This window comes from Harpegnathos saltator, unplaced genomic scaffold (genome assembly GCF_003227715.2).
Source record: "Harpegnathos saltator strain DR-91 unplaced genomic scaffold, Hsal_v8.6 scaffold4, whole genome shotgun sequence".
NCBI classification, from domain to species: domain Eukaryota; kingdom Metazoa; phylum Arthropoda; class Insecta; order Hymenoptera; family Formicidae; genus Harpegnathos; species Harpegnathos saltator.
In genome coordinates, this window is record NW_020230205.1 from 785,464 (window position 1) to 846,411 (window position 60,948).

Here is a 60,948-nt window from a genome sequence, read left to right on the forward strand (position 1 = left end):
GGTGTAAGACGGAGGATAGAAGATAGTGGCGAGGATGATGATAATCCAGCTTCTAGCCTAGTCCTATCCCGGGGGATGCAGGGATTAATTGACACATCGGCGTCTTGGAGGAGTCTGCTGGGCTGACGCTTCTGCTTTGGCACCCACCGACGTGACTGATGAGACGCCTGGAACAAGGCGTCGGGAAAAACACTCATGGATTCGTGGCTTTTTTGTAGAAAAGGTATCCAGCAAGAATTACCGACGAAGCATGGAACGTCGGTCGCGCTTCTCCTCCTGGCAAATAACTCAACTAATCAGACCACGTCCTCCTTTATCGTTCCATCCATGGCGTCCCCGGACTAAAACATCTCCGCTGAAGGGCACGTAGATGTAACAGATTGAAATTTAATACGAGCAGTATGGTGACATGTACGGAAGGACGAGAGACGGTTACTTAAGGTTTCGTCGGCGCGGGACCATTTTCATGGCGAAGGAGAAGACATCGTTTTGGGCAGGAAATCGTTAGTGGGTTCCAACAGTTAAAATCGTAATAACAGAATAATGAGTTTAATTCCATTCCCGTTGGTTATAATTCATGGAAACTTATGAACGCGGACTTGAAAAGGAGGAGAGGGAGTACTAACAAAATCATATCGCTTTGGTATTACTATTGGTAATATCCGGATTTTGTATTTCCATCAGCATTATTGAAGCGATACGAATATTTGAATAACACAATCTAACGTATCACATGAAACGCAATTTCTTTTAATTACACCTCTGGATAATAAAATTTCTTGTTTTTCCAGTTTTTGAGCGCGATTTTCTTTCGCACTCGTCGCCAAGAATATAATTATAAAGAGGTCCGGTAGGCTCGCAAATCACAAAGAGATGAGCGGGCAGCGCAACGATAAGGGATAACACGGTGGTTGAAAGCAAAGAGCCGACGTGTACGAGGCGTCGGTGGCGGCACCCCATGTGAGTTATGACCGTCCCGACGCTCTCTCCCGTTAGTCCAGGGCTCAATTTACAGATGATTCCGCGTGTTACCGCCTGGCCAGCGGCTGGTTAACCTCCGTGCCAAACACTTAATCTTCCGACGTGTCCTGTGAATAGTCCGACCGCGTTTTGGAGGCGGCACGACGTTAAATCGCCGTCGCAGCCGCGAGATCGGTGTGAGAAAGAGAGAAACAGGGATAGATAAATGGACCGAGACGTAGGGTACAGATTGTAGTCAAATGGAGGCCCTAGTGGCCCATAAAGTTAGCCAACCCTCCAAATTGTATTGCCACCCACTATCGTATACATGCGAGCTTCGGTGACATGTGGAACGTGCCGTAAACGGCTTCACAAATTTATTGGTCCTCGATAGCCTCTCGCCGCAGCCAACAAGTTGTTGGAAAACGAGTGTCCGCAGAGATATCTCCGACTTAACGCATCAAAGCTCATTCACGAGACGGGGCTTTTCCGGAACGTACTCTCTAGTTTTCTGTAGCCCGTATTATGCAAAACATATTGCATTTATCTGCCCGCAATAAACGCGATAATAAACGGAATGGGTGAAATATATTTCTTGGTTTATATCAATCCTGCACGAAATCTGGCATGAACACATTTCTGTGAATACTGCACGTCGAGAGAGACAATAAAATACAGTTGTCTAGCTACCTAGTTGCCTTCTTGTTGTTTACAGAAACCTTATATCTGGATATATCTGGACGTATTGTTCCATGCATGCAACAATGTATTATTTTATGTTGCCCAATGTTTACAAATGTGTGTAAAGTTTGCGCATGTTATGTACTCCAGATGTGCGGCATGTCGGCACTAGGAAAGGAGCGGCTTGGAACTGTCATTAGCCGTCGGATGGTAGGCACCCCGTGGTGAACCACAATGTAGCGGCGAGAAGCCAATAGAGTCCTAATGCTATAAACGCCGCGCCGAATCCTACCAGCCACCGTTAATTGACTTGCACGTTTGTCACTTTACAACCCAGACAAATTTCTGATTATGTTTGCTCAAGATAGACTCTAGTAAAAGTGTGAGTTTGTTTGTCGATTTTTGTCATAATTGTCGCATTATTAAAAATTGTATTATTAATTTCTACGCAGTTATCGATTAAACTTTAGTTTAATTAATAATTAATAAGTTTAACACGGTTGACGGTTATTTAATCTTCCATTTATCGTTGCACAAATGAACGAAAGGATACGAAGAGAGGTAAACATTACATGTTTAAATTTAAGAATAATTATTAATAAAAATAATCGATATCGCAGACACATCGGCAGATGTGTTGACTCATAAGGCCGATAATTTACAGTTCTTCGATGTAATCGTATTCAAGAAATAGTATATCATAATTTTCACAAGTTATTTCTTATTAGCCGTTTCCAGAAATTACGCGGACGATTCGTGAGATTAGACGTCTATCTTTGACAACTTACCTTGTTGGTTACTTTTCCTAGTGGTCTTCTTTTCCTTCATCCAAGGATACTCAGGAACATTGACACCTGAGGGGTCAGCGACACCGTGGGGATCCATCATGGTATGATATGCGGGATGATGAGTACCAGGACTGATAGACCCGCCGGTACCAGGTGAGTGTTGCATGCTGCTGTCTCCAGCTAATTGTGGCAACGCTGTCATAAATTCAGCCATGGAAGGTTGACTATTGATAAAGCCGGTTTCGGCGGATCCACATGTTGGGTCCATGGCTGGGTGATGAGTCCCGTGCGGGGGCAGCCCGGCTGGGGTACCTGCCCCCGCGGCCACCGTGGCCAGCCAGAAGCCGCCCCCTCCGTCGTTCGCCAGGACGGGTGTCGTCGGCCTCGTCGTCTTCACGGTCGATAGATCTTTGCTTGCGTGAACCAAATTCTGAAGATGATTGCCCAGTTGCAGATTACTCGAACTGGACAGCTGCGACTGCTGCGAGTCTTCTTCGGTAAGTTGCTTGTTGCTTATCAATGCTTGTTGCTTACCGCGCATGGAACAATACGCACTAATTTGCACTTGAAACTGACTTTTGTCTTTAGTGATAAACGTAACAATGGAGCAATTATTTATTGAAGAGAAACGGCTATAGAAGACAGGCGAATCTCTTTTTAATGTCTAACAATTCGTCACAATACATAGGCTTTGAAGGACACATTATTCACATAAATTCACTAAATAGTTCACCAATAAGTTTGCGTGCTTTTCACCTTTTAAGTGATGTGCGATGTACTTGAACGTTGTACTGTTATCAATCTTAGAATCTTCTAAAAACTTGTCAAGTTAATATTTACCATCAATGGCAAAAGAGAATATAAATCCGTTTATACAGCCTAATGCTTATTTCTCTTCCTTTTATATATTGTCGTAAATGTAAATGTGTTAGAAATCACTACTCATCTTCTATTTCTGCGACATGAAATATGTTCTTTTATATATGTGATTTCGTTCCTTATCAATTCCTTTGGTTGAAACGCCTGTTACTTAATTGTATTATAGTCCACTAGTGGTTTTACAACAAACAAACGTGGTCAAACAAACATATTGATCTCCAATTTGAAGATTAAACCCAATCGCTTACCGCGCATTCACTGCTCACTATGGTACATTACCGTAAGTTACATATTCATATCCCCAATCTCCCATTTACAATTAATCACAATAACTTGTCTTACAACATTAAACCCGATGCCGATAGGAAGCAGATTCTCAGATCACACTATGGACATGACACTGTTTGCTCGCGGCCGATGCAGTTTCGCGTACAACCAATCCAGATCCAACTTACAGATCTACCAATTTTCAATGTGAGAACCAACCAAGCACAGATCACTGGTATCACACGTAGTCGCGGCGATTTGATCGATAGTCCAACCGATCGACGGAGAACGCCGTACCGAATCGCGCGTATCGCGGCTGCCGTCACCGTACCGATCGGCCAAAACCCAAGCAAGCGAGCTAGGGTAGGCCAAGCAGTCACCGATTGCGGTATACTTGCTAAGTGACAGAGGAGAGGGAGGAGATGGAGATAGTGGCTGAGGGAAGGTGGGGGTCCGACGGATCCGTAGTGGAGGTACTCGTTGGTTGAGAAGGTGCTGTAGGAAAGGCGGGGGACGTTCTATAGAAAGAGACGGCCGTCTCCAGTCACCAGAACCGAAATTTCCACGATCTTTTTCGCTTCTCCGGCGTTCCCGGTGTCTCTGTTGTTACTGCTGTCTCTTTCCTCGTACCATAGGAGGGGGTGGCGGGGAGACAACTTCGGCGCCGAGGTGGAAGTCGCCCCTTAATGTGGCGGTGGTCCAGTCACGTGACTTCGCTCGTCGGAATGGAGCGACCAATCATGAAGCGGTAACACGAGCTATGAGGTACAGCCCTCCGCCGACGTAGGCGGGCTGGCCTGTCGTGGCGACGGTGGCCTTGGAGGGCTCGGAGGGCACACAACCAGGAGGGTACGACAACCAGGTCCGTGCCGTGAGAGTGCAGGCGGGCGACTCTCGCGCGGACGAGCACGAGACCCGTTTGGGCGGCCACGGTTACCCGGCGCAACTGTGGGCGGTACGCGCGAGCGCGTCGTTCAATATTGCGCCAAGTGGTGGGGAACTTTCTCACGTGCTCGGCCACGCGGTTCTACACCTTCGCTGGATGAACGTCCGAATCAAGGTACGGTAGTATCTTGCCTCTATTAAACCTTGAATGATACCGCGAGTTCATTGTTAAGTCAATGGAGCAGCAATTGGGAAAGTCGGGAATGTCCCACCAAATCGCGTCGCTGTTTGCCTTGGACACTGTTGGATTTGCTTTGGATCTGGTCCAACGATGTTTTTCTCGCGTTAGATCCTATCGCGTTGCAATAATAGGACGGTATTTGGACTAGGCCCAATTTCTTACAACAATTTAGAGTTGTGGTCTATAATAATACATGTGATTACTCTTTAAGAGATTTTATTTTTGTTACGTGTACAGAGTACCTATGTGCATATATTTGAAATGATTTTGTGCTATAAATCTAAATGGGAAAAACATAAGATACTCTACAACTAGAAACATAAGGAATTTACAGATCAGGTTTAGAAATAATCGTACTTAAAACGAGACTACACCGCTCATAAAATGTTCCTTGGAGTAAAGTAACTTTAAACTGATACGTACTTTTTAAACAGCTGTTAGTTTCGGAGATAATTTTACGAAGTACTGCAACTTGTGAAAGATCCTTCATCCGTTGAAAGGGATTTTGTGAACTGAATCGGTTTACATGCATCGGCTGCGATCGTGTTGTCGTAACGGTCGGGACTGCTGGGGGCGCCGGATGGTATTACGACGGCTCGCAGTGGGGCAGTTTTGATGACAGATTACTCTGATCCGCTTTGTGGAGTCGCTCTCATTTAGACAGGCGGTTTGATTGAAAAGTTCGCTGCCGTTTCCGACGAAAAAAAAATTCGTGTCACTACCCGTGAGCAATCGGACAACCCGCGGGAACAAGTCGTTTATGTGCTCCACAATTGATTCTTCCTACCGTGAGAATGTCAGACACCACTATGTCTCTCATGCACGTAGTAACATAAAATTAAATAAATCCTATATATAAATTATATGTGCATTTATGTACATGTTTATATATTACATTGGAACCTAACGAATAATATAAGATCTAATGATAAAAGTGAGGTTATGTATACCAAAATTTACACTAGTGCTGTCAGTATACATTGGATTGTTTTTATATCTATTGTTTCTATTTACCTGAGTATTTATTCGGTATTTACTATTTAGATACTCGAATATAATTAAAAATAATTAAGTATTTTTGTAATATTAATGTGTAATACCGATCGATTAGTCAGATATCGGACACTGACTCTTATATTGATACTACTAATTTATATATTGATCAACAAATTTTAATAGTGATACTCCAGATTACAAATAAATATATGAACAATAATTATGAGACGAAAGATCAACATAATGAAAGATAGAACATTCAGTGACAGACAAAATATTCTGTGAGAGAATACAGAAAAGATGAAACTTTTCTGGGAGGGAGAGGGTTCGAAGCGGATCGTCATATTTGAAAAGTAAATCACTATCTTCTCATTAATATATTCAATTGTGTTAGAGTGGGCTAGAGTGAAATTTCGGTGAGGTGGCAAGGGTGCCAACTATTTCGAAGCGCAAAACGGGCACGGATGGTCACGAGAGGAGGGGGAGAAAGGAGAGCGAAGAGGGCGAGAAAGCGGGAGGGTGACGGAGAGAGATGAGAGAACGGAGAACACCCGCCACATCTGCCGCCAGATTTAACTATACATTACAGACACACGATATGTCAAAGTCCTATACTTCATATCGACTCCGCCATTTATTAAAAGTTTCATCGCGCGCGCCTCGCTCGCGCCACCGATGTTCGGCAGCCCGACCCCTTCTTTCAGGCATACCCCGAAAACATATAGGAAGAAAAGCTCGAAGTATACGAACGAAAAGTTCGAGAAAAGAGCGCGGCGCGGAAAGGGGTACGCTCCTCAGATTGACATAGTTGCAGCGCCCTGCGCGACGATAAAAGCGACTGCGCTATCTTTCTTCGGCGATCCTTTATTTTACTCTCCTCGGTCGTGTAAGACGGAGTTTCCCTCATAACGGATTTCTAAGGTCTCTTGGAAATTGCGCGACGATAATTTTCAACGTTTGGATCCGCATTTCGCTTCATATTAATCTCCAGATTGTTCGCCGTCTTACATCCCGTGACGCTGAAAAAGTTGTCACGAAAATTTTTTATTTCGCAGCACGTGACGCGCGCTGCAATTTTGTCGAGAGTAGGAAGTAATATTTAGAGCAATGCGCAGCGTGAAAAGCTTAATGCTGGAAAAATAAGATCCTTTCAAGCTTCCCTTTTTTGTGGCGACCGCGGAATTTCTGTGTGTCGGATCTCTTCGTTTCCTCTGGCTGCTGCCGATTGCGAAATGAAGTTTTATATTAAGCTTGGAGTTTTCTCCCTTTCTCCTGCGTGCCAGAAGCGAGCGAGCGAGCGCGCGCGTCTCTCATCGCCCTCCTCTTTTCTTTTCTTTCTTACCACCGCTTTTTCTCCCACGCTTGTCTTCGCCCTTTGTATATTTACGTACCGATAGATCGTTATGTCGGCGTTTGCATATATATTGACATTGCTGCTTTTCCCATAACGACGCGTGATAAGTGTGCGTTGGCAGGTGATACGAAAAATGCATCATAACGTGTCATTGTTATTTAATGATTTAATATAACAATTTATAATCTAAAGATTTAATAATAGCAACGCGCCTTACTGTGTGTGTAGATGTTTATATGCATGCTAAATAATATTATAATATTATATTTCGTGTGATGTATTATATTTGACTATGTGTGTGTGTGTGTGTGTGTGTGTGTGTGTATTAAAGTCAGATATACTGTGTATATAAACAAAAATTTAACTAACAATATTTTCACGAGAGGCCAGACAGCTATTTCGTATTGGCTAGGTTATGGTTCTTCATTCAGCGAATCGTTATAATTAGTTAAAAGAAATGTGTACTGAGAGTAGCATATCCACCATTAAAGCAAACCATCTTTCATCGCCATTTTAGCCATGGTAACCGGCACGAGTCCGCGAGTAGGGCTCGACCTGTCAATCACCGGATCACTGAAACGGGTCTTTGCCGTCCTTGCTTCATTGGAAAGAAGAGCTCGCTTTTCGTGCCTAAAATGCTCCGAGCCCCCGCCGACTCTTTTCCAACTTTTTCTTCCTCGACGTCTGGGGTAAAAGCGAACTCGTTAGACGCCTCAAGTGAAATTTTCTCTCGTTCCACTGATAGCTAATATGCTGCCGGAAGTGTTATATTATAGAATTCTACTTTCACTGGCCAGTTTTTAAACTTGGCCCTTTACGTTATTTTAAGTGTCGCTTGAAAGTTACCATTCAGTATCGTGTACGTACATAGCACGACCGAAAGTCGGATTTTTATTAAAATTGACTGCATATGTACAGCGTGTGCAATCTGAAAAATTGGTTATTCAAACAAAACTTTGATATCTTTTGGATATTTGAGTAGAAGTGGAAATTGGAAGTACAAAGAATACTTTATGCTTAAGCTTCATATAATAATTCAATAATTAAACAATAGCTTCATTTTTCATACTTGTAGCTGTGAGCGCGGCGTAATCGTCTGTTGCGTTGCGATAAGAGGAGTTGGGTATGGTTGTGTTAGAAGTAACCATCGCGGATGAAAATCGTTCGTAAAGTGAAAACGCGAAGAAGGTTATTGTCACCGACGCAAAGATATGAACGTAAAGGTGAGCTGGATTGTGTTGAACAGCAACGGCGGTTCTTGCGATTAGTGCGCGACTAGGGGGAACTACGTAGCTGAGGAGTCTGAGGTTTTAATTAAGCATTCACTGCGGATGATATCGCATGCCTCTTTATACTTCATAGCGGCCAGATGTTGCTACGAGAATGTTCCTTGCCTTAGGTCCTCTTCCCTCACTCTGATTCGAGGCGGCCTGAACCGCACGAGCGACGTTCCGCCCGTCGCTATTTCGTTTTAATTATGCATATTTAATTTGCTTATATCCTGCCCTCGTTTGATACGTCGGCGGAGCTGGATGCGTTCATTCCGTCGGCGATCATTCGTTCGTTTGAACATGTTAATTAGCGGATCGCCGGGTGGCCTCTTCGGCTCGCGATTCGCTCGCTAATGAAAGATTTTTTTACGAGCGACTCGGCGATTCAGCCGCGGAAGTCGATATATATTTTTCACGCTGTGTTTCTCACGTCCGAGATTCGCAGGACCTTATATTGGAAAGTTTTATCATTCCTCCACTTGCTTTTTTCCATAGATTCGGAACTTTTCTTTCGAGTTATTTTTCAGGGATGGGGAAAGACAGAGGGATTTCCCCGCAAGTGCTCGTGGAACAAATCTACCCCCAGAACTCGAGGTATACCCAGTTCTACAGCCGACACTTGGCGCAAATTGCCCCAGTAAGTGTAGTACATTAATCTTTGGTTTGGTTTGGTCTCGGCCACCGCGTGTGTTGCGGTAGCCGCATTTCTCGTAACCTTCTCTCTCTCTCTCTCTCTCTCTCTCTCTCTCTCTCTCTCTCTCTCTCTCTCTCCACACCGACATGCCGCATGTTCGAAGACTTTCTCCACGTTTTCGTATTCCTCTTCTCTCGTAACCACCTGACCGTATATGTATGCTTTTAGATGTCACATACAGTGGTCGGTCGCGCGAAATGTTTTATTGCTGTGGAATAGCAGTATTCCGTTGTTCATGTTTAAACATTTCTATTGTGCACATTTAACCGCTCTTAGATATTCCTCTTTCTGTGTTTTATAATACAGGCGCAATAAAGAAAATACGACTGTGCTACTGCACTACTAGCCAAAGCGTGTTTCTGTGTGTTTGCAATATATATGTAAAGTAAGCAAGTGGCAGGAAGTATCTCACGCACACACTTGAAGGTACGGCGTTCGCATACTGGACAAAGGTACACCGCTTTTGTTCTTCCACCCTTGTCGGTCTCTCATATTCCTCTCGTCCTCGAATGAGTTTCGGTAACCCTTCCGCCCTTAACAGGCCACCTTAACTGTAACCTCTGCACACACTTGTTACTCGGGCGGTCAGAAACCCAGACACGGTCTTTCGTAATGCGAATACCATGTCGCACACTAGGAATTTGGGATCTCCCGGCAAGCCCTTCTTTATTCGATTAAATAAATTGGCAGCGATTACGTTGACGCGGGTTTTCCGAATGGGGCTCTATGTCTGGCGATGATCGAACGTAATTAATTGCGGCTACTTAACATTTATCCACGTTATTCTTTCTCACTTTGCGCATTATCGTCAACGAAGCGGATAATATTGCAACGAAGCAGATAATATGATGGAATTTGTAATATAAACATTTTTTGGCTCTATAGTAGAGAATCAAAATGTGCTGATAAAAGTCCAATCAAATTGCTACATTAATGTGTAGTCTAATGTGTAAAAATCAATATGTTAAAGTCGTAATATGTTTGGTTTGTATCCGTTCAAGGGAAATTAGAACTTTAAAATATTTATGTGATGTTACGGCTCCTTTCGTGATGCTTACGATTGCCTTTAATTGCACAGTAGGAATCGCGTTTGGGGTGTATCCGATGATGCTGGGGTCTCACAAAGTGCGGGCAGATCTTGACGTCGGGCAATACCACCGCTTTCTGGCCTATACAAGTTCTCGCAGATTGCATCATAATGACGTCGTAATTCGGCTAACAATCCGAAGGTGCACCGTATTCGCTATGCACTCAGTGTTTTCGATGACCACGATAATTAGAGAAGCCACACACGCGCTCGAATTAAGGAAATTTTATGAAATTGACTTTTCTCCTGATCAAGAATCAGACATGAAGAAAATAACGTTTTTCCGATCGATCAGGAGACTAACACAATCATGCTTTGTATTCACTGTAGGGTATATCAAGTTATTCGTGTACACCTTCGGAGTAGCGCTCTAACTTTAGGCGTCTCATCACCCCCTTATGGAATTTGATGACTTGCACATTCGCCTCCAGAACATGAATCTGCTTCATGTGCATGTGCGATGGACGACGTGCTTCATCCTCCGAGATCGTTGTCTGCTCGGATCATATGTCCATTTATTCTTAGTCAGAAACATAAGATCGCCGAATGACAATGCTGTTATACTTTGGTGTGCTGAAATTCCCAATGTCCAATCTCGTTGTAGGCACTAAGTAAGGTTAATCAGCACAGCTTATAAGTTCAGATGACGTCAGTAATTTTGCTACAGTAGTTTAACATTGTGAGTTAAGCTTTACAATTTTCACACATACATATTTTATAATATTTTATTCATTTCGGTAATAAAGCATAAATATAAATATGGTAACGACTCCAAAGGCTAAACAGAAAAATTACTAGTGCCATATAATGAGTTAATGACTTGAAAATAAAAGAACTCTGCAAAATATCGCAAAGCAATACATTACTTTAATGAATTAGAAATTGGCCGAGCATTCATAGTAGACTGAAAGTTCAATTAACTTTAAGAATCAGATGACATATTTAATTTCCTCGAGATAATGAGAGTAGGTAGGAGGAAGTGAGGCCAGCAGCGGGCTGGAAGATACCGGTAGGAGTTCCGGAAGGAGACGCCCGTTCCTTCACGTTGGTGCTAGAAGGGAGAAAAAAGCGTCAAACTTATCAAGAGAAAAAAAATTATTCGAGAGAAGAGCTGGCTTTATTTAGAATATTACAAACACTTATATTAAAAACGAAGGAGGCTAAATATATTATTGAGACGAATATATATGTATACATAATAAGAAAGTCTGGTTGCGTAATAATAACAATTTTGAGTTTTGTTACGAAATTATTCTAGCATACGGTTATCTTGTTATAATATCTACAATATCTTCTTACTTTGAACGATTGATTCTGATAATAATTACACATAGTATACATGATCAATGTTCAAGACTTGACTTGTAGCGGGCGCTACAATTGTTTCGGCGTTTGTATCGAAACAATAAACACGCAATTAAAATCGATTTGTTATAAAAAAAAAAAATAAAACAGCAGAGATCGCACACATAGGGTTTGCTGTCGCGGCTGAATTTTGTCAGGAAGCTTTTATCTCTTGGCAAGGACTAAATCGTGCGGTCACGGCGTACATCTATTTGTCACTTGGACTGCTTCGTAGTGGACGTCTTCGGAAAGACAGTAGGGCGTCGTGACGCCTGGCCAGAGTCCGACATCACGTCGTACGTTCTTTCTTTTCCAGCGGTCTTCTCTCCCTCTCCCTCGTGGGACCACTCCATCTTTCCTCCCTGAACCGGATCCTCGGAGAGGAGTAGGTAGCCCTCTGTTAAAGAGGTAATTTGTGCCACGAGCAATCCAGCACACTTCCAAAAGTTGTGCACCTTTCCGCGACTCGTTCATGTCGGAATGATGTCACTTGCTGGACGAAATGTTTCTATCTGCATACTCTCTTTTCCTCTCTCTCTCTCTCTCTCTCTCTCTCTCTCTCGTTCTCTTTTTCAATTCAGCATTACCACGAAGTACTTCCAGAGCAATTCGCTTTACACTCGAGCAGGGGGATTTAATCTCTTATATCGAAGAATTTATTTTGAACCTGCTTAGATTTTCATCATCCAATTACGGTTCGGCCTTAACCGCTTTCACGTTAATCGCGTCCAGATTATTACACGCGACTTTTCCGGTGGCTGATTTATCCTGCCGCCCTCACCTCCTCCTTCCCCTCTCCCCCTTCTCTCTCACTCTTTCTCTCTTGAGCGAGCGACTTTGGAATAAACTCAAGGTAGAACTAAATCCCTATTTTATTTACCGAAGGACGGGGATGAAGGCGGGGGCCAGGAAAGGCCCCCTCTTGGCCGTGTACTAAATTTAAAAGTAAAACCTCCGCCTTTGTTGCCGAATCCCCGTGCTGAAAGAGAAGGTTGCTCTGCTTCCACGAGCCATTCAACAGATTTAAATAGCTCCCGAGCTCCCAATAGCTCGATGGCTCTTTTTCGTTGTTTTAAAGCTCTCGCAGTCTGTAGGTTAAACGATACCGCATTCTCATCGGGCATCGTAACCGCCGGTTTCAGTGCAATTTGTCAAGAAAGAAGATCTATTTGTAAATTACGCCTTTGATACTCCCTATTCGATGTGCCCTATAATGTTGAAGTATATGATCATACCTCATACGTAGGAAAAGCCATTGTCCGTTTGCTAATAGTCAATAATACTTTGCGCGTATATTGTGCGAAATTTCACGTCAGACGTTTCAGCACGAGGCTACCGGCTTTACAAGGCCGGTGATCAGTTAAATCAAATCATAAAAGAATCCTAATTAACCGCTCTTTTGTGCGGGCGAGCTTGCGGGTTAGGTTAGGTTAGGTTACGCGAGAGCTTACGAAGTAATGGCGATGAGAAAGCGTGGACTGGGTTCACTGTCTTCGCTCGCGAAATTGGGACTTCCGACTTTCGCTGCCCCGCTAATTTTGAATAATATCCGCGGCAGGCGCTGCAAGTATTTCTTTCCAGCTGTAGATTTATAGCCGTAAACGGCTGGATGTTACAAACCCGTAATTTGTTGAATGTTAGTGTTAGTAATTTATTGCTGCTCAACTAGAAAGATGTGCATATGCGTTTCTTAATATTTCTTAAATAGTACATAGGTAAGATAGATAAAAAGAGAGGAGAGAAAGAGGAAATAAAAAGAAGGAAAAAAATTAAGCTGAATTAGGAGACAATGGCTTTTACAGGTATATATGTGCACAATTTATAATATTAGTTTAATGTATTGAAATGATTGGTGAAATTATGATGGTTCACAAAGATACGTAGAAACTGTGACCGTAAGGTTTCTGCAACAAAAGCTAACCCTTGACCGCAAAGCACCTGGCAGCGTCATAAAGGACAATAATATTTTTATAATTGAAATTAATTGCACGTTGACCACACACGCCACACACCACTGTAGCACATGCTTGTGCGACCCGCAATGAAAGTGGAAGCGGTAGAGGTCGTCCTGCAGACGACAACCGGAAACAAAACACGACGGTGACTTACCCTCCGTGTAGGACATTACAATAAAAAAATCCTGCTAAGATTCATTAGGATGCATCTCAAAGCTTCTCTCATTAGCGTCTCATGACCTATATACCATAGCCATTACATTAAGAAAAAAGATTTGATACGTAAGCTTTGAGTTCTTCTGTTATTGGTAGCTTATGATTTCATGGCTTTTACGTAATTTTACAATGCACTTTAGCATGAACAGAATGATTATAAAACAGAATAATTATCGAGTCTTCTTTCAGTTTACTAAGCAATGTATGTACTTGTCTCTAATAAATTGAAAATTAAGGATTAGATGCAATTCGCGCTTCAACACTAAGGTCACAAAATCAATTAATCATATATAATCATGTGCAAAAAATTGTAAAGGTCAATATCGTGTCTCTCGGCTTGTGCAATAGTTGTAAGTAGCGGTCAGTAGACGAGTCAAAAAACAAAGTCTATAAGACGCGGTCGACATCTTGAGAAAAGCACGTTTAAAGAGGAACCGCGCTCGTCTCAGATACCGCGCACCCAATCATCAAAGTCGCATTTTCAGCATAATGGGTGTGTTTAGTCTATGGAAGCCGTTGAGAGAGGCACAAGCGGGAAGGCAGGCGAAGCGATTGAGTATCCCGAAGGTTTCAGCTCGTCGACGATCCGGAGACGCTGGACTCTCGATCGTGATCGAGCCCCCTCTGCCACCAATAATCATCGTACGGCCGCAATTACGGTGCCTGAGGCGGCCAATCGGCATCTCTCAGGTTCCTACTTCTCTCTCCGCACTCTATTATTAGGCTATATTATCGTAATGCGCCATCCACCATGTCCGGGGCCAACGAAATGGCTTCTATAATAAGGACAGTCGGATCCGACATTTAGCTCTCAGCATCCTCGCGCGCAATCGTCGCGTACGATGATCGCGAAATCACGGCAGGTTTGTCGGCTTGCCTCTCTCATCGCCCGATTATTCCCTCGTCTTCGCTCTCCAGCTTGCGGTATTCAAGTGCGTGACATGTGCCTATGTACTCCATAGTTTCATGGAAATGGAATCAAAGGTTACATTCTTCGAGCCGTTCAAGGAGAATCGAGTGTTGGGAAAACTGAAATAGAATTTCCGCTCTATCCCGTCTCTCTTTCTCGCCCGAGGCTTTGTTACGAGGGTATGCATTATGACGAATAGATTCTTATCTTGACATCATTTTCTCGCGCGACTCAAGTTCACGACTCTCTTCGTCGTACGAAGCGACCGGTGTTTGTGAGCGGTATGGGAGCAGAATATATTCCCAAAGAGATAAAAGAGGTCTCATAGTTCCGATATAAATATCGCAGGTGGGAATCTCTCTCTTGCGACAGAACGTACCTAGCCCGGATGTTTAAGATCACCGCGTACAACGCCGCAAGTGCGATGTTTGGAATTGATAAAGTAATTCTGCATTCGTTGCTTGAGTCTCACCGGGTTGGAGGATTAACCTAACTGAGTCCTGATAATTCCTTCCTCTACGGCCGATGACCGACGTAAGCTGATTGGCAAATCCGGCTGCGTTAAACTGTTTGATCGAGAAGAATTCATACTGCACACGAACGCTTTCAGCGGGGTTTGCTCGATTCTTACCCACGGTGCCTGTCATACGGACGAGAGAGGTGAATAGTTGGGCTGGGAGTGTGGCCCCTTTCCCAACGTGGGTGGTTGGACGGTCTGACGCTACGAAGGGGCGGGGGAGTATCGAGGGCGCTAATGTTCCCCAGGCAGGAAACGCCATCTCCATCCTGCACCCTCTATCTCTCCGCTTGCTCGCCTATTTTTATTCGTCTTTATCTGAGACTTGAGTCGGTTCCTCTCCATTTCCTCTTGAGGAGTTCTTCCTCCTCCTCGCGCCGCCATCGCTTCCACCCACCGTCGCTGCCATCGCGGCATTCTACCTTTTCCCCTCCGGGTACCGATGCGGTGACAACAACATGCAAACATTCTGGTATTTGCAATTCGAATGCCGCAAAACGGGGACGGGAAGCCGCGACGGAACAGCCTGAGGTGGTCCGCTTAACTTCTCGAAGACGCAGCCGCGACTACAAGCTCGCTATTCTATTAATTCACGCTCGGATAAAGACGGTCGCGGAAATCGCTATTATACACGGCAATCTTAATAAAAGAACATGCGTTGGAATATAATACTGTCCTTCTAGACCATATTGACAGTCGAGTTTAAAAATATGCAGGATAAGGTCCACGCGGAAAGTTACGTCTCTTTTCTTGTTAACAGTCATCGACGATTGCTTGCTCTTCGAATGGCTGACCTCCCATGACGCACCCAAAGCGCGACCGTCACAACTGAAGACTCGTTGAAACTCCTTGCGAGCGATTCTCTGAATTAAACTGAATTGTTGACACTGAGCTCTTGTCGGGACTCGTGGAGAACAGGTAATTTTCAATATTAGAAGTTTCTGAGAATTAAATGATCGTTACTGCTACACATCGTATGAGATGCACATGAGGTGTAAAGGAAAACGGCATTTCATTGAATTGGAGGGATTTCTAGCGAGTTATATATAAATGATCACTTATTAGACGCGTACATGATCAATCAGGCAGGCGTGATGCGTGATCGGCGCAATGATACTAGCTAAATTATAAGTTTACATCCGTAAATTATATAATTTGACGGCAGATGTTCGTCAATTTGCTGAAGAACATCCTGGTCCGTCCGTAAAGTGAACTGAAAAAAATTTCTCACGTCAGATTCGTATCAAGGGAGCTAATTTGAATTTTGCCTTGAGCGGGAGCACATGTCGTTGATATCAAGAAGATTTGGCGCGTACGGGATAAAGACATTCACTTTGCACGAGCGCTCGGGACAGTATGATATTTGGGGATGATGCGTGAGTGAAGATAGAGGCAAGGGGTGCACGCGGTTCTCGGCAAACGCGAATACTGAGAGGCAAGCAGATGCGGTGTCGGTAATTACAAGGATCACTCATCATCCGCAGGGTGTCTACCTTTGCCACATTAAATTTTAAGGACTCGTTCCCTGAACGCGAGAAATGCACAAATGCGTGACTCCATCGTGGAATCTACTTGTAGTGGTACAGTCAATTCCTGACTATGTTGTTTTCTTATCTAGATCTGAGATCTCATACACGCCCAAACGTAATATTTGCGATATCTTTCTTTCCCTTCGGTACTGTGCATGTAATACGTTTGTATGGATTCGTATGTGAGGCTTGTTCGCTCTTTAATTAATTAATTTATTTAAGTAATTAGGTATACAAGGGTTATTTTGTAGGCAGGTGCATTGGACGCTACTGGGTGGTCACGCACGTTAGCAACCGCGAAAAGTTACTGTTCTTTTAATTTGTTCTTTTAATTTGAGTTGGTAAAAAAAGAAGATAAATTTAGACAGATGCCTTTCAGAGAAAAATTTACTCAAAATTCGAAAAACACTACAATGCGTAATAACATTCTTTGCATATTCTGAAATGATTGAAGAACATGTCGAAAGCAATAAAGTCTCGAGCAATTTTTCGCAGCGATTTCGCAGTGAAAAATTAATTAATCGACTGATTTCATTTCACACGAATATCAGAGAGATTTTCCCTTGCGTTAAGCAAACTTAGAATTTCGGGATTCATTATGAGAACAAAGACGATTTGCGTGACTCGTAGGCGTGTCACGTGACACGCTATGTCGATCAGTACGTCGACCAATCGGCTTTCAGAGTCCGTCCTAGTATATATTTATACCTCGTGCACAGAGATCCTTTGATGTTTCAGGTCACGTGACCCGTCCAGCTCCGATATCAATTCGTGATGCTAAGTACGCCTTCGCGTGTACGCCGTTTCTCATAGTGAAGTTGTAAGGACAGTACTTGTAACCGGCAGAAGAAAATTTCGTCTATTCTCTGACAGTCCAATCTCCAGATCTCTAAACGCGCGTGATGGTTGTCTCTCATACACGGCGACGTCGAAAGTATTGATTACGAAATGAGATTTAATTGAAGACTCGACTTGGTTATTACAGTCCGTTATTTGTGTCGGGTGCAAGTTCCATACTTACGGTAAAATTTGTGTAATCCGCTGGCGAGCTTCGCGAAGGCTGGAAGGATAGCTTCGAATTGATGCGCGGTGATAAATCACGCATAATTGTTCGTAAACTATAAAGCGTTTGATAGTGTCAACAAAAACCGTCTGAAAGTGGTAACTCATTCGATAGTGTCAACAGAAACAAGTTGTTAGCCCGAAAGGGCAGCTCGCGTCAGGCCCACCCCAGGATTCCGGAGTGTTGGTGATGGATGATCGCAGATACACTGAAAAATGGTGATGGATGGTATATCGCTGTCTATAAACATTGACAGAATCTGTTACGTGTATCCTAATAAGTTATCCCATACTGTGTCTTAATAACACGCGTCTCTACCGTTAGGTATATGTTTAGAGTATACATTGCCGTAAAAATTATATATACACTTCAGTGCAAATTTGGCAAGAAGTCTTTTGATAGATCTTTTGCAAAATAACAGAAGGTAAGTCTCGATAAAGTGATACAGATTAGTCGTCACTAATACTTGCTCATCTATCAGACGTAGGGTGTCTAGAAATGTTCGCTCATACGCATTCTTGTTGGATATTCTCAGCATCACGATTTCTGATCATTCCAAGAAATAGCAATGTCATTTAGGTAAAGTAATATTAGAGACATCGTGGTCATCATGGTTTACCTACGAATATCTAGACACACTATATATGTGATTGAAAATTTCCAATGTTCTTGGATTAACGACTTCCCAAGTATTAACGATATCCAATGTAGCATATGTTTTGTTTTTAAAAGTCCTTCAAAATATCAGATAAGAGAGAGAGAGGGGCGGGTATATAAAAACAAACAAACTTTAATGTATTTAATAAACGATGGAGCAAATCATTGTAGACATATTCCTTAATGATGTGACTGGCTGACCTTACACGTCGCGCGTACATGATAAGCACAATTTCCAAGGAGAAATTTTCAGATATCAAAGTGAGCGATGCCGATGATTACAAAAAATAGACGGGCCACAAGGGCGGTTGGAATTTGATGCTCAGTGACGTATTAAATGTGTGGTAGCACCCGTTGGTGTCAGGGGGATTGCTTTAATCAGTAGATTAATTCGTCATGGCTTCGCAGCGTAGCAACGTCCTTTGTCGGCCACTCGTAAAATATGAGCCAACGTACATAATCAACTATTTGTGGTAATGAATATTATGCGGCCGAAGAACATGTCATTAATAATGTCGAGCCGTGCTACGCAATCTTCTTTTTCGCAAACGCCGTAACGTCACACGCATACACACGCACACGCACACGCACACACACACACACACATACACACACACACATACACACACACACACATATACACATCCATACCTATATACACCTTCCCTTGCCAAATCTATGGAAAAATGGCTGGCACCTAGCGCGTCTTTGACGCTTATCAACTATCTCAAATTTTCTCGCATGAACGCTTTTGTCGTTACAGTAAAACGAATGAAAGCTCAAGAATCAAACGGCACATCGCGAGTGACTTTTGAGAAATTGTCTCGTAATGTTGTATCAAACACCAGACCATACCCGGTGACTCGCGTACCGTCATTTGTGCTCTTTAAACAGTTTAAACCTTAGCTTCACGGAGTGAATAGCGACGTGAAATTGGATCGGCCACCGTGAGAGCGCGGTTGGCGAGCTTTTGGTAGCTCTACAGAGAGGTTCAAAACGATCTCTTTCCTTCTCCCCCCACCGCCTCCTCCTCACCCGTGCGCCGTCACAGGCTCACCTCTTGGCTGAACCCCTCCTGGACGACTCCCCGCGGCGAGAAGACAAATGAGCTTGAGGTGAGAACTTGCCCGATAAATACCAAAGGCGACACAGTGTTTGACCAGGGAGCATATAGCGCAGAGCGGACAAGAAATACTGCGTCGGACGGTCCTTTCGCTCTTTAGGACCTCCCTGCGTACCCGCAGCTCGTGGCCACTTCGCCCCTTCACTGCCCCGTGCACTGACACAACCCCCAATAACCTACAACCTCCAACCTACAACCTCCTCGCACTCCGGCTAGCCGCGAGACTCATTTACCTCCTGCGAAAGTTTTCCACGCTTTGCTTCCGCAACGATACGCGTGTTTCGTCGACTTCTTTGTTTTTAGCATAAATGATGCGCGCTTCCTTTCGACTTCTGAGTTCCAATCACGATGAGTTTGATAGCTGGTTTCTTTTTTAAAAAAGAAAAAGTCGATAAGATAAATACTTACACTTTGGAATGAAGCTTTTGTCGTTCAGCATGCCTCGTCAGGTATTCAACGTTCTACGTGTAAATATTTTCTTTTTTACACGAAAATATTTTCTTTAGTCGCGTATTCATATCCAGTCGCACGGTCAGGAACTACGTTAATTTTGTGAAAGGCATTTAAGATTTTACCCGAAAAGTGACCATGTGCTTCGCGAATGCAACAAATTTAGTTTAGTGATCGAGCTGCGCGGTTAAGAGAATCCAATAATAAAATTCGCAATAAAGTTCGCGATAACTGTGACAAGTTTTGTTAAAAGTGTTTGAAAACATCATTGAATTTTTTTACACTACTTAATAATTCCTTTTTTACATTGAAGAAATATCCAAGAGTGCGCTTATTGGATATTGGATAGCATTGTGGAATATTTGTGAAATAAATATGTGCATCCGGATACACGAAAATACGAGGGTTGCGCAGCGGTACTGGCATCATGTTCCCGGGCCGAAAGGCGTATCTTTCAGCAGGCGAAAAAGTATTTTTCTGCTTTTTAGCCGAGGCAGCAACAGGGAGAATCATTTTTCAACGGTGCTTCATAAAAGAGACGGACAGCGAGAGAAACGCCGACCGAGACCGTCGGCAATGTCAAACGTCAACGTCCAGTCCTTGTGCCCTCTTCCTGTAATGCGTCTTTCTTCCTCCTTGACATTTCCGTGTCTTCCATTTCGCATGCGACATATGCGAAAGCCTATTGAATTCGCTGCACTGATTCGGCCATGAGACGTACTCGCGCGATTGTAATTCCCCTTGCATCGCGACGTTCTCGTGATCAATCGCACACGGGCGTCGTGCGAGCGAGGAAATAGACGACATTCAAAATTTTCTAATTTCAATACCATCCGTTACGTATCTCCTCACTACGTGAAGCAAAAAGAAAAAAAAGAGAGCGAGATTTCGCCGATCCTTTATGCTCGTTTTTCTTTTCCTTTTGGCGCGGTCGTTAAATCTCGGTATCGCCGTGAGCGATCGCACCGAAATATCGAGGACGATTCGAATCGACGTTGGGGTCGTTGAAGGAGGAGCGGAAGGTAGAGAAAGAAGGGAAGAAACAAAAGAAAAAGGGAGAGAAAGAGTGGGGTTTGGTACGTAGGGCACGTTCGTGGGACCACCGCCAATGTATGCTGCCCGCATAAACTAACAGGCGCATCGGATTTTACATAAAATTCCGGCCGAGAGCCGTGATTTCAGGAGATGGACGGGGAAACGTGACGAACCACCAACAGTCATTGGTCGCGAAACCGGTGCCGCGACGCTACATTGAATTATGGTTACGAATTATACGCGGTCGTGCTTTATATTCAACACCCCTTTCTTTCGGCATATATTTTCCGCGGGAGCGTCAGGTACTTGGGCAAATTCAAAAACAGTATTGAAAGAATTCGAAAAATGTTCAAAAAGGATGTCCGAAGTATCAATATCTTCCCATACAGCGTAGAAATTGCGGCAACATTGCTACAACGTTGAAACAACGTCGCAATGTTGCGGCAACGTTGCAGCAACGTTTCTTCACCTTTGCGTGCTATACGGGTTCATTCACCTTTACATTTTTCAAGGGTTTGTGTCGTTGACGGTAAATATCGATTGAATGTTTAATCAACGCGACGAGCTCGCCATTATAAATTACTGATACGATCAGTGACGCGGTTCTCCGTGAATAATATCCAAAATAGGGTATTGTTAATTACAACCATCAGGGATGCGCGATCGCGTTTCATCAGATGGGAGACGCTCGCTCCGCGAGGGAAGGAGAAAAAGATTGCCTTAGTTAGCGTCGCAAGCATGCAAATCATTGGGTATACCTTTCGCGTGGAGCGCAATTACTTCTGATCAGACATCACGTATCTGCCGTTTTGCAGCTCTCTCGCTCGCGCGCGCGTGCGCACGTTGCTACGCGGTGTGGGCTTCCAGCGTGCGCAATTTGATCGTAAATTGCTTCGAGGCGAAATCCTCCGGTGACGAGTCCGTTGGACGGGCCGACGCTTTGGCTACGGACGGCAGGAGAAATGAACGAGAACAAAGAGTGAGGGAGAGAAAGCGAGAGGGAGAGAGACGAAGAAACGCGACGGGAGCATCGTTGCAGATACGCGATCTCACCCGGCGAGAGGACGGGTGGATGGATGTGAATGCAATTGTTTAATTGGGGAAACGGCGCGAGGGCATGTATAGACAAAACTGTTAGAGGCGAGACCCATCCATCACCTATGGCGGGCCTTCTCGGGCAAAGCTGTGGCGCTTTCTGTCCCTAGGTTGAGAGCGAAGCGAAAGAGGAGATGATCCGTGTTTGGCCCTCCTGGTCGCAGCCTGCCAGACTGACACGCGTTGATTGCCACTTATTTGATAGTCCCCATCGTGAGTGACACGCCGCGTCGAAGGACTTCCGTGTGAATATACGTCCCGTATCCACGAACCGATTTGACAACTAATTGGAACAATACAAAATGTATGTGCGCATGTGGGCGCGCGTGTTTGTATCTGTTTATGACGCACATCTAAATTTCCCCTTGTTTTGGGTGGATGCTGTGTGTCGGGATATAACGCACGGAAAGTTTCGCATGCATAATGCGCGCTAATTGTAATCACCGGCTCTACCTTAATTTGGGCTGTCGGTATTTTTCGTCTCGCGACGCATTAATGATTCATTGATGTGTATGTTTTTGCACGTATCGCATCTCGCTTTATTGAAAATTCTTGGAAGGTGCAGTACCTCTGTCGCTGGCTCGCTCGGTATAATTGATACGATTGGTATCCCCATTAGCAGTCGAGCCGTTTTGTCAGCATCCATATCGACTATCGATCATTTGCGCGAAAGGAGCAAAAAAATTAAGACTTTCCTGTCGGTTTGGGTGAGACAGAGAAGGAAGCGTTTTCATAGGCAGGGTATCCAAGTTCGCTTGTGACGTAGCAGCGGTTATATGCAAGCGCCTGTAATAGGGTGAGCCCCAGGGTGAGGAGCTTGGACTTGACTAATGAGGCGGTGCGTCCTCGACGTTATTAGATCGCCGAAGGAGTTTTTGAGGATGCCCGGGCTCCGAAGCAAAGTCGAATCCACCGCGAAGGATGGGTAATGATACGGCTGGACCCCGTTTCTTATTTGTCAAACGTCAAGCACAAAGACGTTGCCCAGTTGTTTTCGGAGCAGAAGGAAGTCCTGGCACTTCTTAGAATGATAATTTACTTGCAAATGCGAGACTCGTCAATTGGTTCGGTCTTTTGTAATCCTCCGCGCCGATGGGACTCGGCTCTTCCTGTTACTTTTCATACCTATTACGCAATTATAAATAATCATGACGACGGTGGCGCGACGTTTTTTCTCGTCTCAAACCTCAACGACGTCGCCTCGGGAATGATAGGTTGAAGTTTCCACGTCTACTGCGAGCCTATATAATGAATCCACGACGAGTCTGTTTTCTAGTCTCACACGATATAACTGAACTATACAGGAATATTCCATCGTCTATAATTCACTTGTTATCTGTGCTAGTGCCGATTCACTGTGTATGAGAAAGTGAAAGAAAACACAACAGTGTAAAATAGGTGACCAGAACGCTCGCGAGAGATACATCGTGGCGTGTACAGCACGATAATTAGTGTTTTAATTGTATCCTTCATGTATGAGCGGTGGTCGTTCTACTTCGCGATGCACGTTAACAAAGCTAATTTCCTCCTCCTCCTTCATCTCTCCCTCCTTCTCCTTCTCCTTTTCTGCTAACGCCACTTAATGGGACAAAACCCTACTCTTATCTGTTAACACGACACTGAACATGTGTACGTCGATAGTCGCGGTACTTTTGACAATCTGCATCGTAAAACGATGACAAATTAAGCCGTTGTTACAACGTTAAACTACGCGGAAAGGATGCCGATCTGAAAATTGCGATAAGGAAGAAAGACAAGAAAACGGGAAAGAGAAAATGATAGCGAAAGAAGCGCGTAGAAAAACCGGCAAAGAGCAATCGTAGCGAAGCTGCTTTCGTCTTGGCGAATGAAATTGCCCCGGCAATCGGTGGTTGCTTATTAGCGTTTGACGTTCGATTAGTCAAGTGCACAGGCTGCGATCCGCCGTTTGAAGAATACACGGCTCCTCCCATTACAGGTTTCTGGACTGTTCGTGGTTTCAGGTTCTTTGTTGGCTAGTAACCATGCGTTGGAGATGTCGGAGAGGCGAGCAACAGGCATGTAGCATCATCACTCTTCCTTCGCGAGTCTTGCGCGTACTCCAATCTTACATACCTTATAATTACGTTAACCATACTACTACCAGCTGTATTTACCCACAAATTGGCGTAGTTTAATATTTTCCTTAATATCTTTGAGATCTAACTTTCTCATGCGACAGTGCGAGAAAATACTGATTAGTTGCGAGAAGATATAACCTACGTATTCTTTATCGTTAATATTTTTTTTGCTAGTTTTCGATAACGCGTCATCAGTATCAGTATCAGTTTGATTTAAGTCAGGAAAATAAATAACTCAATAGCTAACGAGTTGGAACCTTTTTGATATTTTTATATATACACAAAAATGAATATGACATTAGGTTCTTTTTTTAGATCTTTTGTGATTTCTGGAATAATTCTCACGTGAATCATTTATATTTCTTCTTCTTAAAGACTCGTTTCTTTTGTCAGCTCGTCTTTTGTCATTAAATAACTGCGGCGATAAGTAGGCCCGCGGCCATTGTACGGGTGAGTCACGATTAGAATACGCGTCTATCAATCTAGGCGGAGAAGATATATGCGGAAAAGGAATAAAAACAAGAGATTAGACCAAAAAGAACGGATTGGTCACTGGCATATGGCGCGATGCGCATGCGAGAGACAAAAGTTTTAATTCCAAACTGCAACGCTACTGTGAGCCTTTACGTCCGACACGGCCCGTCGTTTCTGTCCTCTTTGAAGAAGCTAATGTGGGATAATGGAACGTAATGTAGCATGCTCCGACCACGCTACCTCTTCTGAAGTTGTCGGTTTACCGCTCCGGTTCTGCGAAGTATTGCGGAAACAGCCGGATGATAGCGGATGATTGGATGTCCGACTTTAATGCTTTAACTTTAATGAGATCGGAATGAAAAAGAAGCAAAAAAAAAAGAAAAAGACGAATCAGATCGTGCCTGTTCGCGATTTGAATAGCGAAGCAGTATATTATTGTGCAAAAATTATCATTTGTATCTTCAGTGTCATTTATACATAATATTTAATATACATAGCACTTGGTAGAAGTATAACATGACTGTATATATCTTCTATATCGCGGACAAAAAATTGAACGTTTTTCATTCGTTTGCCCAGTGAGAAAACTTTTACGTGTAAGATATCCTCCTTAATGATACACCCATTTGGATCTCACGGAAACTTTGTTTCGCTATACGTAATGATCGCAGAAGCATCATCTTGCGAGACGAAATGAAAATAGGGGAGATCACGGAAGACACCGGAAGCAAAATTGATGTTATATCATTCAGTAATTTGATTATGTGTATTTAATATGTTGCCACATGTACAGCACATATTATGCATCAATATATTACAAGAAATTGCGCTCGAGTAACGCAAATCGAGTATAATTATAAAGTGATATTATAATTCGGACATTTTAATCAGACTCTTCAACCGTTTGCTCTTCGCCGCCATTCCCACCTCTTATGAGATACTATGTCACAGATCCAAATCATAATTTTAATGAACGCGTTACGAACTCTGAAAATAATGGTCAACGTTTCCTCCGCGTATTATTTTTCCCGGCGGGGTAGCGGGGATTTACGGGAAGCGAATGGAAGCAGAAAATTAACGATTCTACCGACGGTGGGCCAGGCTACGGGGTGAGTCGGGGCGGGATGGAAGTTTTTCTTAGTATTTTAATATAAATGCGGCTGTGGCGCGGGCGACTTGGGTGAGCCTTCGTTTCGCGCGGGGGAGGGCCGGTTGTTTGCGGCAGTTTGTGCCAAGCTAAATGAAGAATGAAGCTGAAATTATTTGGTGGAAAACAGTGAAACAGGATGTGGAAACGACACCGCCTAGATTTACAGGGGCTGCTGCACGCGTCGGGGAAGCCGCAGCAATGGACGATGAAAGTATTTTTAAGCACGGTTACTCTTTATCAGCAATTATAATCTACACATTTGTTAGATTAACGTCTCGCGTGAGTAGGTCGACCATTTTGAAATTTCTCGTCTAGAAAGTATAGATATATACATATTTGTGAGGATGTTATATCGATATAAACTGGTTGATTTTCATATCTGAATATATTAATTAGTTATTTACTGGTTTTACATAATCATGTGTCAATAACAAATAATTTATACATGTATATTTTTATATTTTCGAATCCTTTAGAGAATACATATTTCGTTTATTACGAAAGATATTCCTTAGCTATGACGGCTATCAACTATCGCTGCTTGCGGTATCCGTTATCAGAGGCGATGAGAAAAATTGACAAGAATGCTTAAGGCGCTCCCTGTTCCTCGCATTTGGTTCATATTCGATCTTACTCGACGGAAGTTCTCCTCCACCCTTCCATGTCGGAAGCAAAAGGGTCTCTCCGCCCCACGACAGAATCTTCAGTCGCAGCTTTTTACGGCGAACCAATAATGAACTTTTTTCTCGGTATAAAACTTGATTTGTAGCGTCCTCTCTCTCGTCCTCGTCCTTTTTCTCTCTCGAGGCTCGTCGTCCCCTAACTTCTTAAAACGGCGAGAAGTGTCTCGTTCTCGCACGCTGATATCACTCGCGGCATTGCTCATTACTCACGACGTCTTATCGTTCTTACCCCCCATCGAGGTACCATCGCCCGCTCTTCTCTGCTACACTCTCGTCTCACCTACCTTTGCATCTTAGCGACAGCATCTTCACTTTTACACTCGCCTTCCACCCTTCTACCCTAGTCCTGCGACTCCTCTCTTTTGTGCCTCGTAAAATCTTATTTTGATCTGACCTCTCTGTGAGATTGCGTTCTGGTTATGTTTCTGGCGGTTTTCTCTTTTCCCGCTTTCTTATATGATATATATAGTGTGGTTTATTAAAAACTTTTAATATATCAAATAAGCAAGAAATGAATATATTATAAATCACAATTGTCTTTTTTTGTCATGATGATAGTTTACAAAGTAGACAGTAGAGGTTCTTCATGACAATAGTTTACAAAATCTACTACAATATTCTTGAACCAAGTAGAGGAAATTTCTTCTCTTGCAAAGATTTGTACATAGTCTCTTAATTATTCAATCTTTTAGTAAACATAATTTGTCCACATGAGATGAAGTTGGATCTTCTTGATATCTATTATATAATGCCGATATGTTATATACATGCTGCATTGTTAAATTACTCATTGCAATACGTATGCATACGAATAATCCGATCATATCAACGCTATTTAAAACAATGCAGATTTGCGTATTAGTCACTGGTATTCAGATGACGTCATTTGCTTTATCTTCAGTAATGAGGTATAGCAGCAATTCCGATTCCTTCAGATATCAGATTTTGCGCACCGGCTGAGATGCGAACCAATAAGTATTGAGCCGATGAGAGGTGGCACGATGGGGGCGACGAAGTCTCTGAGTATTTCTTATCAGTGAATTAGCAGTCGATGCGCCTCATCAGATGGCTGGGTATCCTTGCCCAGAGTTGATGATGATGATGAGGCGACGTTTCGTAGAGCGGCATGTATCAAGCAGTGCACTAACCACTATGCACCGAATGAGTTTCTGATAAACGAAATCTCCCCTTGAGAAATGCAACTCTTTAAAGACTTAACCGTCAATGTATTGATAAAAATGTCACAATATTAAATTCCAACTGCACAAAAATATAAATAAATGTAACAACGTTAATTCGACGTTATATCCTTATTCGTATTTGTCGTAATTTGCGATCATGTTTGTTACTCGTTTTCAACAGGAACACACAGAGTGTTTATATTGAACACACGCGTCGAGAAGCATTCTATGGATACTGCCATTGTTGATGTAGGCTGCTGCGAGGATAACCGAGGAAGAAGACGGAAAGGGACGATTATTCCCCGATATCAACGTACCGGGGCGCAATGCACACCCCCGTGAATACTTCATTTATTATGCGGTTAGTTATCGCGTCTTTTCGTCTGATTTCCCTGGCAACAATGCGGCATCACCGAGGCAGACAGGTCCCGGCGGCCTTAGAATCCTGACGTGTCGACGTCTTCTTTTCTCTCTCTTCCTCTCTTTCCCATCCATCCCTCCCACCCTTCTATCCTTCCTCCTTCTCTCTCGCTCTCCTCTTCGCCCATTCCCCTCTTCCATGTTTCTCTTTCTAACTCACGAGATGCTTTCTCATCCGCCACTCTAAGTGACGCTCTGTGACGACACGCCATACGTCACGAAAGGGTTCCTTATCCCCCTCGCACCTTTCACCGCCTTTCTCCTTCTTCATTTTCCTACATCGCTCTTCGCAACCGCGGAATTTCAGCCAGGTACACTCCTCGCATGTCGCCATTTACCTATCCTTTGCATTCCACGCTGCGGATCTATCGTTCCTTTTATATTCCTTCTTCGCTTTTTTTCTATCATCCTTTCCCGACGCGGCGCGACGCGATGCAACGCGAGGCAAGGTGAGGTGGGACGAAACGGGGCAAGGCGTCATGAGGCGACGCGAGACGCGGTTTCGCCTACCGTCGGGTTTCTCCGCGACTGGAGAAGAGAGAGTCACTCACTGCTTGAGCTACGATCAGACTGGTGGGGGGAACGTGCTCGGTTCATATATTTCCCAGAATTTTGCCGAAGCGCCTATCGTGTATACGAAGCAGTACGTGGAAATCGCGCGCTATGTTGCGCAAGCTGTCGCTCGTTTGAAAAAAAAGCGGAGAAAAAGAACGCCGTATACGCATGATCGTCACGTATGTGTGTTTCATACAAGTAGATAATGCATTGTATCCGTTGACGCACAATGTTGGCGGAATTAACTAAAATTATATATTATTATATATTTTTTGTTCCTATTTTAAGTATTGTATTATCTTTTGTCTTGCATTATTATTTTCAGATATGCACGAAAAAAATATATTTTTTATCATGACAAAGGGCGTATATATATATTTGTAATAATATTTGAAATCGCTTCGGGTTGCTTTAAGCAGTAATCACAGTAATTACAGCGATTGCCGATTGGATTGTAATTGCAATTGGCGATTGGCGATTACTCATCACCAAAACAGACACCGATTGAAATTAGTGATTGCCGTCCAGACAATGCTCTATTTTAATCGCCAATCGCCAATCGCAATCGTAATCCAATCGGTAATCGCTAGTGTGATTAAGGCTTTAGATCGCGTCTTATTACGGGCATTCGCGCTTTTCGGAACTTGCTTAAGAGCAAGCGGAAAAGAAAATTTGTTCCGTATTAATGTCACCGTTATTCTCACCACACCGCTCGGTACTACGACGTTTTTAAAGATTTGTTAAGCCGGCAATAAAAATCTCTGCGGAGGACACCCAAGGAATTGTATGTACGAAGCGGAGGCCGTAGGAAGTCTAGGAGGGCCAAGAGGACGGCTTCGCGAGGAGTGATGGATGAACGCGGGCCGGTTTCTCGAAGACGAGCTTCGCTAGACTGACATGTTTATACGAAGCCTGTCTGTAAAGGTACCCGTGGCTTTGCTTTCGTGCTCCTCTTTTGTATATATGTTTCGAGCAAAGTGCGCTGCTTACGATTTATCCGGTGAATGCTACGAATACCTATTGCCGCGTCGAGTAGTCGAAAAGGGGGAGCGGGATGTTTCTTCGAATGGGGGACCGGGGGTATGGTCTTAAATGGGAAGTAATACAGTTGAGTGATTAATTAAAGTTGACGTTTATCGTGCCCACCTACGAAGCTTATAGATGATCCACCTGACAAGAGTCTGCTTTCCATTATTTGACGCCTCGTATCTTCGTAGAGGTTCTTCCTATGTGTGTGTATGTGTGTGTGTATGTGTGTGTGCGTGTGTCAACTAATTTACTATAATTTATAAAAATTGCGATCTTGGCTCACATTGAATATTACAATTTTGATTAACCAAATTTTTGTATCTATACTAAGGAATATTTATATGAAAAAATGCGTAATACAATAAAAGTTGCATCGGATTTAATGATATTTGTGACGTCGCACGTGAAAGAGCGATTATATTAAATTAAGTTGTAAATGCAAACGTGTGTAATTGCAATCGTAGCCTTAGCCTGGAATATTCTTGTCTCTTGATAAGATTTTAGTCCCACTCGTGCGGGACAGTCTTGAGTCATGAAGCATAGTGATTAAACCGAAAAATTCCGGATTCTTCATGGAGGTTTTCACGTCCGGCCGGTAGTTTTCTATGAAACGGCCAATCTCCGTGCGACGTAGAAGTGAAGATTTGCTCTCGTCTGCTCTTCCACTGAATACTTAGGTATACTGTTCATAAGTATTTCGTTCTCGGGAACTTCCATAGACTCGATTGACTTAATCAGATATAGATTTCATATTTAATATAAATATCTGCACACACAAACATATGTGCTTTTAAATTTCGAGTGGATTTGTGGTTCTGGATGAGGAGTAACGTGAACCGCAGTCACGCATGATGCTTTATGCAGGACAAACGCTCTTCACGCATTAGGCTCTATTTGCATAGACGCGTTTGCTCAGTCTGGATAGAGTAAGTCGTGATATAGTGGTCCCGGGCAATCGATAAGTATTTCGTCGTGATGGACACTCTCTTTAATTGATATCAAACAAGGCCTTTCGTAGAGCGAGGCGGAAATTTAATTCTTACACACGTGTACACGTAGGAAAGAAGCGCAGTCGAATTTTTCGTAGAAATTCGAGCGTTATGTATACGCAATATTTACTATGTAAAAGGTAATTATCTGAAATCGATGAGCAGTTCGGCCCGCCGCCGAAACTACCCGCAAACCGCTTTGCGCAAATAACGTTTTTCGTGAAGTACGAAATAACGTACCGTAACTTTTGCAGCGGGCGTGGCGGTCTGCGGCATGAATAGAAAGCACCTTTAATTAAAAAGGAAAACTTACTGCCTGGAAAGAGATTACGAGCACATACATTCGTAGGTTTCGCATCGATGCTATATATCTTTGGTCACGGAATCTACGCTTCTTTGATCAATAATCGTAGAATTTGCAAAATAACATGAAAAATATAGATGTAAGTGTGAGATATCCCTGAAAGTCATGCCAAATATCTGTGACAAATGGTGCATGAAATTCGTATGCGTGTAATCTTCTCGTGTGGTACACTCGGCGGATTCCCGATGGATCACGTGAAAACAATCACTCACTTCATATTTTTATGATAAGTGAAAACACAATCTTGCGGAACTTCGAGCCAGGAAACATAGAATGTATTTTCGCACTGAGAAAATTGACTGCAGTTAACTTAACCGCGCAGCACGGAGTAATGTGACCGACTTACGGCTGACGGATTTCGAGCGGAATATGAATAAATTTATCGAAAGAGTACGTGGATGGGGCTAAGGGGGTAAAGAGGGTGCAAGGGTGAGGGACCGGGGTGAGAGCTCGATGGAAGGCCAAATGGTGGTGGGAGCGCGTAGGGCAGGGATAGGGGGGGCCAAAAAGAGTTTGAAACTGCTCGGGCACCCCTGTATTATAAATATCACCTATGAAAGATGGCGCAGACAGCAGCAGGGAGGCGACGGGGCTGGGGGACGCCTGGGTAAAGGAGTGGAACAGAACCGGAATTAGCATAATCAGAATAATTTCCACCAGCTGACAGCGCCCTCATTCTTTTTCCTGCGACGCGATTCTTCCGTTGCTTTATTTTCCGTTGTTTTCCGCCTTCCGTCGTCTCCTCCGCCGTCACCGCCGCCGCCGCCGCCGCCGCCGCCGCCGCCGCCGCCGCCGCCTCCTCCTCCTCCTCCTCCTCCTCCTCCTCCTCCTCCTCCTCCTCCTCCTTCACCGCCACGTCTCAGTCTCTCGAATTTTCGCGCCGTTTTCGCGGTAACGCTTGCTCGGTGCATCGCACTTTGACCTGCGTCATAAATAATATGAAGAAATTGACTTAACCTATAAATAAATGAAAAGCGTAGTGCATTTCTGAGATACCTTAATTATAGTACATGTGTGTAACGTTGTAACACTTAATGGAAAGGAAACGATATGTTTTCTTAAAGTAATCTTCTCTTGAAGAAAATATCGAGATAGGAACAATTTTCGAGAAGATGATTGAACTGACTATCAGCAACAACGAAACTTCATTAACCGTTGCACTTGACATTAAATGCTGATGCTGTGCGTCATGCGTCAGAGCCGCGAGGATCTCTAAAGACCAACTATTGGCTAGATCGATTTCTCAAGAAGAGATGCTACCAGAAAGTTGCAGGTCACGTATGGTTCGGATACTTGCCGCGGTATGGCGCCTTGTGCCGCTACGCTCGATCGTCGTTCACCTTCCATGCTTTGACTACTTTCCCCTTCCCTCTCTCCTTATTCGCCCCTTCCTCTACCTCACAAATATATCAAAGTTCATGCGTTTCTACCTAATATCACTCGCGTGCGCAAGCAAACCGACCCCTCTCTTTCTCTTTTTCGCAGCTTCTCCTCACTTCTACGGCACATCAAGTTGCGCTTTACGTGCCGGCAACGTCGACCCTCCGGCATTTCCCTTTCTGCCTCTTCCCTCTGCTCTGATCTTTATTCATTCTTTCGCCTCGCCCATTTCAATATTTCTACGTTTTAACCGAAGGAAACTCGAACGTTGTCCCGCATGCACGTGAGGCATCTAAACGCGCGTTCGATAAATCTTACAGCTCGTAACGTTGATCGTTTACACGGAATTCCGAAATGAAGTGTGAAAGTTTCGACATTAGATAGTTTTGTGAAATACGTTTAACTAGCGGAGTACAGATAACGTCACGCGAATGCCTCGTGCCAATAATTTGGCTGTTTTGAAAGTACCGCGGAAACTTGGACAGAACTCATTTTTGTGATAAGAAGTTATGTGATAATGTTATTATTATTCCTTAACACTACCTCTCTCTCTCTCTCTCTCTCTCTCTTTCTCTCTCTCTTTCTCCTTCTCTACTTTGCAGTTAATACCGTTACGAAAACGATGAAGTAGGAGGAGAGAGCGGAGTTGCTTGAAAAATATCAAAACCTCTGTGCTCCGTCTTTCGATAATAGGCCACCCTGTTTCGATATTATCCGGCCATTATTCATCCGGAATAAAAGTGGAATCTCTCGGAATCGCGCTTGCGGTAAATCCGGACAGCGAAGAACGTCTGATTCAGATTCAAATGCTCATAGATCCTGCTGTAGATCCGAGGGCATTCCACAGTCCATTGTATTTATTGGCAGAGACAGGCGGCTGTGGTGAAAGCTACCTTATGTAAGTATGCGTGTACCCATACTTCACCGTCGCTCGTGCACGTCTGATCGCGCTGATCTGTACGCGAATACGGACGTTTACGAGGACGTTTCAGTCGAGGGGGGACACCGGAACGCGCGTCAGTTAAAAGCGCGGTGTAAAAATTTGCAAACATTCTCGCCATTATCGGCATAAACATATCAGAACAATTACGATCGGCGTGCGAAAGGTCCATATACGACTGCTCAACCGAATGGAACGGTATTAATAAAGCGATGAAAAAATATCACGTATACATGCAATACTATGTGTGTTACATAGAACGTGAGATATAAAAGCAATTTCGTTGAACGAGTGTCGCTAAAAACGAATTTTTCACACAGATGCGAAGTTTAAAGGCACGCAAAGGTGCACGTAGCTCACTCACACTCGAGCGCACACAGCCACACACAGGCGTGCAAGACTTGCCACGTCACCAGCACTCGGATCCGCGTCTATCTGTCAGTTTCCAGTCTCAAACAAGATGGATGGCTGGCGAATGGAAATCATGGTTGAAACCCAACCCCATACCCTTGCTTCCTTCCACTGCGAGAGAGCGCCCCTCCATTCTGTTTGCGACCACCCTTATGCCGAGAGGGCTACCACCCCCGCGTTATTCCACACTTCGTTCTCGTATCATCCCTCTGCGCGTCTCACTCTACCTAAAATACGAATATATTTTGAAGAGACATACGTGCTATATATTTATATACATATATATATATACAGGTACATACATACATGTCGAACAATTTATAATTATCTATTCTCTATACTCTTTCATTCATAGAATCTTTTATACACGTTTATATAATTCTTTAAACAGTAGTGGTTATTAACACAAAGTATTAATACAAAGTTGTATATTAATACAAAGTTTCTTGCACACAATATTTTATTTAAAATTTTTGATTTATTTTTGCTTGTAGAAACATGCTTTTTCAGTTAACAGTTATAAAATATAATATGTCTACTATATGTCATATATCTCACACATGTGTCATTTATATATTTATATATAACAGCTTTATATACAGAATATATATAACAGAATATATATAACAGAATATATATAACAGCTTTATATATATAACAATATCTGATTACATACGCAGTACTTATAACATATTAACTATCATTAACCAAGTATAATACTTGTACACATATAAACTTAATTAGATATAAGATACATATACACACATAATTTATATATATTGTATGTGTGTATAGTATTTATATTTTTCATTATATTCATTAACATTATAGTATGAGTATTTTTCCTCCGATGTATTTTAGAACGTAACAGATATCTAACAAATTAATTTGATGTTGAATAACATATGTATATAAAAATGTAAACCTAACCAAACCTAACCTAACTTAACCCTGACTTAACCTCACTTTATCTCATCTAACCTTACATATACAGAATACCTAATAATTTGCATGATCACTCTAAGTGAGAAGAACACTAAATTTAACAACAACGTTCTTTAATGTTTTATAATTTTCGTAATAGTTAAGGTGAAAGTCCAACATTACATATATTTATTTATATTCATCTAGAGATTTTGTAAACTAATTAAAGAAATGTTGCTTGAATTACATTATATTTATAGGACTTATTCTATTGCCTCGTCATGTACTCTCTCTTCCATTAATATTACTTCATTGACTTTTAAATAATTTTTAATAATATATATATATAAAATATATAAATCTTCAAAAATATATATATAATATATTCGCTATCACAGTTCATATGGGAGAAACCCTCCCATCAAACACTTCATATTTTTTTATTTAACTATATAAAATAAGTTGTTATATGAACATAAAAGGAACATTTATCGGTGCCATGCATATGAAACATTAATCTCTCTCGTAAGAGATGCACCGCACACGCTGATAGCGAATATAGTGAGGATGGATAAACAGAATGCAACATATTAATACAACAGTGTAGCTAATACCTAGATAGTAAACATCTAAACCACATCTTAGAAATGTTTAAAATGGTCTTTATTTGATCTAGTCATCTTTTAGTTGCCTCTCCAACATATTTTATACATTTCTGTCTCAATAACTTTATAAACATTAATCTCTATACAAATTTAAATGAACAGAAAGTCAAACAATTAAAAGTTACAATTTTCATTTGAAAGTTTAGGCGCAAAAATTTTCGACAATTGTTATTTTCCTATTTAAAGACAGCCTGTTACAGGTTTAACAAGTTATTAGAACCAATGTTTTGGGATATGTCAAAATCGGTGCAAATTGATTGAGTGATATTTTCGTTAACCGTTTGCTGTTCAATCAAGCACTCAGTGAGCCAAGATGGAAGATCGGCTGAACATGATGAGTTGTTAAGGTAAGAATTTTCCTCATTCTTTGGCATGAGGCATGGCACGATTTGGTTAGAAATATCATTCGCGACGTTAGTATTAACGTAATCATTTTGTATTTGTGTATAAGCATTTGTATTACTGTTATTCTGCACGTGCTCATAATTCCACTGTTGCTGAAGAAGATTATCGTTCTGTTGCGGCTGCAGATATTGAGTAGCGGAGTAGTCGGGTTGCTGTTGACCCGAGAAAAAGCGTTGCTGTTGCTGACTGTTGGATGCAAGATTCGGTAAAACGTTGTACGTTGAAGTTTGCGTTTGTCGTGGTACAACCGGTGCGATCTCATTAACATAATTTTGTTGCGGTTGCTGAAACTCCTGATAATTAGTAATTCCATAATTCGGTATTGCTACACCGTCCTGCAGTATGTTCTGCAATGTATTATTGGAAAATCCATAGGGCGAATTGGGCATAGCATTTTGCACGATATTATTCGGTAGAACCATCGGAGTTGGTAATCTCAGCTTGCTTTTAACCATACTGAAAATATTCTCTGCTGGAATCGCGCTAAGTGTTGACATGTTCCTCGAGTAGCCCGCGGGCTTATTTTGATAGTTAGGTTCGGCTTTATCTTTCTTACATTTCATTCGTCGATTTTGGAACCATACTTTAATTTGCTTCTCAGTCAATTGGAGTGATGCCGCTATTTGAATGCGTCGTGACCTGCAGAGATAATGTCCACGTTGGAATTCTTCCTCCAACTCGATCAATTGCGCACTAGAATAGGCTGTTCTGGAGCGCTTCACTTTGACTTTTTTCTTCTCGTTTACTGAAATTTAAAGTTTATAATCAGCTGATAGTTTCCTATGCATTGCAAAACAAAGATAATTATTTTAAATAACATGCAAGCTGAACCATTAACTTTATATTCAACGTCCGTGTACATGAAAAAACAATTTTATTAGTATAATTGAATTTTTTGTTGTCTTGGGATCTGACAGATGAAGTAAAAACCTAGTTGTAGGAGTAGGAAAATTTCTGTAGGAAGTTTATATTCAATTTATTGTTTTCAGTTATCCTGATCGAATTTTACTATTTCTTCATTGATCGAAGTTTCACTACTTAATTAATGAAACAAACATTTTTTCAATCGAGATGACAAAAAGATTATTTCACGTGACCAAGTTATTTTTTTTTAGGAATTTATTGTTGTTAGCATAAATCTAATTTTTAAACAAATATTTCATAGTCGTAAATGTAGCCACAGACAAAGTGAAAAAATATAAAATGGAAAATGCGAATATTTACTTTCGGTTAAAAAAAAAGATTAGGTTACGTATTTATCGTCAATAAATATCTAACCTAACCTTTGTTTTAAATCGAAAGCAGATCTTTTATTTTTTGTTTCGTTTCTTTTGTCTTTGTCTGTGGCCATATTTGTGACTATGACTAATCGGCTAGCGATAAACAGCGGCCGCTTGCGGTGAAAAAGTCAAATTCCTGAAATATTACGTAATCGTGCGCTGTTGCGATAAAAGAAGGAGTTCGATAAAAAAGGGTTGAATATCACCGTACAAAATGGTAGGGATTGTCACCTTTGTTTGAAGTTATCTGAAAACGCCTCCTGCGATAACGGACTACAATAACGGAATGTCCTCGCTCGCAGATTTTCGGCGATCGTGCTCATTATATCACCAAATCATTATCGCGATACAAATATCTATGGAACCATTGTCAAACATCTATTGAATTATTATCAGGTGTCTATTGTATCATATGAAACATCACATGGATAACTACCGCACAATAAATATCCATCGCACCATTATCAAACATCGATCAAACATCGATAGTATTCTTTTCACGCCATTTATGATTACAAGAGGCAGTTTTCACACACATTCAAGACAGTTTTCGAAAAAAGGCAGGATCTTTCTCACATTCCTGTCCGAGGACATGGATTAAAACCCGTGCTTTATTCCTATGATATTCCTTGATGTGTCTGGGTACGCTTCCCATTATTTATATACGAAAATGTTAGTTTGTAATTGGCTATTTTGAGTGTTCTAAAAAAAATATGCACACAAATATGTTTAAACGTTGATATTTTGCGTGCGCAAGACAAGATGAGTCAAACTTCGTCACGGTCATTTCTTATTCGATTTTAATCAGCAATGAATAATTTTTTCGTTATAAATTCAGCAATGGGTCCGTTTAATCCAATAACATGGTGTAGGTGTTCGGGCTATTGTGAAGCGTTCAGTAGGTATTCTTGTGAGCTGATAGATTTCCCGCTGGGCGACCCTCGACAACACTTTACCTGACAATACTATTGCCGCGATACTTGTTTTACGCGTTTCAAACTTTTCGTCATTTCATTAAGCGATCGATAACAAAATAACACCTCATGACCACAAAATAATTCGTTTATACTATATTTATTATTGTTAAGCATAATGAATTCATATGTATATTTAAAAAATATATATATATCTGATGACGATCAGATCTGATGAGTAATGATATCTTTGTTACTACAATTGAAAAAATTCGTTGGAACGTTTAAGCCTTGATTTACAATTTTGCTTTAAGCCGTAAGCTGCATCAAGTCTTGGTTAACATAACTGAAAAGAATCAAGTGGTTGTCAAAACTTTCTACAGAAATTGTTTTATTCTTATATCCAAGCTTCTCATTTAATCCCTATTCTTCTCAGACAACGGAAAATTTCGTTACATTAATATTTTTCCATGTACGTGACAAGAAAAACGCTATTCCACAACTCGTACAAAACTAAACTGGTAAAACAAAGTAAGTTGTTTTGTTAATCAAATCCGATTGAATGGCATCATTAATAATGTATGAAGATTTAGGAATTTCAAACACAATTCTTTCATTAAAATTTACGCTAATACTAAATTATTATCGTGATATTAAGTATGATAAATACCTTGATTAGAAGCGGTGGAATCTTCTGTGGAAGATGTGGGTGATTGCTTGAGCGTCGTTTCTACATGCTGCAGATCTTGTGACACTAGGTTAGATTGCTGATTCATCGTTGATCCATGTTTGAATGATGAAGTGACGTTTCCTTCACAACTTATCCAGTCTTCTTGTATATTGTCCGATATATGAATATTTGGATTGTCACAAAACATTGTACTTCTTGACAATTGTCGCAGTTATTCGTAGACAGTGTTACCTACGCGATAGTAGGATAAACAATCACACACTCGTCAGTATGAGTACTGAATCAGTGTGTGTCAGTCGTAGTGAACTTGCCCAAACTGCGTTTATGATGTTTCGATTTTTTTTATATATGCGGTATATATTTTGGATATATATATAATATGGATTATATAATAATATGGCTTTTCACTCATAATTACACATATAGCTGAAAGAGCACACTTCTGCTCATCTAACCTGCGAGCGCTGCAACTGACGCTACTCACAACCTGCTTCTCGACTAACTAAAAATTGGGAATCTGCCTTTAACCTCCCACTTACCCCTCGCTTCTGTGACATCACACTGATACGTAATATTGATACGTCACATTCTGTCAAAGAGAAGTGGAAAGACTACCGGGAAGAGGTAGAAAACTATGATAGAGGACTTAGAGGTAGTGGTGGGAAATCTTAGAAAAGTCGTAGGAGGGATTATGATTACGTCGTCCTTAAGGTTTCCAACACAAAAAACGCATCGAAATTTTTGTTCAATTTATATTTCTCTTCTTGAAATATTGTATTTTGTTAAAATCCTCGAAGCACGTAAGTTTATTAATGGTGTAAATACTGGATGCTGTAATGCCTGCGATTTTCGCAACAGCCATCAAGAAGTTAATTAAAGAATAATAGTGCGAATGAGTGTGATGGAACAGTAAGACGATACAAGAGTGAATAAAGATAAGCGGCAGGTAATGTTAAACTGAGTAAACCTTGACTGGGTACCAGTTCGCTACCAATATCACACAAGTGTGATGTATCAATTTCTCACCATGGACACATTCTGCAAAATATTCAATTTACTTAACAGTGTAAACTGTGTACAGCGTGGTGAGCGATTTTCAATTCAAGCGTGGTAGTGAATATATTAACTATTGTGAAAATCGTCAAACGGTATCGAACCTTTTCGTCTAATTCAGCGCGCTTTACTTGTCAGACATCTTGCATATTGATGCACGGTAAATTTTCGATTTCATAGAGAGACACTTCCTACGAAGTTATATTATGAAATAGCGATGGAGGGGAGAAAGAAAAACGCGAATCGGTTCAGGGTCCGGGCTTCAAGATACGAAACCGAGAGATTGATCAGCGTCATCCTGTCCGTCTATCCCTAGACTCCTCCGATATTCCTCCTCCTCTTTCGCCATCGCGAGATTCTATATTCTCTTTTTGCCCATTTCGCGTCTCTTTCCTGCGCTCTCTCCTTTTTCTTCCTTTCTTCTCCGTCTTTTCTCTCCTCACGGAATCAGCCATTCTCCATCCGCGCCAGAGAGCTGTCTGCAGATCCGCGCCACCGGTTTTCCAACCTTCCTCGCCCACCCTAAGGGCGAACACCCTCCGACTCTCGGCCACATTCACCCCTCACCGAAGCTTCCTCGTCGTCTGAGCGTCCTCTTTTTCTACGCCTGCTTGTTCCGTAGACAAAGATCGTTGCGATAGAAAAAGAAGGCCAACGAGTAATAGGAGGGTGAGTTACACTGTAGGAAGAGAAGAGAAGACAAGGAAGAGAGAATGAGAGAGGCGAAGGAGGGGGGGAGAGAGAGAGAAAGAGAGCGAGAGAGAATCCTCTCGCTTCTTTTGTTAATTCTTTTTTTGCAATCAACTTTTTGAACGTTATCACTCGTCCACACCTTTTTCCTTTTCGTCACCACTGAAAATTATCGCAGTGTCGTCGTATCGTTTTATTCGTGCTACAATTTAGGGATATTTTAGTTAGAAGCTCATAAAATTAATTGCAAAAAGGCATATGTCATTAAGTACGACGAAAAATTTTATCTGAATCTTTTATGCAACAAAAGCATGTAGAAATAACATAAGAATATTGTTATTTATGACAATATACATTTATGACTATAATCATGGTGCACAAGTAAAAGTTAATTAGATGGTAAGTATATTGTTGATTACATTTAATTTGGATAAATTAGATGCTACTGGCTACATACATGAGATATATAGCTGACATGCATACATGCATGTGTACATGATTAATAATCAAATATCTTTAATATTATTCAATAGTGACGTATATATTTCTCCTCCAGAGGTCCAACGACCTCCAAATTTGTAAGCACGTAATAATAGATAATTATAGCGTACTTTGCGTGGGGTGTGTGTATGTATGTATGTGTGTGTGTGTGTATGTGAATAGTCCCTGAGATATCGGGCCGCATATTGCTGTAGAGAGTAACAGAGATGGTGGACGAAGGAAAATATTTTAACCGCAAGAACGAGTGAGCTGACATCAGGAAGAAGGAGAGACGGGTATGAAGGGCTTGGTTAGAATATGGGGAGATAGTAGACAACGTGCATAGGTATACAGAGACGGGTGAGTAAGGCGGTGGAGGACAGGAAGAAGAACGGGTGGGGGGGAAGTAAAGGGAGGGTCGGTTGAAGTAGGAGGGTAAACCTTTCCCGACCCTTAGCAACGCTCTCGCGACGCGCTATCCTACGGATAACATCAGCGGCTTCAGGGCAGGAAATGAAAATCGCGCCGACACTGTTTAATTTAGATAAAAGCATATGTTACACGACGAATAGCGTCGCGGGTTGGTATATCCTTGAAGAGGCCACATTATGTCTTTAGAAGCAATCTGAGTGAGGGTGCACACGGCGGGAACGGAGATGTCCTATTTTCGTTCACTTGTCCGTGTTGCACGCGTCGCATATAATTCCCTAAGACGATCATATATAATTCCCTAAGACGGTGCATTGAATTATATAATATATATGTGATATATTCACGCACTGCATACATATGTGTATGTGCACGCGTGTACACATATAAACACTCATACACACACACACACACACACACACACACACACACACCACACATGCAAACACACACTTTCATTGGAATTCATTGGAATTTACCAGATACAAAGGTAATATTCCTAAAACATTATTAGAGATAATCGATTGCCTAAAGCGATTTTTTCCTAATTAAGCTAATCGACGATTGACTCATCTGACAGAACGGAGTCAATATAGAACATAAAAGATCGTAGGTTGTTAAGATTAGTAAGGAATTAGTAAGGAATTCTCGCATTCTTTCTCTTTACAACATGTATTCAAAATTGTTGTCACTCAAATATGCTCTATTTTATTAACATACATAGAATTATAAAATTTTTGTTTATTAAATCAAGTATTTAATCTTCGACAAATACACAAAAATTGCAGTCGGCAATTCTGCTGGATTATTATCTATTACAATCGGAGTTTGAAGAAAGACCTTAAAATATTATATAAAATATGTGTTAAAGTAGGGGTTAATATAGGAAACTGTTATCACAGGTTGATTAAGTTTTTAGAAGGTATGTGAGTGAATAATATTTTTTAGATTTCCTAGTTTGGTGGAAAAGCATATATTCGATAGAAATGATTACATATTTGTAATGTACTGCATACATCATACGCTCTTAATATTTATTTATCAAGCGTTTAGTATGATTTTCAATTTTACATACATATGTACACTTGGTTTTAGGACGATTTCAACTTTCAATAAAGTTTGAAACGCAACTGATGAGCTGATAAGGGAACTTAACTTCTGACCATTAATCAAAAACAAGTTCTCTCCTTGAACTGTCGGCTGTGTTCCAAATTGCATCGAGAAAATGTGTTGAAATTTGAAATCAGGTGTATGATTGAAGTTACCTTACTGATAGGCATATATGGCGCCTGATACAAAGTACGAAACTTTTTCCACTGCGCGCCAGTGCTACCACTTGCGTCACTCAGTGGACAGTCGCGCCAATATAAACCTAACCTAACCTAACCTAACCTAACCAGAAACGCGGGCAATAAGAAAGTAAAATAATATTGCACGTGAGCGTAACTTATATTGAAGATATTAGTGACCTATTTTCACAACTATTTTATAACATGAATCTAAAAATGTTTTATAACATATTCTACCGTCTTTTTTCATTAAATCGTATTTGTATTTTATAACTGATTATTTCAAAGTGTTTTCCATCTAATAGCTTTACAAACGTTAGATTTATTCGGATTAACCCGATCATGTTAACGCATCGCTTAAGATCGAAGAAAACGACGGTATTCGGCAGGATGAGTTGAGAATCGTTTTTACTGAAGATTGGAACTTGGTCTTGCGCAAAAACTATTCACGGATATGACGTGTTTTTATCAGCGCTACCTCGGTGAAACCACGAAGAGCTGTCAACTTCAAGCAGGATGCCGAGATTCGCGCGAGCAGATAGAAAAGGCATAGCACTTTTATACTCTGGAGGTTAAAGTTTAGGAAGTTATTTTGACTTTCGGGGTTGAATGCCTCCGCCTACGCCGTACCTTAGCGGGAAAAGCAACCTTGTCAGCTTAGTTGACGTCTCCCGTCATAGCCACCCTTGCCATCGTGGATCTTCTCTTTCATCATCCTCTTAGCTATATCTTCTCTTATCCGACTATGCGCTTGTATTGTCATTCGTATCGAGTTAGTTGTTTTTTAATTACATTTTTCTTTTATTTCTTTTTTCCGACGGCTCTCTTTAAGATCTACGAGATGATCATTAGATAAATTTATCGATCAGTGAATCCATTTAGTCCATTTAGTTTGACATTTCGACATAATCTACAGAACAATATTTTTTAAAGACCAAATGTTGATAATTATCATGTTTCGAAGCATTCGGTAGATTTCATCTTTTCCTCATATCTTCTTCAAATTCATTTAAATTTCATCTGTTTGCTCTATCGAAGTATTTTCATGGTATTTTTATTCTCGTATCTATTCCACGCGCGCAAGAAGTTATCGATCTTTCAGTAAAAATTTGCTCAATACAAAATTAGTAGCCTGTCACTATCGACAACCAATCCGCACGTCATATTTTATATATACGAATATTTCTTATTACACAAATTACACAGATCTCAGTATCTGCTTGGAGACACGTGGCCAATGGATGGCGTTCATCGTGCAATGCCTACAGCGTGCCTTCCTTCAAGCGCGTTGCCAGGTACAAGGGTAGCGCGGAGAGTTGCTTGCGGAACGGATGATATATTATCGGGCGCTGTTTGCACTTTGACAACATCGCCGGGCATAAAAACGCTGACTCATTTAAAGCGGCCCCCGGGATTGCGCGGCGCTTCGGGAGGATCCGCGTGCCACCTCCCCCTGCCTCTCTCCCTTCGGCCTCGAGCCCTCCTCTCTTTCGATCCTCCGGTGTTCCAGCCACCCACCCGACCTCCCTTTTCCGTTCCGGCGCAAACCACCACCCCAATTGCACCCCGTCGTTCTTCTTCCCACCATCCTCGCTTTGTCCACCGGCTCCTCGTCCCAGCTTCCACCGCATCTCGGCCCCGCGACTCTCCTGCAGGTCCCACAAACCTATCCAGCATCTCGTGACTCTCTTTTCTTCCGCGCCAACGGCAACCGGACTCATCCTTCGTCCGCTCTCCCGCCTTCATCCCCCTCCCCCTCTTCACGACCTCGCTCCTTTCCCCGCGTTACCGGCAAACTGCTTCCAACATTTCCCATGACCTGCTCTTTCTCTCGCTCTCTTTTCTTCAGGACTTCTCCTTTTCCTCTTGAAGAGCTCTTGAAGCGTCGACGAACGGTCGTTTATAATTGCGATTCTTCGCATAATTTGTATTAAGGCTAATTAATTGCAATGGCTTGTATAATTCAGTTCACTACCCTTTTTCCCCGTTGCTTGCTCACAATCACGGGTGTTCACTGTGGTTTTGGTATTAAGGATTATCATTGGATTAAATTTGCGGCGTCGTCGTTTCAACAAGCGAATTCGTTTATGCGTTTCCACATTTGTTACGCATTGCTCATTGAGTTATTGGAAGAAAAACAAAAGACGTTGACTTTGTACATTGATCCAAACCGATCACGCATAGATGTCTTACGCTCTTTAGCTTCCAGGATTAGGAATCTTACGCAAAAGTTGATAAGTAGGATGGGGTGAAATGTGGGTCGCAAAGCTCCCTCGAGTGGATTCAGTGGGGTATTCAATGGGGTAAATGGGGTATTGCATATTAAATACGCAGATAGGGGGCTATAACGGTAAAGGGAGGAAGCAGAATAGCTCAGGATTTGAGAGGAACGTGTGGAGCAATGTGTGTAAGCTTGATGCGGTTATTGATTACGGGCCACTGTCATTGACGACCCGTCATATGGAAACGGTGACCGTTTTTCGTCACGCACACACCGATATGTGCGCACGTGCACGTGCATGGACACTTTGGAATTGTGAAAAAATTCTGTTGTATTCTAATCGTTTATTAAATTAGTTCTCTCGGTTATCGATCAGACGTTGCATTCGTCGACAATAGCGACTTAATGTGCTGAAACTATTTTGGAATTGTTTATAATCTCGAAACGATATAACCTCAAAACCAATTAGTGTTTCGGCATTTTCAATAAAATATTTGTTGAAATTGATAAATAATCTGATGCGATTCGTAATCGTTTGTACGGAAAAAAGTCTGCGTTGTTATAATTAACGCAAGCTGCAATAGGTAGAAAGTCGGAAAGAAATAGAGCGGGAGGCTCGACGACGTATGTCTCCAAAAGCCGCGGAGCTCAGCGTTGAGTGATCGCCGCTCAGTCGACCTCGTAACCGGCGCCATATATCATTCAAGATGGCTGACATCTCACGCTGTTCGGAGAGAGACAAGGGTGACAACTCTCCCGTCTCTGCTTGCTACTTTTGACTGGCTACGTCTACGCCTTCGCTGATAATCGTGTTAGAGAGATATCAATCTTAAATCGATGGTTTTCCTCTGGTGCAAACTGTATTAGTATACACCCTTCAATTAATATGATTGCAATAAAATTGTACATTAATAAAAGTTGCGCAAACTTTTTTATTATATCACAAAAGTTATATACACGGTAAAGAGTATTTGAGAAAATTACACGTTATGAAGCATATACGACTCATTAATTATGTTATTAAAGTATCTCGTTTATGCAGAATAACAAAATATAAATAATGTAGTAGTTTAAAATACAATTACAACATATAATTATAGTTTTCAATTTGTAATTTCAATGGCGAATGGATCAGTTAAAGCATACGTATTAGGAAGTAAATATAGAGCGCACCATTAATTCTTCCCGTGGAAATTCAATATAAGGCTTCAATATTCAAACTATGCATGCCCTGTATCTATTTGTAATCCTGAGATAATGTCAGTATTGATCGATTACGTTGTATAAATAATTAGAGGACTATTAAAAGCCAATCAATTTGCATTCGTGGATTAACCACATGGATAAATAAACTAATCAAATAATTGAATGGTCAGAGAAAGTGAGCTTTAGGTTCATTTATGGATTTAAATTTATATGAACAATGCAATTACATATAGTAATACTATCCAATTAGCACAATTTAATCTTACTCATACATTTACATACATGTTATTTAAAGAAAAAGAAATCACAGATATTAATTTCAGAAAAGAAAAATAGTAGTCGAGAGAGAACTATCTTTTTCAGTACCATCTATCGTCTACAAATGTGCTTTAATATGAAATGTCCCATAGGTCGGTAAACTAAATTCCTTCGCAGTAAACTACCTTATTAGCGTCAGGTTTATCCACTCTAGCGAGCTAGATTAATCCAACTATTTTCTTCTTTTGGTGCAAAGAGTAAAAAGAAAAGTAAAATATAGCAATTGTCAAATTGAAAGGAAAGATAATTATGAAAGTTCTGTAAAATTAAATTAAATTAAAATTATGGTATGGTTGCTTAGATATCCGAAATGATCATAAATTCGTTGATTGAGATCTGAACCGTTGTTAGTACAGTTAGTAAAGAATTAACGAGGAATCGTATCGAATTCTCTTCTGTTGTTTTCTTTCTATTATTGCTGCTATTATTATAACTCAAGGATTAACTATTCGGATAACATAAATATGTTCATGAAGATAGTCATGTATCAAAAATAATATTTAGAATTCAGCAATTGTCTTTCTTTAATTTCTCAAGAAAATTATATATAAACAGATTTGGAACAATGACTCATTTGTTCTTTGAGCTTTTGTTAAGCGATGCTCGACTTATTGTGCTCATTTTTCAATTTCTGTACGATCCTGCTATTTCCTGCTTTCCGTTTCCAAGCAAATTATGTTAGCAGGACACCTGGGTGGAAAGGTAAAGGACGGCAACTTTTGAATTGTGGTCGTTTCATAGATACCTGGATATCCTGAATGCTACCTATTTTATACAGGTCAGGGATGAATAACTTGTATGTGTGTGTATAGAGTCTACAAGTCAACTCTATCTCGGTCTACCAAACAATATTGTAGATGTATGCAGAAATTTTTCTATTAAAATACGATAATCGAAAATTTATCGATGATATTTTCATCAAAAATTTATCATGATACTTTCAAATTGTAAAGTTTCTGGCGCAATGGGATCCGTGCCTTGCCCGAAAGGTGGCGTAAGGTCATAGCAAGTAAAAGGAGATCTTTTATAATTGAACATATATGTATCTTTTTGGAAATTAAGTTCAGATTTTAGAAAAAGATAAAAAGAATGTTTGCATACGCTCAATAGATATATATATCATATGCACATTTCAAATTGTAAAATAATATCTAATGTAATTTTTGATATATTATTAAATAAGAAAACTAAAGAATGTTTTGCCTATGTGCTCTTTTTAACGTTTAGTAAGAGTGACATTTCAACATTTGGCGTTTCTTTTAAAAATAATGAATGTTTAGACTTTTAAAGTTCCGTAGAGAATTAAAATGGTATAAATGCGTTTTGCAATATTGCACTATATATAAAATACTATTTTTCTCTTCTAAGCGTTGTATAATGTGAAATAAATATCGAGAAATTTAAGAAAAGATAACTGTATATACTGTAACATATAAATTGAATATGATAATATTATTATTTTCCGCAGGATTATCGAAAACTAGAAGCAGTTCGGCGTTTATGCTGTCTCGAGCGGAGAAGCTAATATATTCTTGGAAGCAATATTCAGTATATATTTCTAGAAGGAACGGCTAGCTTTTTATAAAGACAATATAGCCCGTCTATCTATCATACACTGAAGTAATATTGGCATGCCCATCGGATGTAATATTGAAATTGTACTTTTTGCAATATGAAAGTTATTTATGAAACGTAGTAGGCAATATAGGAAACATGCAAGGATGGTGTCGGCATCTGATGGTAGCGTTCTGATATGATGTGATGTGATGCGAGGAGGATCGTGCTCGTTGAGATATATAATGCATGGATAAAATGCTTCGACGTATGAAACGTCTTGCAAAATAAATTATAAAAATTTGCAAGGTAAATCGACAGAGAATCTTTATTTTTTCATATTTTTTCATAATTATATTCTTCTCTCACGTTGTGTTTGCAGTGTTAAAAGTTTTCATCATTATTTTAAATCCTCTATTTATTATCATCGTTATTTTAAGAGTTTTTTTCTTTTTTGTTGTATTACGCTTACGTATTGCCTTTATATTTCTTGTTCTATGAATGATCAGACATATAATTTTTTATTACGTAACAAATTTTATTTATATCAGTACGTAGTATAAAACACGACGACATTATTTACGTGATCGACTTTCTATAAAATCTCTTCCTATTTTGTAAAATAGCTGTAGCAACGTGTAACGTGTACGGTTAGAGCCTACCGAAGAGACAGCTGTTCGACGGTTGGCTGCGCTATTCGATTGTCTCGCTCTTGATGATTGATGATCGTTCGGGGTAACTGTGCTGCCATGCCTTGACTCTGTCTTTTCCCTCTTTTCCTTTCAACTTTTTCGTTTTCCGGACGATTTTAGTGCAACGTATCGGGTTGACGCATAACGTTGAGTTCTTTTTTTGGACTCGTTAAGAAAAATTATGGGAATAAGGTGACTCGCATAAATACAACTGACAGGATATCGCTGAACTTGCAACTAAAAGAAAAAGGTACAAGAGTATGAGCAATCGCCTCCCGCGGTATACAAAGTGAGAGAGTAAATTTATATACAATAGATACAGATAATACAAATAATGTCTAATTTTATAGTAACACGCAGAGGAATGGCGAAATAATAAGAATGTATAATTCGCGAATGCTGCGACGCTGTTGCATTCAATCAACAACAGATCGAGCTGTCAATGCCACGGCTCTTGGAAATTTTTCACCGGTGCATTTTCCTGTCCGTCCTACCCGCTTCTTTGTCGCAATCTTTCTTCCACGCATATCATCATGCGGTCGAATTACGAGCTTTTAATTACGTGTTTGCGGTGAGGATCAAAGCGCTGATGAACGCCTGTGCATAAAAACAACACGTTGCAAGGCATCGCGACCGAAGACATCAGTAACGCGGCAGCATCGTATGCGACACAGAGGCGATATCTCTCTCGTCCCAACCCCTCGTATTTCTCATCGCCGAGCTGCCCTACCCGGCTACCATCACGACGGATTCGCCGTCTGCTACTATCTCCGTCCATCCCTCGTTCCCCATCGTCGCCCCTGTCTCGTCCGACGACTACCGGAGCTGCTCTCGTCATTAGGCCAACGAGATTTTATTAAACTGCTCCTCCGCGCGCATAGGAGGCATTTTGTTCTCTCGCTTTCTCCGTTTCTCTATCTCTTTTTCTGCCCCCATCCATCCCTCTCTCTCTCTCTCTCTCTCTCTCTCTCTCTCTCTCTCTCTCTCTCTCTCTCTCTGTGTCTCTCTGTCTTTCTTCCTCTATGTCTCGCTCGCACCTTGCAGTTATTACATGCAAAGTGAAAAAGTTGCCCATCGGTCTGACCATTATTTCACTCGTTGCTCGCGCACTTCTCCGCGGGCCAGCCTCCTCTCATGTGCGTGCGCGCGGTACTTATGCGAGCTCCTGAGTGTTCTCTTATTACCTTTTTGACTTCTCGGGGTCGGCGTGAGCAGCTTCATGCCGCGTGTTACAAATTAAGTTACATAAATTCACGCGTGTATCCAGATATTACGGACCGTGCGCGCCATACCGCGGCTGATTCCCGAGGGCTAATTTCCTGCCGGCCTTTCCTACAGAAACGCGATATCCGGCGTTTCGTTTTGCTCGAATGAGAGCCGCAGATGAAGGGCCCCGTACCGTTGCCAATCGAATTTGACGTCTCGACCGAGGAGATCTCCACTTTGTCTCACGTTGTAATACGTATTATCTACGCAAACATCGGCGCGACGCTTTGCGCTAATCGCTCAATCACTGCTCACACGTTACAATTGATCGCGATTCTTTATTTTCGCAGTGCAAAGGGATTTGCGCATTTGTAATAATTAAAGAGAGAATTTGTGTGCCGCGTTTAAAAATAATGAAATAACAAATAATTAATTAAAAATTTACAAATAATTCACATAAATAAACAATTCAATAGATAATATACAAAAATAATTCACAATTTATATTTCGAGATATGTATAACACAAACGAATAAGAGAGACTCACCGCAATTTCTCCATTGTCGCGTAGCTCAATTTCGGATGTACGGTCATCGGGCGCTTCACAAACTTGTACGTAGCACAAAACACAAAAAGGATAGCGCGTTACATTGAAATCGTAGCTTTATCCGCGGAAAACTCAGAAATTCGTCTTACGCCTATTGCGCAAATAAGCCAACTGAAAACGCATTGACATCGCAAGTCACCAGACTGAGAGAGGGAGCGTCGGAGAGGTGGCGGAAGAAGAGAACGAGCCTGGTGCTGAATGGCGCCCTACCTGGTCCCCGAAGTCATAAATCATTCCCCCGCGATACTACCCCTCGGCGTTTTCCTGCACCATAACACCGCTGATCGGCGAACGGTCAACATCACCTGGAGCGCATCATGAAGAGAGGACCTTGGCCGTTTTTCGCGAGGAAACCTCGAAAATAAGATATTTTATACGAAGACAGGTATTATATACATAAAATATTTACTGAAGCATGATTCTCTTTCTGGTCATAAAACTTCGAGATATGTCTACGGTACACTTTTGTCAGTGATATCAACAGGAGAAAACTTTGTTTTCTCCTACTTTCCTCCTTTCTTCTTTGGGACCATTGTTTATATGTGAACAAAATATATTGCTGCTTTTTGTGAATAATTATTGCAAGTGATTTAGTGCAAATGTGAAATTATGATTATTCGCTATGACTTGAGTAATTTGGCATTTAATAATGTAATGAAATTTCTCTATCTCTTCATATATATATATATATTTGCTATTGATATTTTTCAATAACATGATATGTTTGAAATTTGTGAAGAAAGAGAGAGAGAGAGAGAGAGAGAGAGAGAGAGAGAGAGAGAGAGAATTTAATAAAGAATGTAGGTAGATATCTTAAAGAACAGAATTGTCTGTTGCACATCAAATTAAATTAATAGGTGGTTGTTATTAGGTGGCATTAAAGCCGGGTTTTCTTGATGAGAGACCATAGATTTCAACAACACAGATTCAGAATGATCTCCTTTATTGCATGGTAGCTTAATTAGTTATATTTTGGCTTATATCCTATACAGGCATGCTTGTATCTTGAACTGAAGAATATCATCACTTTCCTTTTTTCTTTACGTTTTACTGAGAATTTTTATCGACCGGAACAATTAACCGCCAATTAATTATATGTTATTTTCACGTGCAATATGGCTCAATTATATCGAGATTTTCTGTTTAATATCAGTATGTAATTTTAGAAATAATAATGTATTTATCGAGTTGTGAATATATATATATATATTTATAAAAGAAAATGTAACTATAAATGTAATACAATCACATATGAGATATATTCTAATTTTGAGGTAAACAGAGTTTAATTATAATTATAAATGAAAAAAAGATGATCTTTCCAATATACAAGGATGTTTAATTCATAATATTGATTTTATGAATTCATGACATTAATTTTATAAATTCTTAAAACATATATTACATGTTTTATGATAAATTATTATTATTATAAATGTTTTTATTGCTACTAAAAATTATTTAACGTAAATTCGCGAAAAGTAATATATTTATAAATTATATTATGAATAAGTGTATAGAAGACTATACATAAAAAATATATAGTTTTGGGATTTGACAGCAACAAATTTTTAACTGCTTAAGAAATTAAGAAATAAGCTTAAGAATAAGCTTCGTAACGTAGTTAATGCCATCTGTCGGTGCCCTTAGAAAATAGTGTCAGAGAGTGTACAAGAGATGACGCTGTTGCACCAATTTATCGTGCTTTTTTCCTCGGTAGAGATTTCACGACAGAGATTCTTCAGTTATTATCGTCATTGATTATCTTCGTATATAAAAATATATCTCTGCTGAGTTATATCATTTTAAGCACTTGTGCTTGAGTAATATATTTTGATTGTTTAATCAAACTCGGTAATAGTGTGTCTTCTTTCTGCAGTTAAGTTAAATACGCTAGTATGTGTATTTAGCACAAAATTATTTTCGAGCATTTTTCCGTTGCCATAAAAAATATTATAATTAAGTTATTTCCTTTTATAAATTAAACGTAAAATATTTCATTTATTCGAGTCTATTATTCCGGTATATAGAATATTATATTTATATTGAGTAAGAGATTACATATGTTATCCTTTGTATACATTAACTATTTATCAAGTCACAATCTAAATGCGTTATAGGAATTTAGATCTAGAATCATATTGTGATATGATTTAATAAGAAGAATTAAATATGTCCATCTGTATCTGTGTATTTTGTTCGTATGTTTATTTTATATAATGTCATATTATATAATGTTTACGTAATGTCAATTATATTGTAAAATTATAATTAATTAAGATATTAATATATTTCGAAATTATCGAATTCTTTTATACGCGTATTTCTACCAAATAATTTACAAACGAAAGCAGTGACAATATTTTGGTATTTGATTTTGAAATACTTCGTGTGTTTACACGTATCTCTTAAGCTTTTTTTACATGTGCATATTTATAATTAATGATAAAGTTACGCCGACAGAATTTTCTCGGATATATAACAATGAAGTGAAAAAAATGTCTAACAGGTATGTAATTTACAACAGGTACTTGCTTAATTTGTCGTACGTATGCGGTATCCGTTTTCCATCTCCACGAGGAAAAGCGTTTTATGCACAGCGCTCCAAATACTGCAGCCATTTTATATAGATTGCAATGTATTGATCGTCTCCGCGAACTGCCGACATTGTACGTAGTATCAGAATGACAGGCTGGCAGATGGAATCGCAACTTCCCTTTCCCCTCATCCTCGCCCACCACCTGCCATCACGATCCAACCCCCTTCAATGCTTTGGACTGCCTGCCAACCCCTCGTCTCCGCCTATGCTTTTATATACATACATACACACACACACACACACACATACACATACACATACACACATCGCGATTTGTATATAGCTACCTTTGTATATATCTCTCTACTCCTTTCTGAACATATTTTTAATTAAATGGCGCAATCACGCTATATATGGGCATTTGGATCAAACCATTTTATAAAGAATTTCCAACGTCATTACATTTACAAAAATTGTTGTTATATTTTGTCTCTGAAACTTATAAAATAACTTTTGTAAATTGTATATCGGTTACAATACGATATCGAGAGAGTTACGAAACGGAACTATGAAACTTTGATGCTCTCGTTAGATCTAATCTTTCGGAACTTTTTTTTTATCAAATTACAATCTCATTCCCCTAAAAATTTCTATCACGCAGGAGACACACGATAGATTACCTCGGTAAAGCCATGATAACGTGTTCACGTTTGCATCCACTTTACTTTGACAAATGATCATCTTTTGCGCTTCCCTTGCGTCTGTCAAAACACGTTTTACAGTTCAATATTGTCGTTCGCATAAGAGTTTCTGCAATTACACAATAAAATCTTTAATGATAACAAAAAAGACGAAAGTTAGCAGGAAATAAATTGATCTGTTGTTTATTTGATGCGTTAACATCGTAAATGTGAGTAAAAGCAGAAATAAGAAGTTTGATAAAAAATTGGAAAAAGATACAAAGATTAAGAAGTCAAGAGTGAAAAAAATAAGAGAGCAAAGCGGAGCGTCTCTTGCTAGTGTAAGATAAGGTAGACCCTTCATCCGCAAAAGTGCCCCGCGGGAGCTGCGTCAACGTCCTACAGAAGAAGCTGAACCCATTTCGTTCTCTGACCCACCACAGCCTTTCAAGTTACGTGAAACCTCTTCACGGATCTTCACGAATGGACAGGATCACAACGGCAATGAGTTCTCTGGCTGGACGTCACTCAAGTTTCAACTCTTTCCTCTATTCGTCCTTCCTGTTGTGATTTATGGTTTCATTAATGTAGCTTGTAACGCTTTTCTGGCCGAGACTAGGTAAAATGTTGACTAACCTTGTTATTTCTGTTTGAATAGCAAAACAGACACGTGAGACGTGATTACATCGAGCTACTGTTATTTTTTAGCTATGTGTTGGAGTTTTCCAGATGACTTTTCCAAAATCGAATGTGATTTACAGGTATTTCCTAAATTTATGATTTTACGTTAGATGCTTTGCTTGTGATGAACAAAATGTTAAAAATTTTCAAAATGCGATTACCTTAGTTTTGCGATGCATGATTATATTATTAACAATCATAAAAATGACTAATGTTATTTGATTGATTAATGAAATTCGTTAACGACACATTGAGGTAATATATTGCGTATAAAGCGGATAGCGAATCGGAGAAGGTTTCAAATTCACCTTAATGACATCAACTTAATCATATTTAAGCTCTTACACTGCACTCCTCTTACACTAGGGTTAAGATTTAATCTGTTGACGTCAATTAGATGATTGCAGAAACTTCGATCAAAATAAAAATGTATATAACCAAAGGATAATAAGAGAGAGTATTATATTTTTAACTTTTTATATATGCATAACGGTTTTTAATAATGGTTGAAACATTGAAACATTCCGATTTATAATTTATATTTACGTGCATATTATTAATATATTATTAATATATGCACATTAGATCTCTCGGCATTTGACTTTTATTATTCTCTGTTTTATTTCATAAAGATTCTAATTGCATTCAACTCGCTACACAATATGGACGTATTAAGAATTTCGTAAAAGCTCATATTTTACTAGGTATCAATTGCTGTATGCTACGTAACGCAGCAATCACGGAGAGCAATTCAATTTACGCAGAATGAAATGGTATCGATTCTTTTATGGTAACTCCAATTTCAGATTCGAATTTCTCGAGAGTTCCAAATACGGATCGGCTGTCGTGTCGAAGTATACAAAAGGAAATCGACTGGCTACCAGATTATTATTCCAGGCACGCCATTTGAACGTCCGTTCCTTCTAAAACATTCCACGATACGATAGGTAGTGCCAGTCGAAGACAACGCTTCTTTCCGAACGTGCAAGTGCGACGCGAATGAGATACGTTTGTGCAACACAAATCTAAAAGGTATTTACCTTTTCACTAAAGTTCCTCTATTGGATTCCAATATGTCTGCCATTTGAATATTATATTTTAGTTTTAATTTTTTTAGCTGTATGAGTTAGTATATTTACACACATTGTGTTAGCTGATATTCGCTCTATGGATTAATTTAATTTTTTTATTACAATACACAGGTTACACAGTATTTTTCATATCGTATATATTCCGGTCGTACGAGTGTACGTGTTATGTTTCATAAACTCTTATTGTCGGATTTATATCCATCAATATATTACCTCTCTTTTGTCGCGCTGAACCAAGCGGTCTTTTATGGCAATGACCTCTAGTGAATTAATCAATAAATACGTAGCTACTGCGTGAACTGTATTACGGTTTGCCTGTAAACGCAGACGTACCGCCCGATGACCGAACATGTTTTCAATACTTTACGCGTTAATTTAACGTTTTATCAAACATTTATGCCACTTAATTAATGCTAAAGAGTAACGTGTAAATGTGGAAAAAATTGACTGCGGCACATTCATTATTTCGCGTAATGGGGATTAAGTTATCACTCGGGGAATGAAAGATATTAATACCATTATTAATTGCGATACGTGAATTATGCGATGCGCGAATTACGTCACGCACTTATTATCGCTAATACTAAGCTATAATTAATCTCTGTCCAGGTATTTAGTCGGCGAGATGAAGTGTAAACTGGTTGTGTTCGGCGAAGACCTGCTAAAAGGAAGTCTGAAATGATCAGGATGTACAGAGAACATCACATAGTACTGTTAGTCATATATCCACACTGCGGCCTTACCCGCTGATGAAACACAGGCAAACTCTAGGAAGACATATTGCGTGTAAGTAGAGAATGACAAGAGGAAACGTAGTTGAATGGCGTATGACACGGGGATGATGTTACGGAGAGACGAATGGCGTGCTTGCGATTTATTGAGTTGGATCCCTGGCTATCCTCCGTCGCTCTTTTATTTTGTAACGTACAGCAATGATGCATGCAGCCATGCAGCAATAATGTCTACCCTTTCTAGACCTATCTCAGACTTTTCTAAATATTATGTTCCGGAGATTAAGAATTTCTTTTAATTAGTCAGATCAGACAATTCATTTGTGCGTTACTTTAAGCTGAGCTCATGCTTACTTCCTTATCTTTATCCAACTTCTGCAAGTGATATTATTGGCGAGATATACGTACAGCAGCTCATCGCTATCCGCTTGTCTGTCTTCATCTTATCGTGATTCGCCTCCCTCGCTATTTTAAACGTTCCCTCGCGAACTTCGTATCCTTTTTCCTTCTTACTTAACTTTTTCTATCTGTTGTACATGCATACAAGGCTAACTTCACCGTTTCCCTCCGTGTCCTTAAGCCTCGACGAAGGCACGCTCCACGGCATAACCCTCATCCTCCACTGTAGACACGTTCTCTCTCCATTCTTCGTTTCTCTCTGGTGTTAGCCTCCGCAGCTTCAGGAGCGGAGAGGCGATCAATACGTCGCTCTAGAACGGAGAAGGAACGGAAGCTACGTCATTGGGAGACTTTGGTGCTTGTGGGGAGCGGAAAGGGGTCGAGGTAAAGGGACCTTTTCCAGGCGATTCCTCGAGAGGCAGAGGAGAGGAGACCAGGCCTGGCTCAGACCAGATATGCCCAGCTATGAGCGCGAAAAGATGATGAGACGAAGGGTGGTCCCTGGATTTTGCATCTCTCTTTCTCCAGAAGGGTAGTTGACAGGGACTCCAAACCGAGACTGCACGACTCGAACCGAGCGTCAACGAGAGCAGGGGCGGATGTGTAATCGGTCCTTTCTAACACTGATAAATTTGCAGTAAATACTCTCTATTTTGCTGTTCTATATTAATGAATGTCTAAGGAACATTCAAAGATCGCCATACAACGTGAATATCTCTAGTTCATCAGTTCTATTCGCACTGAAACTGTTGCTCGTTTCGACTTATATCAGTTGTATCATATCTAGATACTTACTTTAAACAATTCAAAATAATGTTTCATAAAGGACACGATTCTTTGAAACATGGATTGATAAATGGGAAAAATACTTGGACATCACCCGTGAATGAATTTATAGTTAGTACCAATGATCCGTACCTGGAGACTTAAAGATATAATAACAGGTGTTACAAAGACGCAGTGTATATGTCACATCACGTATACTTTATTACACAAAATTGTCTCTTTTTAAATCATCGATAATTCTTGATGTTATCATGATTCATGTATATTTTATTGCTGGAAATTACGGTATGGAAAGGGTTTATCGATTCGTCGTGTGAATGACGGATCACCGGGCAATCAGTTTTTGACTACATTCAGTAGATTTGACGGAGGTAAATCTACGTACAAACGTGAATTTATCTTGCACGCTTGTTGCTAACAAAAACTTTCCTAAGGGAAGAAAGGATATTTGTCGCAATAACGATACAAACTTTACTTTACTGATACCTTACTGACTTTACGTTACTGAAATTAAATAACTGTGTTATTGAAATTAAATAACTGTATTACTGAAATTAAACAATCTGTCAGCAAATTTAACAAGAGCATAAGATATATCTCGACTACAAAGAAATTTGACTGTAAAGGTCTATACGAGGGGTGGTGTCTGTGTTTTATTAATAATGACAGCACGATCGATTGGAAGAAACGTTTCTTGTCCACGGATAAAATCTGAAATTGCGATGTATCGAGCTGTGGAGGTGCTATGCGAATCTACGGTCCTGTGCTATGGCATCCTTTGTACGGGAGTGAGGGTGCGCGCGGTCCAATCATCGCAGAATCCGGGGGAAGCCCCTGGCTTCACCCGGGCAGCCGTGGGAGAGACGCCCCGCGACTCGAGGATTCGCTTGTCGCCGAATACCTTCTCTACTCGAGTCAAAAAGGACAGTCGACGTTATACAGCGTTTCGTTAGAGGGGCGTTGGCCCATTCTTTTATCCTGTGTTTCGCTCCAAATCATCGAGAAAACCTCGTCAGCATCTCGTCTACACAGCCGATGATCTCGACTACCACGCGAGCCTCAAGTGACAAACCCAAATCGACCTCGGCTGACCTCGATGACAGATCGAATGTGAAATAATACCCAAAACTACTGGCACCTGTAGTGTCTTCCGAACGGATCGAGTGTTTCTCTTCATGCACGAATTTGTATAGTTTGTTAAAGATAATTATTTCGTACGATTCCGCCAACAGTGGGCGTGTTAATGTGGGATTAAATGTGCATGAATGTGAGTCTGTTGCTCGTTGAAGTATGTTTTGCATGAACTTTCGGTGTCATATTGTTGTATAATATTTTATAATTAATGGTATAATATGTTGCGATATGTGGCTCATTATTATTATACGTCGGCACGACGAGTTATTTGCTTGAGAAGTATCCCTGAGAATTATTTTGGCATGACCGTTTCTAATCTAAGTTCTTCAATGTACGCAAAATATATCAGTTGTATACAAAATACAGCATATACAATAAAACCACGTGTATATATACGCATATTTATGTACATACGCTGATACACACACATATAGTTTTATCTTTCACCTATTCGTATCTCAAGCATGTCTATCTTCCATTATTTTTAATAGCATGACAGATGATGGTTTTTGCACTGCATAACAGTGTTTTCTTTCATAAACATGGCATAAAAATTTAATTTTTTTTTAAATTATCATGTATTCTAATAATAATAGCAGATCAAGAGTAAAACCCCGCTTGTTTCATTTGTATTTGTTACATCGTATATTTATATATTTGTATTTATACAATTCAGTTTTCGTATTTACAGCAGAAAGAACCGTTAATTAATCAAATTGTTATTGACCTCATATATCATGAAAGTATATCTCAACGCCTTTCATAAATTGTTTCCAATTTTCTTTTATTTTTAACATTGTAACTAATAGATTTCACATGATATATTTTTAAATTATGTTATATTGATATTGGCACACAATAAATATAAATATTATAATTTTAATTCGTCTACATTACTTAAAGAGGATATGAGATATTGGCCCTCAAAATATTTATATTAATATGAAATATATACCAAGACATAATAACAGGTGAGTGTTTCAAATAATAAATAGTTCAAGGCACATATTTGTACTGTATTACTTAAAAAATAATATTTTTTGTTCTACACATTTTAAAATTTCTTTAATTTATTGACTTGAAATTAGCTTAAAAAATAACAACTAGTAATATTCAATGACTAGACGTAATTCGTGACTTTTAATTTGGCATATTACTGCTGTGCGAAGAAAATCACAAAGTTGTGCTAAATCAAAATTGCAGGAAGGCATAATCGCGTCAGATACTCTTTATTATAATTCACGGCTTCCTTCAACCGTACTCCGGATATGCATGCCCGGTCACGTTCTGTTTTAGCGGGGTTTTTCCGGTGTCACGTACGACGGCGCAGCTGCAGCTGGACTCTTAATCTGCCATAGCTTTAAATAGTCATGTCCGTTACTTCTTAATAGCAAATCGCATTTTAATTTCAAATTTTTCTATTTATTGAATATTTTTTATTACCGAATATATATTAAATTTGTTAAACTATATTGCGAAATTATTACTCTCACTGTTATATGAGTTCTATAATTATAGGACTCCGCATCAAATGTTCGTAAACATATGTAAAACAGAATTGTATACAAAATTTAAATTGTAAACATGTTGGCTAAAGCAATAAGAACAAACATTATAAAGTGAAATTTTGTTACAGATTGTTGCTAAATGGGAACAGCAAGGAATGGTTGCAAAGAATAGGCACATTCGTGATCTACCCTGTAGATCCGGGCTTTTGTAGAATTGTAAATATCAGAAGCTCGACTCTACAGGTATCTTACGGATGACATGCCACGCGACTCTAGATTGCAACGTGTGACGTCATATTTGTTTATATATATTGTTTATATACTGTGTTAACTATAGACTTGTACAAACAGACTGAACACTTCCACAAGCAGCCATGAAGACTTGATTAGAAAGGAATGACCTGCGCCGTACAAGCAATCTATCATTGTCTAGTGTGATTTCTATTGGAGAAATCTAACGGAGAGGGGAGACATGGCGGGAAATTTTATATGTTTATTTTTAGCAATTTTAATTTGACAAGATTTTGTTTAAGAAATTTGCTAAATAATTGATCACTCTGTTTTACTTGAAAATATGTTAAATTTTTTGCGAGAAATGTATAAAAAGCCATTGTTTGGGGATATTATATCTGCAGATAAAAATATATTTTTTCCATAGTTATGGTTTTTTGTTATATATGGTAACGAATTTTTAATAAAATGCTTTCTTTTTCTCTTTTTCAGTACGATGGAGATAGCACAATAATGAATGATTGGAGAAAACTATAGCTGTTCTTCAACATTTGTTATTTTCAAAATTTATAAGAAGGCGCAGTCCATACGTATAAGTCTATGACATAAATTATTCAAGAACATGCTAGTTAAATTCCATTTTGACTCTATTAATATTTTAAGAATTATATATAGAAAATAAACATAATAAACAATGTATATCATAAACAAAATTATATCGTAATTTCTGTCATATTTTATAGAAATTAACTACATTTACTATAAATATTGTAATAATAACTATATCATCATATATAAATTAGCTTAAAAATAATTTGTACATAATATTAAAGTATAAACAATGTACGAAAACATAAATAAGGGTAGCAGTA

The 60,948-nt window shown here is 40.2% G+C and overlaps 1 protein-coding gene and 3 long non-coding RNA genes across 4 annotated transcripts in view; 1 reads left to right on the forward strand and 3 right to left on the reverse strand.

Annotated features, from left to right (window-relative positions):
- Positions 1-2,970, reverse strand: part of LOC105189101 (homeotic protein proboscipedia) — a 24,454-nt gene extending 21,484 nt beyond the window's left edge. Inside the window, exon 1 of the mRNA XM_019843851.2 lies at positions 2,430-2,970. Coding sequence (XP_019699410.2) covers positions 2,430-2,970 — 541 coding nt within the window. The remainder of the gene's footprint in view (positions 1-2,429) is intronic.
- Positions 2,971-48,388: 45,418 nt separating this feature from the next.
- Positions 48,389-50,673, reverse strand: LOC112589093 (uncharacterized). The gene is made up of 3 exons (XR_003113251.1): positions 50,507-50,673; positions 50,237-50,298; positions 48,389-48,720 (listed from the first exon to the last, which is right to left on the reverse strand). It is a non-coding gene; the product is annotated as an uncharacterized LOC112589093 (long non-coding RNA).
- Positions 50,674-53,285: 2,612 nt separating this feature from the next.
- LOC112589083 (uncharacterized) lies at positions 53,286-54,071 on the reverse strand. The gene is made up of 3 exons (XR_003113234.1): positions 53,873-54,071; positions 53,516-53,645; positions 53,286-53,333 (listed from the first exon to the last, which is right to left on the reverse strand). It is a non-coding gene; the product is annotated as an uncharacterized LOC112589083 (long non-coding RNA).
- Positions 54,072-55,031: 960 nt separating this feature from the next.
- LOC112589092 (uncharacterized) lies at positions 55,032-57,006 on the forward strand. Its single transcript, XR_003113250.1, has 3 exons — positions 55,032-55,228; positions 55,897-56,073; positions 56,687-57,006. It is a non-coding gene; the product is annotated as an uncharacterized LOC112589092 (long non-coding RNA).
- Positions 57,007-60,948: the final 3,942 nt, after the last annotated feature.